General features: G+C 44.9%; 1 protein-coding gene across 3 annotated transcripts; it reads left to right on the forward strand.

Annotated features, from left to right (window-relative positions):
- The first annotated feature begins 1,623 nt into the window (after window positions 1-1,623).
- LOC120997131 (fucolectin-like) lies at window positions 1,624-28,391 on the forward strand. 3 transcript variants are annotated; one of them, XM_040427084.1, is made up of 6 exons: window positions 1,624-1,759; window positions 18,313-18,371; window positions 21,321-21,392; window positions 24,558-24,593; window positions 26,122-26,419; window positions 28,151-28,391. In XM_040427084.1, exons 1-6 carry the CDS (start codon window positions 1,752-1,754, stop codon window positions 28,326-28,328), a joined length of 651 nt encoding a protein of 216 aa, XP_040283018.1. In that variant the 5' UTR covers window positions 1,624-1,751; the 3' UTR covers window positions 28,329-28,391. The 3 variants fall into 3 exon arrangements, with proteins under 3 accessions (XP_040283018.1, XP_040283020.1, XP_040283019.1); XM_040427085.1 differs by lacking the exon at window positions 1,624-1,759 and adding an exon at window positions 3,504-3,595; XM_040427086.1 differs by lacking the exon at window positions 21,321-21,392.
- The last annotated feature ends 23,070 nt before the right edge of the window (window positions 28,392-51,461 follow it).

Raw genomic sequence — 51,461 nt, forward strand, 5'->3', positions numbered from 1 at the left:
ACAGCCACACACATCTACTGCTTTGTCTGTTCCATGCAGTGCTTTCACTACTGTTGTGGCCACAAGCCACGATTACCCCACCCTTTCCACAACCACATTGTACTGCTGTTGCTCCCAATGGAAAAAGAGAATTTTTCCAGGCTTGTTCAGAACAAGCCACTCTTTCTTCTGACAATGAACATGTGTGTGTATAAACAGGGGACGCTTGCTTCCAACAACCCACTTTTTCCCCGATAACACTTAGTAAAAAAACACGGCACTCCTTAGTGAAATACGCATGCACTAGAGACCTACAGGTACGTAAAACAACAGGTAGGTAATGAAGCTCACTGGATAGAGTTGTGCAAATTCAGGCACAACACTGAGAAGCACATGGACCTTCCAAAGGAAGGAATGAAGGTAACCCTAGTACTGCCTGTCGGTAACCCAGAGGGATCCACAAAGCTAGCAGAAAAACAACCAAAACAAGCAGGCTGGGGAGCACAGGATGAATAAAGCAATTTCCTGGTATCCTGCAAGTTTTTCTGTGATATCCTGCTCTCCTCAGCCTGCTTATTTTGAACATTTTTCTACTGTGTGTGTTTAAACACCATCTGCCCCTGATAATAGACAAGTTTTGGAACTTTTTAATTTCAAAAGGCATAACAGCTCATTTTTAATACCGTCACCCATGCATTTACCCGTAGCTATATCTGTCAAGGTCAATCTGACATTATTAACTATTGCTGTCATTGTGTTGAAGGGAAAAAAAAGCAAAAAGTAAAAAAAAAATTGAGAAAAAAGAGAGAAAGATAAGATAGAAAAATTTGTCCTAGGAGACCTCAGAGGGGGTTTTAGGGCATTTTAAGGCAAATGGAACCGTTTTGATTTAGGCAGAATCTATTTGGGCACAAATGGAGTTTTTTTAAAAAATTCTATGAATTGGACACAAAATGAATTTCAAGAAGTTCACTCATCTTTAGTCCACCTATTCCTGTCCTGTTCTCCACAAATGACTAATTTATCCTCAGAGTGACCTATCATTTCAGGCACAAACTCAATCTTTTAAGCCCTGGCAAAGGTTCTGGACACCGTCTTGAGACTCTATGCCCAAAACGGGGAATCATATCTGGAGGATACTACAGATTTTATAAACAAAATCATTCATTAATCTTATGATTGGTCTAAGTCTATACTAGCCACAGTGGATGTGACTAACCTAGAAACCAATATCCCAACATACAGTATTTTGGGTTGAGGTCATCATGGACCAAACAGAACAGTACATAACATTTGGCCAACATGATGGACCACATTGTTTGAATTACTGTTGCTCTTTGTGCTAGCAACTATTTTGTATTTAAGTTCAAGATCTTTTTATTGAAAATTTAGCAACCACTTACAAACCAAAATGATATACAGAGGGGAGACCTCAAAAATTACTTGTCCAATGAGCATCTTGTTAACAGGACAACCTAAGTGATTATACCTTATTATACCATTATACCATGAAAAGTAGACACATGTTAGAACAATAATATGTTCTCTTGAACGGTAGAGGATGTGGTTATATGTGCAAAAAAAGAAATTCGGAACAAGAACAAGAAGTAAGGGATGAAAAGGGGAAGGAAGAGGGTAGGGGGTGGACAACAAATAAGCTGAGTGTGTAGCTCATCTGCACATACCAGTATTCCTCTGCATTTCAGCCAAAGATCTAGATCAGATTCCTCTACTTTATACAGACGTGCCCTTGAGGAGGACCAGTGGACCATATGTTCAAGTAAGGTTGTTGAGAATGTAGCTCCCAGTTCCTCCAGTTCAGCAATTTGATCCAATTTTGTTGACGAGGGACGTTTTACCAGGATCAGCCATGGGTCGTAATGGAGTCCCAACGTTTGCTGCTAAGTTCATGTTGGTTTTTGAGGAAGAAAGATTTCGTAACAACGTGGTGGCATTGTATCGATGATTGATGATGGCTTCCTTGTTTGGTGGGCTTAGAGGCCAAGATATTATAGGCTTAATGAGATGCTATAACTGATGAAGGAGTATGGAGAGAGATGGAAAGAGAAAATTAAATTATGCAACAAGATGGAAGATGTAAATATGGGTACGATATGGTTGGTTCATAAGGCCATTATTAGAAGTTGTTTCACTGATTTGGCTTCAGAGTGGGAGAGAAATAAGGTAAATCGGAAGATGCTAATCAGGAGAATATCTCACTATTATCTCGTGAAGCAAATAAAAGATAGTAAAAAATATAAAAAATATACTGAAGATTGATAGAACGGAGAAAGATCTCAGGTGGACCAAAGCTAGAAATATGGCAGTAAAATTGATAGACCTCTAGCTCGGTTGCTCAAGAATATTGAAAGTGAGACCATTGTAGGAATCTAGACCTGAGAAGATATATATATATATATCAATAAAATGTTTCAAAAATGTTATCAGAAACTGCGTAGAGTTCATAAAGAAAAGACTGGAAGGAGAACAGATTATTTTTTTTGATAAATGTAGACCTAAGGTTAACTGGTTCAGGACCAAAAACAAATTGCCCATTTTTTGCATATGTCAGTTTGACTGTCAGAACTTTTGATGATACCTTTTTGTTGTTAATAATGCAGGTTATTTTATTTAAATTTATTTTATTTTTGGTGTATAATAAAAAAAAAATAGGAAAATATACTTCATATTTTAGCTAATTTTTCACAAAACATTCAAAAAAAAATTTGCTTTTTTTTTAGAATTTATATGTGCATAAAAAAAAAAGAAAATATGCTTTTTAATATTTTAGCCATTTTTATTTCTAGGAATAAAATAATATTATCTTTGAATAGAATTTATTTGCATTAGTCATTGTCTACTATAAATTTTGATATATTACACACCTATTTTTTCTTTATTGGTTAGAAACTAGTGTTGATTTAGGTGAGGAACCTTTTTTGGGAAGGGGGGATTTTGTGCATTTTTTATTTTATTTTTTTTTACTTTATTTTTTTTCTTATTTTTATACTTCCCAAAACGTTCAAGAAAGACCACTAAAAGTTTTCTACTTATTTTTTTAATTTTTGTGGGATTTTTTCTACTTTTTTTTCTTATTTATTTATTATACTTCATCTAAAAATGGAAAGAAAAGACGTTGGAAAACTTGTATAAAAAAAATATCACCAGCGATATTTGCTTTTATAATGGAACGACTAGCAAAGATGATTATGTGGAACTGTAGTGTGGCAGGAATAAAAGTGAGCAGGAAAATATTTTTTTTATTGCAGGTGATATTTTCTTTACCTTGTGAAGGCCCTTAATGTCTTTATCGAACTTGATAAAGATCTTGGAAGAGTCTGGCTCAGTTTCAGGATGATATATTAACCTATATATTAACCTGGAGTTTAATTTTAACTTTATTAACCCATTAACGACTCTCACAGTCTTTTTGACACTGGGCAGTGCAGGTCCTAAGTAAAAAGGCTTCCAGAATGATCCTGCTATAAGGAACATGTAACAGCTCGGGTTCTTAGAGCAGGCTTTTGTAGTCCATGACTGTGGGATGATCAAAGTGGACTCCCCTGTAAGTCTGCATCACCAGGTTTCCTAATGACCTGATTGGAGACTGGACAAGGTAATACATTATGAGCATAAAATAGAGTTGTAAAATAGTAATCCAATATTGGGATTTTAAAAATATTATAATTAATGTAATGAAAAAGATGTTAAGTCCACAAAAGTAGATAAAAAAAAATTACTTACATTTTAGTGCACACCTTAAATAAAAACAAACAAACTGAAAAACAGGTACATAACATCCAGCCTCTAGCCGTGCAGTCTGCCATTACCACAGGTGTATAACATCCAGATTCTAGCCGTGCAGTCTGCCATTACCACAGTGTATAACATCCAGCCTCTAGCCGTGCAGTCTGCCATTACCACAGGTACATAACATCCAGCCCCTAGCCATGCAGTCTGCCATTACCACAGGTGTATAACATCCAGCCTCTAGCCGTGCAGTCTGCCCATTACCACAGGTGTATAACATCCAGCCTCTAGCCGTGCAGTCTGCCATTACCACAGGTACATAACATCCAGCCCCTAGCCATGCAGTCTGCCATTACCACAGGTGTATAACATCCAGCCTCTAGCCGTGCAGTCTGCCATTACCACAGGTGTATAACATCCAGCCTCTAGCCGTGCAGTCTGCCATTACCACAGTGTATAACATCCAGATTCTAGCCATGCAGTCTGCCATTACCACAGGTGTATAACATCCAGCCTCTAGCCGTGCAGTCTGCCATTACCACAGGTGTATAACATCCAGATTCTAGCCGTGCAGTCTGCCATTACCACAGTGTATAACATCCAGCCTCTAGCCGTGCAGTCTGCCATTACCACAGGTACATAACATCCAGCCCCTAGCCATGCAGTCTGCCATTACCACAGGTGTATAACATCCAGCCTCTAGCCGTGCAGTCTGCCATTACCACAGGTGTATAACATCCAGCCTCTAGCCGTGCAGTCTGCCATTACCACAGGTACATAACATCCAGCCCCTAGCCATGCAGTCTGCCATTACCACAGGTGTATAACATCCAGCCTCTAGCCGTGCAGTCTGCCATTACCACAGGTGTATAACATCCAGCCTCTAGCCGTGCAGTCTGCCATTACCACAGTGTATAACATCCAGATTCTAGCCATGCAGTCTGCCATTACCACAGGTGTATAACATCCAGCCTCTAGCCGTGCAGTCTGCCATAACCACATGTGTATAACATCCAGCCTCTGGCTGTGCAGTCTGCCATTACCACGGGTATATAACATCCAGCTTCTAGCCATGCAGTCTGCCATTACCACAGGTGTATAACATCCAGTCTCTAGCCATGCAGTATACCATTACCACAGGTCTCTAGCATCAGCCTCTAGCAGTGCAGTCTGCCATTACCACAGGTGTATAACATCAGCCTCTAGCACTGCAGTCTGCCATGACCACAGGTGTATAACATCAGCTTCTAGCCATGCAGTCTTAGGCTACTTTCACACTAGCATTCGGGGCTCCGCTTGTGAGTTCCGTTTGAAGGCTCTCACAAGCGGCCCCGAACGGATCCGTACAGCCCCAATGCATTCTGAGTGGATGCGGATCCGCTCAGAATGCCTCAGTTTGGCACCGTTCAGCCTCCGTTCCGCTCAGCAGGCGGACACCGGAACGCCTGGCCGTGCGGAGCCAAACGGATCCGTCCAGACTTACAATGTAAGTCAATAGGGACGGATCCGTTTGAAGTTGACACAATATGGTGCAATTTCAAACGGATCCGTCCACCATTGACTTTCAATGCAAAGTCAGGACGGATCCGTCTGACTAACTTTTACACTTAGATTTTTTTTATGAAATATAATGCAGACGGATCCGTTCTGAACGGATACCATCGTTTGCATTATAGGAGCGGATCCGTCTGTGCAGACACCAGACGGATCCGCTCCGAACGCAAGTGTGAAAGATTACCATGAGTGTATAACATCAGCCTCTAGCCATGCAGTCTTCAATTTGCACAGGTGTATAATATCCAGTCTCTAGCCATGGAGTCTGCCATTAGTACAGGTACATAACATCAGCCTCTAGCCATGCAGTCTGCCATTACCACAGGTGCATAACATCCAGCCTCTACCATGCAGTGTATTATTACTACAGGTGTATAACATCCAGTCTCTAGCTATGCTGTCTGCCATTACCACAGGTGTATAACATCCAGTCCCAGCCATACAGTCTGCCATTACCACAGTGTGTAACATTGAGCCCCTGACCATGCAGTCTGCCTTTACAGACATTTGTGAAAGAGTAAAGAGCTCATTGAATTCCAGTGGGGTCCCATAATTGCATTTCATCGCTGTCATGAGTCATTTCCTGAAATGTCTTCCCTCCTTGATATTGCACCATCCCCTGTGAGTGATATTATTGTCAAGTGGAAGGAACCACAGTAACTCAGCAGTGGCGTCTTTAGCTTTCAAATTTGGGGGGGGGGGGGCACACTGGGGGCCAGGACAAAAGTAGCCCCCAGCAGCTATAACAACGATACATTTACACAAGTACGCTTAGAAATGCTGCAATACTTTACCCAATACCTAAAACCACAACAGGGAAGAAAAGTCCAGCTGTCTGTGGTTTAAAAAAACAAAACAATCACTCAGATTTCAACATGTCCTAGCTGCCTGTGGATGACACTTTTATAGGGAGGGGGAACTGTGGATGACACTGCTATGGGGGGGATCTGTGGATGACACTGTTATGGAGGGGGATCTGTGGATGACACTGTTATGGAGGGGGATCCGTGGATGACACATACCGTATATAGCATCTTATGCTATATGTGTCATCCACAGATCCCCCCCATGACAGTGTCATCCCCATTTCCCCCTCCATAACAGTATCATCCACAGATCCCCCTCCCTATAACAGTGTCATCCACAGACCCCCCCTCCCTATAACAGTGTCATCCACATATCCCCCTCCCTATAATAGTGTCATCCACAGATCCCCCTCCCTATAACAGTCTCATCCACAGATCCCCCTCCCTATAACAGTGTCATCCACAGATCCCCCTCCCTATAACAGTGTCATCCACAGATCCCCCTCCCTATAACAGTCTCATCCACAGATCCCCCTCCCTATAACAGTCTCATCCACAGATCCCCCTCCCTATAACAGTCTCATCCACAGATCCCCCTCCCTATAACAGTCTCATCCACAGATCTCCCTCCCCGCCTCTCACAGGAGTTTGACATTTGACATTTCTAAACTGTAATCCATATCCTGCAGTAACTTTAACTTTAAATCAGGATTAAGCGGCCGCTCATTTCTGCTAGTACCTTAAACCTTACACCACTCGGCTAGCTTCAGTAACAGGGCCAGGCTACAGCCTTCAGGCACTGCCTGTTAGTTGTTACCGAGCGAGCGCTGATTTCTGCAGGTCAGAGGATACAGATTACAGTTTAGAAGAAAATGTACACTCCTGTTAGCGGTCCAGACCAGTGGCGGATCCAGAGCCTGGTCTCGGGAGGGGCACTTCCAGATTATTTTCTGTCCGCCGCCACAGAACAATGGTGCTTATAGAACAGACTACACAGTGTAGAGGTATACTGTACATTGTGGGGCACAGTGTAGAGGTATACTGTATATTGTGTGGCACAGTGTAGAGGTATACTGTATATTGTGTGGCACAGTGTAGAGGTATACTGTATATTGTGGGGCACAGTGTAGCGGTATACTGTATATTGTGGGGCAAAGTGTAGAGGTATACTGTATATTGTGTGGCACAGTGTAGCGGTATACTGTATATTGTGTGGCACAGTGTAGAGGTATACTGTATATTGTGTGGCACAGTGTAGAGGTATACTGTATATTGTGTGGCACAGTGTAGAGGTATACTGTACATTGTGTGGCAGAGTGTAGCGGTATACTGTATATTGTGTGGCACACTGTAGAGGTATACTGTATATTGTGTGGCACAGTGTAGAGGTATACTGTATATTGTGGGGCACAGTGTAGAGGTATACTGTATATTGTGTGGCACAGTGTAGAGGTATACTGTATATTGTGTGGCACAGTGTAGCGGTATACTGTATATTGTGTGGCACAGTGTAGAGGTATACTGTATATTGTGTGGCACAGTGTAGAGGTATACTGTATATTGTGTGGCACAGTGTAGAGGTATACTGTATATTGTGTGGCACAGTGTAGAGGTATACTGTACATTGTGGGGCACAGTGTAGAGGTATACTGTACATTGTGTGGCACAGTATAGAGGTATACTGTACATTGTGTGGCACAGTGTAGAGGTATACTGTACATTGTGTGGCACAGTGTAGCGGTATACTGTATATTGTGTGGCACACTGTAGAGGTATACTGTATATTGTGTGGCACAGTGTAGAGGTATACTGTATATTGTGTGGCACAGTGTAGAGGTATACTGTATATTGTGTGGCACAGTGTAGCGGTATACTGTATATTGTGTGGCACAGTGTAGAGGTATACTGTATATTGTGTGGCACAGTGTAGAGGTATACTGTATATTGTGGGGCACAGTGTAGAGGTATACTGTATATTGTGTGGCACAGTGTAGAGGTATACTGTATATTGTGTGGCACAGTGTAGCGGTATACTGTATATTGTGTGGCACAGTGTAGAGGTATACTGTATATTGTGTGGCACAGTGTAGAGGTATACTGTATATTGTGTGGCACAGTGTAAAGGTATACTGTATATTGTGTGGCACAGTGTAGAGGTATACTGTATATTGTGTGGCACAGTGTAGAGGTATACTGTATATTGTGGGGCACAGTGTAGCGGTATACTGTATATTGTGTGGCACAGTGTAGAGGTATACTGTATATTGTGGGTCACAGTGTAGAGGTATACTGTATATTGTGTGGCACAGTGTAGAGGTATACTGTATATTGTGTGGCACAGTGTAGAGGTATACTGTATATTGTGGGGCACAGTGTAGAGGTATACTGTATATTGTGTGGCACAGTGTAGAGGTATACTGTATATTGTGTGGCACAGTGTAGAGGTATACTGTATATTGTGGGGCACAGTGTAGAGGTATACTGTATATTGTGTGGCACAGTGTAGAGGTATACTGTATATTGTGGGGCACAGTGTAGAGGTATACTGTATATTGTGTGGCACAGTGTAGAGGTATACTGTATATTGTGTGGCACAGTGTAGCGGTATACTGTATATTGTGTGGCACAGTGTAGCGGTATACTGTATATTGTGTGGCACAGTGTAGCGGTATACTGTATATTGTGTGGCACAGTGTAGAGGTATACTGTATATTGTGTGGCACAGTGTAGAGGTATACTGTATATTGTGGGGCACAGTGTAGAGGTATACTGTATATTGTGGGGCACAGTGTAGAGGTATACTGTATATTGTGGGGCACAGTGTAGCGGTATACTGTATATTGTGTGGCACAGTGTACAGGTATACTGTATATTGTGTGGCACAGTGTAGAGGTATACTGTATATTGTGTGGCACCGTGTAGCGGTATACTGTATATTGTGTGGCACAGTGTAGCGGTATACTGTATATTGTGTGGCACAGTGTAGAGGTATACTGTATATTGTGTGGCACAGTGTAGCGGTATACTGTATATTGTGTGGCACAGTGTAGCGGTATACTGTATATTGTGTGGCACAGTGTAGCGGTATACTGTATATTGTGTGGCACAGTGTAGAGGTATACTGTATATTGTGTGGCACAGTGTAGAGGTATACTGTATATTGTGGGGCACAGTGTAGAGGTATACTGTATATTGTGGGGCACAGTGTAGAGGTATACTGTATATTGTGGGGCACAGTGTAGCGGTATACTGTATATTGTGTGGCACAGTGTACAGGTATACTGTATATTGTGTGGCACAGTGTAGAGGTATACTGTATATTGTGTGGCACCGTGTAGCGGTATACTGTATATTGTGTGGCACAGTGTAGAGGTATACTGTATATTGTGTGGCACAGTGTAGAGGTATACTGTATATTGTGGGGCACAGTGTAGAGGTATACTGTATATTGTGGGGCACAGTGTAGAGGTATACTGTATATTGTGGGGCACAGTGTAGCGGTATACTGTATATTGTGTGGCACAGTGTACAGGTATACTGTATATTGTGTGGCACAGTGTAGAGGTATACTGTATATTGTGTGGCACCGTGTAGCGGTATACTGTATATTGTGTGGCACAGTGTAGAGGTATACTGTATATTGTGTGGCACAGTGTAGAGGTATACTGTATATTGTGTGGCACCGTGTAGCGGTATACTGTATATTGTGTGGCACCGTGTAGCGGTATACTGTATATTGTGTGGCACAGTGTAGAGGTATACTGTATATTGTGTGGCACAGTGTAGAGGTATACTGTATATTGTGTGGCACAGTGTAGCGGTATACTGTATATTGTGTGGCACAGTGTAGCGGTATACTGTATATTGTGTGGCACAGTGTAGCGGTATACTGTATATTGTGTGGCACAGTGTAGAGGTATACTGTATATTGTGTGGCACAGTGTAGAGGTATACTGTATATTGTGGGGCACAGTGTAGAGGTATACTGTATATTGTGGGGCACAGTGTAGAGGTATACTGTATATTGTGGGGCACAGTGTAGCGGTATACTGTATATTGTGTGGCACAGTGTACAGGTATACTGTATATTGTGTGGCACAGTGTAGAGGTATACTGTATATTGTGTGGCACCGTGTAGCGGTATACTGTATATTGTGTGGCACAGTGTAGAGGTATACTGTATATTGTGTGGCACAGTGTAGAGGTATACTGTATATTGTGGGGCACAGTGTAGAGGTATACTGTATATTGTGGGGCACAGTGTAGCGGTATACTGTATATTGTGTGGCACAGTGTACAGGTATACTGTATATTGTGTGGCACAGTGTAGAGGTATACTGTATATTGTGTGGCACCGTGTAGCGGTATACTGTATATTGTGTGGCACAGTGTAGAGGTATACTGTATATTGTGTGGCACAGTGTAGAGGTATACTGTACATTAGTGTAGAGGTATACTGTACATTAGTATATATTAAGAAAAGCTCTACCAGCAAGAGCTCCGCACTTTATATACCTATCTAATGTATCTATGCTGATATGTCGACACTAAGTAGGTTTTTGTTTTATTAAGTGTATTAATAAATTTGTATGCAAAAATACTGTGAGCCAGCCTATATTATTATTGTATACTGTATATTGTGTGGCACAGTGTAGCGGTATACTGTACATTGTGTGGCACAGTGTAGAGGTATACTGTATATTGTGTGGCACAGTGTAGCGGTATACTGTATATTGTGTGGCACAGTGTAGAGGTATACTGTACATTGTGTGGCACAGTGTAGGCTATATGTGTATAACATAAACATATTTCACATGAAAACTTACAATTACTTGGCTTGACCCTTGGGGATCTCGGACCCCACTTCCACACTTGGCCGGGGGCTCGGTGGAGCTGATGTTGTGCTTCATCCTAATGAGAAAGATTTCATAATAAGGATTTGGAGAAGGAGCAGAGGGATAGCAGAGCAGGGAGAGGCTGGTGCTGCTACTAGGGGGTCATACCATGGGGGAGTAATAAAGCCCACCATAATGCCCCCCCATTAGAAATAATTCTCCTTATAATGTGACAATGCAAAAAATACCCCCTTGTAATGCCTCCAGTTGAGCTAATGTCCCCATAATGTGCCAGTATAAAATACCCATATATAGTTCCCCAGTAAATGCCCCCATAGTACTCCTCTCCCCCCTTCCCCCTAGTGCCCCCCATAATGTACCAGTATAAAATGCCCCATATATCGTGCCCCAGTAGATGCCCTCAGTGTCCCCCATAATTTGCAAGTATAAAATACCCCTTCTTAGTGCCCCCGTAGATGACCCCATAGTACTCCTCTCCCCCCTTCCACATAGTACTCACCATAATGTGTCCCAGTATAAAATGCTACTGTACAGAGCCCCCCATATGAAATACCCCTTCTTTGTGGCCTCAGTAGATGCCCCTATAGTGCCCACCAATAATGTGCCAGTAATAAGTGCCCCCAATAATGTGCCAGTAATAAGTGCCCCCAATAATGTGCCAGTAACAAGAGCCCCCCATCACATGCCAGTAACAAGAGCCCCCCATAACGTGCCAGTAACAAGAGCCTCCCATCACGTGCCAGTAATAATAGCCCCCATCATGTGCCAGTAAAAAGAGCCCCCCCAATGTGCCAGTAATAAGAGCCCCCATCACATGCCAGTAATAAGAACCCCCCATCATGTGCCAGGAATAAGAGCCCCCTATAATGTGCCAGTAACAAGAGCCCCCCAATGTGCCAGTAATAAGAGCCCAGCCCCCCATGACGTGCCAGTAATAAGAGCCCCCCATTACGTGCCAGTAATAAGAGCCCCCCCAATGTGCCAGTAACAAGAGCCCCCATCATGTGCCAGTAACAAGAGCCCCCCATTATGTGCCAGCAATAAGCCCCCCATCTTGTGCCAGTAATAAGCCCCCATCATGTGCCAGTATTAAACCCCCCCATCATGTGCCAGTAATAAGCCCCCCATCATGTGCCAGTAATAAGCCCCCCATCATGTGCCAGTAATAAGCCCCCTCATCATGTGCCAGTAATAAGCCCCCATCATGTGCCAGTAATAAGCCCCCCCCCCATCATGTGCCAGTAACAAGAGCCCCCTATCTTGTGCCAGTAATAAGCCCCCATCATGTGCCAGTAATAAACCTCCCCATCATGTGCCAGTAATAAGCCCCCCATCATGTGCCAGTAATAAGCCCCCCATCATGTGCCAGTAATAAGCCCCCATCATGTGCCAGTAATAAACCCCCCCCATCATGTGCCAGTAATAAGCCCCCATCATGTGCCAGTAATAAGCCCCCCATCATGTGCCAGTAATAAGCCCCCCATCATGTGCCAGTAATAAGCCCCCATCATGTGCCAGTAATAAGCCCCCCCATCATGTGCCAGTAATAAGCCCCCCATCATGTGCCAGTAACAAGAGCCCCCCATCATGTGCCAGTAACAAGAGCCCCCCCCCCCATGTGCCAGTAACAAGAGCCCCCATCATGTGCCAGTAACAAGAACCCCACCCATCAGAGGCGACTCTAGGAACCATATATAGGGGGGGGGCACAAATATCCCACAGTCAAAAATGAGGGGCACTAATAATTTTCACCACTTACTCATACTACTGAAAAAAACGAAATAAATATATATAAATAAGATTACAAAATACGGTATGCAGGGATACCTTTTAATTGTACTAACCTAATACTTATAAGACAAGCTTTCAAGAGTTTTCCTTTCTTCCTCGGTTTTGCTTCAGACCTGAGAAAGAGACAAACGCTCTCCAAAACTTTTCTTTATAGTTTAAAGCAGTTTCAGCAAACACCAGACGCTGTGCAAATAATCCCATGTGTTAAAGGGTTTCTGTCACCCCACAAAACTCTTTTTTTTTTTTTTTGGATAGTTAGATTCCTTATAGGGCGATATAGGAGAATATAATGCTCTTACTTACTTTCATGCGGCCGATTCTTTATAAAACGAAGTTTTATAATATGTAAATGAGGGCTCTACCAGCAAGTAGGGCGTCTACTTGCTGGTAGCTGCTGCAGAAATCCGCCCCCTCGCCGTGTTGATTGACAGGGCCAGCCGTGATCTCCTCCTCCGGCCGGCCCTGTCAGTATTTCAAAAATCGCGCGCCTCTGGTCATTCGGCGCAGGCGCTCTGAGATGAGGAGGCTCGTCTCCTCAGAACTCCCTCAGTGCGCCTGCGCCGATGACATCACCGAAAGAGAAGACGTCATCGGCGCAGGCGCACTGAGGGAGTGCTGAGGAGACGAGCCTCCTCATCTCAGAGCGCCTGCGCCGAATGACCAGAGGCGCGCGATTTTTGAAATACTGGTGCTATAGACACCAGAACTACTACGTTTAGCTGTTGTGGTTCTGGTGACTAGAGTGTCCCTTAATATAGAGGAAAAAAAATGTTTTTTTTTTTTTACAATGTGCAGATAGTACTGTACTACTAACCCCTCCATCCACCCCTAAATACAGGGTAGTACAGCACCACATACCTCTTACATCCAGTGACTTCTTTCCTCATCTTCTCCTTTCAGACCTTTCAGGGGCACTATTTTCCCCCCTTAAGTGGGGAAAATTGGCTTCTACCTCACAGTTTTTTTTTTGCCTTCCTCTGGATCAACTTGCAGGATAACAGGCCGAACTGGATGGACAGAGGTCTTTTTTCGGCCTTATATACTACGTTACCTTCAGACCAGACACCATTTTTCAGCCACTTCTAGTCTCTGCAGTTTGACAAACAAAATCTTAGTTTACTACTTTTCCATCATCCTCCCATCTTCTGGACAAATCATCCTACCACCCCCAATACTGTGCCGCTGTGCTCCCCAATACTACACTGCAGAAACAGATAAACCCCCTGATAATAGTAGCACCATGCAGATAGTGCCCTGCAATAATTATTGGCACACAGCGCCCTAAAATAACTGCGCCCAGCAAATAGCGCCCCTGACACTAATAGTGCAAACATAAAAATAATTGTGGTAAGCTGATACTGTGCCAAGGTGCCCCCACAGTAATAGTGCTCCCAAGAGTCCCACCAATAGGAATAATTCTCTGCTAGAGCACACATGGTAGTAATAGTGCTCCTACAGTGCCCCCAACATGGCCCCACTGTGCCCCAGTAATAATGCTCCCATAGTGCCCATACTAGTAATCATTTTCACCCTAGACCATTTTCACCCTAAGCCCACCATAATGCCCCCCAGTAGTAATAATTCTCCTTATAATGTGAAATTCCCCCTTTTAATGCCCCCAGTTGAGCTAATGTCCCCATAGTGCCCCCATAATGTGCCAGTATAAAATACCCCTATATAGTGCCCCCAGTAAATGTCCCATAGTGCTCCTCTCCCCCCTTCTTTCTAGTGCCCCCATAATGTACCAGTATAAAATGCCCCATATATAGTGCCCCAGTAGATGCCCTCAGTGTCCCCCATAATTTGCAAGTATAAAATACCTATTCTTAGTGCCCCCTATAGATGAGCCCATAGTACTCTTCTCTCCCCTTTCCCATAGTACCCACCAAAATGTGCCCCAGTATATAATACCCCTATACAGAGCCCCCCATATAAAATACTCCTTCTTTGTGGCATCAGTAAAACCCCCTATAGTGTTCCTCTCCCCCCTTCCCCCATATAAAATACCCCTTCTTTGTGGCCTCAGTAGATGCCCCCATAGTGCCCCCAATAATGTAACAGTAAGAAGTGCCCCAGTAGATGCCCCCATATTGTCACCCAATAATGTGCCAGTAAGAAGTGCCCCCATAGATGCCCCCACAGTGCCCCCAATAATGTGCCAGTAAGATGTGCGCCCATAGATACCCCCCAATCATGTGCCAGTAACAAGTGCCCCCCATAGATGCCCACCAATCATGTGCCAGTAACAAGTGCCCCCATAGATGCCCCCCAATCATGTGCCAGTAACAAGTACCCCATAGATGCTCCCCAATCATGTGCCAGTAACAAGTGTCCCCATAGATGCCCCCCAATCATGTGCCAATAATAAATGCCCCATAGATGCCCCCAATCATGTGCCAGTAACAAGTGCCCCCATAGATGCCCCCCAATCATGTGCCAATAACAAATGCCGCCATAGATGCCCCCCAATCATGTGCCAGTAACAAGTGCCCCCCATAGATGCCCCCCAGTCATGTGCCAATAACAGTATGCCCGCCAATCATGTGGCAGTAACAAGTGCCCCTATAGATGCCCCCTAAACATGTGCCAGTAACAAGTGCACCCATAGATGTCCCCCAATCACGTGCCAGTAATAAGTGCCCCCATAGATGCCCCCAATCATGTGCCAGTAACAGGTGCCCCCATAGATGCCCCCCATCATGTGCCAGTAACAGGTGCCCCCATAGATGCCCCCCAATCATGTGCCAGTAATAAGTGCCCCCATAGATGCCCCCCAATCACGTGCCAGTAACAAGTGCCCCCATAGATGCCCCCAATCATGTGCCAGTAACAAGTGCCCCCATAGATGCCCCCTAAACATGTGCCAGTAACAGGTTCCCCCATAGATGCCCCCAATCATGTGCCAGTAGTAGTACCATATAAAAAAAAATAAACACTTATACTTACCTCCATGGCACACTCAGTGAAGCGGTGCAGGCCTCTTCCGGCCTGTGTCCCGCTCTGTACGGCTCAGGCGGCGCGATGGCATCATCGTGCCGCCTGCACTGGCCTCTGATAGGCTGCCGGCCTAGTGCCTGCAGTCTATCAGAGGAACAGGGTAGGAACATGCCTCTCCCTCCCCTGCCCCGCCGCAACACTTCCTGAGGACGGCGATATAGATGACTATGGAGATGAGCGCTTCCACAATGGAAGCGCTCATCTCCCTGTGCTCTGCTGCCGCCCCCCCACGTCACCAGTGACCAGCGGGGCTCAAGAATGCAGCTGCCTTGGGCCCCGCAGGAGCAACTGGGCCCGGGGCAGCTGTCCCTTTTGCCCCGCATTAAAGACGGCCCTGGCTGTACTAGCGCGGCGGATGCCAGCATTTTAAAGGGGAATCAGCGGGGGGCACATAGGGGGGGCACGAAACAACCTGGGGGGGGGGGGGGCAATTGCCTCTGTATGGTGGACTCCATAACTGAATCTAGACCTCCTCTGCCATTAACATCAGCACAAAAAATGTGCTGTGCCAAGAGCTTCATGACATGGGTTTCCATGTCCTAACAGCTGCATGCAAGCTTTACATCACCAAGCACAATGCCAGATGTCGGATGGAGTGGTGTAAAGCACGCTATCCCTTCACTTCTGTAAAGGGACCCTTTTCTGTTTCAGCTTGACTGTGCCCCAGTGCACGAAGCAAAATCTATAAAGACTTGGTTGGGTGAGTTTGGTGTGGAAGAACTTGACTGGCCACAGAGATTTCTGACCTCAATTCCTTCCAACACCCTTAGAATTAACTAGAAATGGAGGTTGTGAGCCAATTCACCTAATCCACTGTTATATGGAATTAGCTTGGCATACAGATTGTCATAAATTGGGCCAGCCCTGTAGTTAGAAAGGTAAAGGGGACTCGATTATGGTAACTCAGGTAAGCATTTGCAAGGTGGAGGACCAGTGGAGGTTCGGAAGGTAATGACTGACAGACGGCATTGTGGACAGTACCAGAGTATACTGTTTCCTGATCTGTTTTTACTTGAAGCTATTTCAGGACATTTGAGTTCCCATTTAAAGAAAATTCTCTGATTGGAAGCATCTGCTTCCCTTTTCTACTTCACCTGGCCCAGACCACCATAATGACTTCCTCTGGTCTCAGATAATTTTTGCATGGTTTTCCACCTAAACATCTTTCCTCCTCAATTTTTGAGCTAGATCTTCAGCTCTTATAGTCATAGTACCACCAAAAAGTGCCCATGAGTGTCATAGTGTCACTAATACTGTACCCCAGACAGTTGTAGAGCCACCAATACTGTACCCCAGAGAGTCATAGAGCCACCAATATTGTACTCCAGAGAATTAATAAGCCTCCAATATTGTACCCCAAAGAGTCATAGAGCAACCAATACTGTACCCCAGAGAGTCATAGTGCCACCAATAATATACCTCAGAGAGTCATAGAACCACCAATATTGTACCCAAAGAGTCATAGAGCCACCAATACTGTACCCCCGAGAGTCGTAGTGCCACCAGTAATATACCCCAGAGAGTCATAGAACCACCAATATTGTGCCCCAAAGAGTCATAAAGCCACCAATATTGTACCACAGAGATTCAAAGTACCACAACTTCTGTACCATAGAGAGTCATAGTGCCACCAAAACTGCGACCCAGCTATTTACAGTGCCACAAATATTGTACCCTAGAGAGTTATAGTGCCTCCAGTAATGTACTAAAGAGTGTCGTAGTACTAATAATATTGAAACCCAGACAGTCATAGTGCCACTAATACTGTGATCCGGTGAGTCACAGTGCGTCCAATGCTGTACCCAAGAAAGTCACAGCGCCACTAATTCTGTATTCCAGCGAGTCATAGTGCCTCCAATAATGTACTCAAAAGAGTAATAATTCTACCAATATCGTTCTCCAAGGAGTCAGTATGTCACCTTTTCTGTACTTGAGAGAATAATAGTTCCACTAAAGCTGAGTCTCAGCGGTCATATTGCCACCAATACTGTATCCCAGAGTTAAACCGGGCTGGTACGTGTGCACCAGAAACAAACCATGCCATAATCTCCCAGAAATACACTGTGCTGCCATGCTGTACCAGCAGAGATATAGTGTTCTCCCAGATGTGCCCACAGATGTTTTGGGAACCTTTATATATGACGCAAGAAATATAATGTGCCACAGTACTGTATATGCCTTCAGACATACTGTGCAGAGCAAAACCCTCACAAATTTAGATCCCTGTAGTCTTCTTCACAGTCAAGATTGGTGTGCTGCTGCAACTGGAAGAGAAGAGGACCTCAGGAGCGAGGGATGGTAAGTATTCCCCTGTAGTTCTTCTTTATTATGGGCTGTGTGAACCCGCACAGAGATCATTATGGATAAAGTGGAAATCGGTCATTCGAGCAAGAGATAGGAAGGGAGTGTGCGGGCGACAACATACATAGAGCCACATTGTCCTGAGGGAGTGCAATAGTGTGAATTAGAGATTGTGCTGGCACTACGAAATGTGCCAAATAACGGTGTCCACTCTGCTACATTTGTTCTACATATGAATGAGAGGAGTATGTTCACTGGATTTATTTTATCATTTGCAGGATGAAGCTTCTGCTCTTCATTGTCCTCATCTGGTTCGTGTCTGATGACTCCTGTGCAGGTTCAGTAAACTTCTCGTTTAACCCATTATAATAAAGCGTGACACCACATACAATCCAGGAGGAGCAGGCAGATATCCCCAGTGTTGTATTTTTTGTAATATACTCACTCTGCTCCATTTCTGCCGTCTTCTTCACCCCTGAGCGCCACTGCAGACAGTGTCTTGGCATAAGTGCATTGTCTGCAGAAGCATCCAGAAGTAAAGAGGACTGGAAGACTGGGGAGAGCCGAGGGTCTGCACATCTGATTTGGGGGTCTATATTTATTCCATGGTTCGGTCTATGGTTTGAATTTAAAGTTAGTTGCAAGAAAAAGTAAGTGAATCCATTGGAAACACCTGGATTTTGCATTGTTGTCAAAACTTTAGACAATCTAACTAAACTAATAAGGCACAAAGACCTCGTACTAGTCATAGTCATGTCTTTAATGAGTAAACATTCGTAGTATCCTTGAATTTAATAACCCGTAGATCTCCCTTTATCAGCAATCACCTCCACTAAATGTTTCCTGTAGACATAAATAAGATTTGCACAATATTGGGGAGGAATTTTGGACCTTTCCACCCTGCAAGTGTGTTTCAGGCCATCATTATTTCTGGAACGCCTTGCACGCACAGCCCTCTTCAGGTGATTCCACAGTATCTCCTTAGGGTTAAGCTCAAGACTCTGACTTGGCCATCACAGAATGCAAATCTTTTTCAGCCATTTTTTTGTTTACTTGTGTGCTTTGAGCCAATGTCTTGGTGTTACCCAATGTCTCTTCAGCTTGAGGTCATAGGCGGCTGCACCTTAGAATTCATTGTTCCATCAATAATTACCAGGTGTACAGGCTATTATGCAGCAAATCATGATGCCCCTCAACCATTTCGGATAAGGTTTTGCTGTTGTATGCAGTGTTCTTCCTCCAAAAATAAAGTTGTGCATTTGTGCTAAAGTCAGGGGCGTAGCTATAGGGGGTGCAGAGGTAGCAGTCGCTACCGGGCCCAGGAGCCTGAGGGGGCCCAAAAACCCTTGTGCCACATAAGACACTGACATTATAGAAAGTGCATGCTTTTCAATTTACACCTCTGGCTGGAGGGAAAGGGTTAGGTCAAGAATTTGGCATGAGGGGGTGCCCTTTCAATGTTTGCCTCTGGCAGCAGGAAGGCTATGTGCTCACCTGCCCCTTGCCAACAAGCACTAAAGGAATGGGGGCCCAAGCTGAACTCTTGCACCAGGGCCCGTGAGCCTTTAGCTACGCCCCTGGCTAAAGTGTTCTACTTTTGTCATCTATGTTCATAGAACATTTCTCCAGAAGCATTGTGGACCACCAAGGTGAAAAACCTCACAGTACACAATGTTTATTTTGGATAGCAACAGCTTCCTTTGTCGTGTCCTTCCGTGAACACCATTCTTCTTCAGTGTGTTTCTAATAGTGGACACATGGCCAGAGGTAACTGCAATTTGTAGAGTCTTCTAGAAGTCTTCAGGTCTTCTTTCAGGATTGCAGTTTGTGCTATTTGAGTAATCCTAAAGGGGCTATCCAAGAAATCCTAATCATTACCTATACTCAGGATAGCTCATCATTATCACATCAGCGGGGGTTAGAGTCCCGACACCCCCACGATCAGCTGTTTCACCAGAGCTATGGTGAGCGATGTAGACTCCCAGCATCTTGCCAAGCACAGAGCCATACCTTGTATAGTTGACTTCAACTAAGTCATGTGACATTGAGCTATGGTGACATCACATGGCCTTGGAGGCACTCACAGCACACTCGACCTTATCTAGCAACTGATCAGAGGGGGGCCCAGGTGTTGGACCCCGCTGGTCTGATATTGATGACCTATCCTGAAGATAGGTGATCAATATTTTTTCCAGTATAACCCCTTTACCAGGATGCCTTCTCCTAGCAAAAGTTCTGAATTTTCTCAATTTGTCTGTGGAATGGTGACACCTAGGTCTTTAGCTTTTGTAGCCTTTTCTAGCCCATGGATCTCTATTACAAGTCTTTTGAGGACTTCTGAAAGTTGTTTGCTTCGAAGCTTGGTTCATACTAACCAATCTTTCTTGAGAAGAACAGATTTGTCAGTAACCAGGCTTTGTGTGCCTTTATTAATAGGGACTAATAGCTGTGAGGCTATAAAAGTGACCCTGTTTGTAACCAAACAGGGTCACTATCATAGCCTCACAGCTATTAGTCCGTAATAAATATATATACCCTGGACCAAACCAAGATCACTTTATTCCCAGGGGTGGACTGAGAAATTAAAGTGGCCCTAGAAAAAAAATCAAAAAGTGGCCCCATGTTGTAGGCAGGTCCAAACACAGGAGCAACAGAGGTAGATATTGCCAGCCATACCTTAGTGCAGAACAAAATACTACTGCCCCCGTTGTAGTAATCCACTGTATCGCTGCCCTGAGGACAGCAATATGGTTGCATTCAGGAGGGGACCTATGGCCACCAGCCAGGGGCATAGGTACCTAATGTTTCTAGCATTAATTAATGTTGAAAGCATCAGATCAGCTGCCATGAGGAGATCTTGGGAGGCCCCCTGGGCAGTGGCCAACCGGGAAATTTCCCTATAGGGTCTATGGCCAATCCGCCCCTGTGTATCTCCAACCCTTTATTAATAGCAAAGCACCTGCAAAACCCACACGTCCAATCTCATGTCCCTAATTAAACACGTTTTGCCTATTAGCTCTTGGAGAAGTCATTAACCCAGAGGTTCACTTACTTTTTGTGTCTGCTCTGTGGAGGTTTGCTCAATGGGCTTAATAAAAGAGGTGAACAGTACAACTGTTTGTGAGCTATTAGTTTAGTTGGAAGTGAATTGGGACCAAGGAAGTCCCCCCCCAAACATTCACAACTTTTCGCATTGGCTACTAGTGGAGAGAAGCAGGGACTGGACGAGGCTCCTTTGTGTCTTTATAAACAGCACTGGTATTTTCCTTTTGCTGTTATGTTGCAGGAGGTGTTATAGAGGAATCTCCTTCGAACATGGAAAGACCAGAACAGGAAGCCGTCCATCTCAGAAGCAAAAGTAAGTTACAGGAAACAAGAACATTTCCAGTAAAAAGTGGAAGAAAAAACCGGATAAAACGGGGAGCTGCCGAGTAGTATAAAACAATGGGGTTGATAAAGGAACCTGTTAAGCATTTCGGGAGTGTGTCTGCTTTATCAGGGGCATAATGAATACAGGGAGTGCAGAATTATTAGGCAAGTTGTATTTTTGAGGATTAATTTTATTATTGAACAACAACCATGTTCTCAATGAACCCAAAAAACTCATTAATATCAAAGCTGAATATTTTTGGAAGTAGTTTTTAGTTTGTTTTTAGTTTTAGCTATTTTAGGGGGATATCTGTGTGTGCAGGTGACTATTACTGTGCATAATTATTAGGCAACTTAACAAAAAACAAATATATACCCATTTCAATTATATTTTTTTACCAGTGAAACCAATATAACATCTCAACATTCACAAATATACATTTCTGACATTCAAAAACAAAACAAAAACAAATCAGTGACCAATATAGCCACCTTTCTTTGCAAGGACACTCAAAAGCCTGCCATCCATGGATTCTGTCAGTGTTTTTATCTGTTCACCATCAACATTGCGTGCAGCAGCAACCACAGCCTCCCAGACACTGTTCAGAGAGGTGTACTGTTTTCCCTCCTTGTAAATCTCACATTTGATGATGGACCACAGGTTCTCAATGGGGTTCAGATCAGGTGAACAAGGAGGCCATGTCATTCGATTTTCTTATTTTATACCCTTTCTTGCCAGCCACGCTGTGGAGTACTTGGACGCGTGTGATGGAGCATTGTCCTGCATGAAAATCATGTTTTTCTTGAAGGATGCAGACTTCTTCCTGTACCACTGCTTGAAGAAGGTGTCTTCCAGAAACTGGCAGTAGGACTGGGAGTTGAGCTTGACTCCATCCTCAACCCGAAAAGGCCCCACAAGCTCATCTTTGATGATACCAGCCCAAACCAGTACTCCACCTCCACCTTGCTGGCGTCTGAGTCGGACTGGAGCTCTCTGCCCTTTACCAATCCAGCCACGGGCCCATCCATCTGGCCCATCAAGACTCACTCTCATTTCATCAGTCCATAAAACCTTAGAAAAATCAGTCTTGAGATATTTCTTGGCCCAGTCTTGACGTTTCAGCTTGTGTGTCGGTGGTGGTCGTGGTGGTGTTCAGTGGTGGTCGTCTTTCAGCCTTTCTTACCTTGGCCATGTCTCTGAGTATTGCACACCTTGTGCTTTTGGGCACTCCAGTGATGTTGCAGCTCTGAAATATGGCCAAACTGGTGGCAAGTGGCATCTTGGCAGCTGCACGCTTGACTTTTCTTAGTTCATGGGCAGTTATTTTGCGCCTTGGTTTTTCCACGCGCTTCTTGCGACCCTGTTGACTATTTTGAATGAAACGCTTGATTGTTCGATGATTACGCTTCAGAAGCTTTGCAATTTTAGGAGTGCTGCATCCCTCTGCAAGATATCTCACTATTTTTGACTTTTCTGAGCCTGTCAAGTCCTTCTTTTGACCCATTTTGCCAAAGGAAAGGAAGTTGCCTAATAATTATGCACACCTAATATAGGGTGTTGATGTCATTAGACCACACCCCTTCTCATTACAGAGATGCACATCACCTAATATGCTTAATTGGTAGTAGGCTTTCGAGCCTATACAGCTTGGAGTAAGACAACATGCATAAAGAGGATGATGTGGTCAAAATACTCATTTGCCTAATAATTCTGCACGCAGTGTATGTGAGTGAACTGGAAATGGAAGCAAAAAATCTCAGGTCAAGGCAAAAAGATTTAGATACAAAGATACAAGACTTAAGTAACACAAGTTGTAAAGAAAAACATCTTCAGATGAGCTAAATAGTGTACTGGGGTACGAAAACACTTGTGGAGTAAAGAAGGAGAGATGTGATCATCACTGCACAGTAGTCAACTGCATCGCCATCCTGAGGACAGCAATACAGTTGAATCAGGGCAACACTTGTGGCTGGGTACATAAGTATCTTAATTAATGCTGGGAGCTTCAGATCTTTATGTAGCTGCTTTGAGGAAGGCTGGGGCAGCCCCATGGGCACTGGCCCATTTAGGGGCTTTCTGATAGGGTCTATGGCTAGTCCGCCCCAGGGCTGTAAGGGAGATGGTGGAAATGTGCTGAAGGGTAAAGGGTATACTAATTTCAGAAGAACAAAGGACATATCGTGGAGGTAGAAGTGAAGTGTAGAGAAAATGAGGAGAAGACAGCAAGTGTGTGGAGACAGGTAGGAAGAAAATCATGGGCTGAGGATGCAGGTGGATGGCAAAAGGTGCAGAAACCTGGTCATGGAAGAGGAAAAGGAATGTAGTGCAGGATGCAAACAAGAACATCTGAGATTGATTTCCGTAGTAACAATAATAATTGCACAGATAACAAAATAAAAAATATATAAATTAGAAATGAATGAAATTCTTGACATCCATTTGATGTCAGATTCATCCAATTTTTTACATTTTTTAAAATTTATGTCCAAATTGAGTCTACACAAATTAAATATGCTTCAATTGGCCTGAAAATTGAAAGTTCGATTCGGCTGATTCGCCGAATTTTGGGTAAGTAGTGGGTGCAATGACAGGGAGCTGTGATAGCGCCACCCCCACCCCGTCATTGTACCCCTCATATGCCGCGTTCATACATGATCCCGGCATCTGAGTGTAATTTTACACTGTTTTTAACATTTAAAAAAATTTAATAAATCAAACTTACCGCCTCCATATTGCTTGAATATCTGGCGTGAAATCACGTCATCACGCGGGCCGCACAGGATTTTTGCCGAGATCTTCAATCAAGATGGCGGCTGGCGGCCCGTTGCAAGCAAATGGAGGTGTTAAGTATGAATTTTTTTTAGTTTTTTACACTATTTCAGGTTAAATCGATTCGCTTACACAAAGGAGGAGGTAATTCTGCTTCGAGGCGAATTGAATTTATCCTGAAATTTGGATCGAATTCCACATCGTGGGATTCGATTCGCTCATCTCTAGTCATGAGAATAATGTGGTTATTGTGTGAACATTGATTGGGGTGGGGATCGGAATCTATACAACATCCCTGTGACAACACTGAACTGCCCGAGTATAGATCAGCAAGTGTTGTCATTATGTCACTGGAGAAAAAGTAATGTTCTTGATGTTTTCTAGGAAGCTATAAGAGTAATACTGAGGACAAACATCAATGTAAGTAAATATGAAAAAGAATAATACAGAGTATTTCCTGTCACGTGGGAGGCAGTTAGATATTTCTACGTCCCATCAGTGGTATACGTGACTCCCCACTTAAAGGGGTATTCTCAACACGCTATTTGATACTTACCTGCTCCCGGCGCGCTGTCCACTTCCTGGTTTTGGCACTCGGCAAGGGGCGGGCTCCATCTTGATTGAAGTCTTCTCCTGGCCGGGCCACGCTCTGTAGTGAACGCACACGCCAAGGCCGTGCATGCCCCCTGATGACGTCTTCCTGGCAAGTATACTATACTGGCCAGAAAGAAATCACCATAGCGCATGCGCGGCCTCGGCGTGCGCGTTCAGTACGGCGCGCGGCCGGCCGGGAGAAGAGAAGAAGTCATCTGCGCACGGTGGCCGTAACCAGGGGAGACGGAAGACAACAGTCAGGTAAGTATATGTTTATTTACTTCTAAGGGGTGGGAATTTGTTAATTAAATATATTTAGAAAAATGATCACTGTTAAATCAATAACAGATTTAACAGTGATCATTAAGATGAGAATACCCCTTTAAGGAAGGTGGAAGGAAACAGACACACTGAAGCAACTTCAACAATGGCTTTACTGATCTCACGTGGACAGCCAGCGTGGTTACAGTATTCTCACAAGACACATTATGCTTAATGGTTACAAAATATTCAGAAGAGGCAACTAGCTTGGCAGTTAGTCTCATGTGGGGCAACAAGCTTATGGTTACAAATACAATAGTCTCTCAACGAGGGCACTGGCTTAGTAAGTGGCAACAGGTTGGGTAAGTACAATTTCTTTAGGAATCAACAAGCTTTCTCTCTTCTCTGGCATTTCATCCAACTTCCCTGGGTAAGATCACTGTCTCTGAGTCTCCTACTCGACAGCAATGAAGGTGACTTTTGCTGCTTGGCAGGCCATGACAGTTCTCCTCATGGAGCACTAAGAGACATTCTTCACAGGCATCTCAACAGGTTGTGATATCCCTCTCCTCACAACACACTCCATGTGCTTAGTTTAGTATGTAATTCTTTACTTGCGGCAAGCTGGTTGGTCTTACACTTCTGATCTGTCTTCTACACAGATCCACTGACACACGAGGGTGCAGGGGCTAGAAGCTACAAGTCAACTACTTCTTCTACAGGCTTCTTCTGTGGGTCTTACTGCTGCTCACACCCTTTCTAGGTCCTTACGGGGAGTGCCAATTGAAGAGTACCACTCACTTCTACTTGCTAGCTAGCTACCATGCACTATGCAGATGTCTCTCTCTCCCAGCACTATTTAAAAACTGTCTTTGTGCTACTATCTGAAAGGTCCTCCAAGACACCCCCTTTATGACTTGGGTGCAGGTTGTTAGATTCCTGTTGATCTGATAGAGATGGGCTATCCTAAGGATATAAAGAAATACAGAAATTCCAGAGAACCCCTTTAAGATTCAATTGGTTGTAAATTATGATGTTGTTCATTATTGCTGCTGGACTTGTTTTTCATTCAAGTTTGATCTTCTCTTGATAGATATGAATGTTGCACTTCAAGGTCGAGCTACTCAGTCATCAGTTCTCTTGACCAAAGAAGGATATATCCCAATAGCTATAAATGCAATAGATGGAAACCAGGACCCAAACTTTACTCATGGATCATGTATTCACACACAGCATGAATTATCTCCCTGGTGGAGGGTGGACTTGTTAAAGTCCTACAGAATTAGCCACATAACCATCACTAACAGAGGTGACTGCTGTGGAGAGAGACTTAATGGTGCAGAAATCCTTGTGGGAGACTCCTTGGCCAACAATGGGAACAACAATCCACGGTGAGCCTAAGGCCGTAGATCGGGGGTGCACAAACCGTTTTTGTCCAATTTTAGATTATACCACTCCCAATGGCTGCAAAAACTAACACCACCCATGCCCCAGTGCATCCTTTCTGTGGACTGGTGCCCATGTTTCTGCACATTTCAAATGATGCCACACTAATATTTTGTAAAATGGTAACATTACTTCCCTCTCCCATATGCCTGTTTAAATACACAACAGTACTGAAACTGTAATTGGATTTACCCCAGCTAAAGGAAGAACACCTACAGCTGTGTCCTTCCTGACCTTTCAGCCTGGTTCAAGATATCCAGAGATGAGAGGTGCAAGATAATCAGCCTTAAAACAAAAAAAATGTTTGCATTACTCGAAACACTCAACAGAGTAACAAAGGTTTTATTTTTTTCAAAACTAGTCAACTTACAGCATTCATTTCAGGATAAAGTATCCGAAACCAAGAGGAAAGATGAGGAAGGACAGACCTGGTCTTCTCAAAATTCTACATAAGATCACAAAATCTTCTCAATATCTCCTCATATGATCTCCAAAAACTTCACATTCACATATGATCTCAAAAAAGTTATATTCCCATATGGTTTTCACTAAATATTCACATATGATCTTCTGATCTTCTCACATATGATCTCAAAAATGTTATATTCCCATATGGTTTTCACTAAATATTCACATATGATCTTCTCAAAATCTTTACGCATGTTCTTCTTGAAAACACCACACATGATTTAATGAAATCTCCACATAGAAGCTTGTCAAAATCTTTATATATATATATTCTTCGTAAAAGCTCTACATATAATGTTCTCAACATATATGGCAGGGCTGGCCAACCTGCGGCTCTCCAGCTGTTGTAAAACTACAATTCCCACCATGCCCTGCTGTAGGCTGTCTGGGCATGCTGGGAGTTGTAGTTTTGCAACAGCTGGAGAGCCGCAGGTTGGCCATCCCTGATATATGGTCTTGCTGTCTTCTCAAAAATCCTAAAGTCTCTATTCACGGTCTTCCAAATCCAAAGCTCTTTGTTAAAGGTTGTCTCAAAATATATCACATGTAATAAAAAAAGATTCTATGTGGCTGTATATTTTAATAGTAGTATGCTTTGTAGATTATGTTTGGATGCATCTACCACTGGCTACCATTATAAAAAGTATTTGTGGTCTGGATTTCTTCGTAATTGAGACTAAGCAGTTGAATGTATATAACATTATCCTAAAATCAAGTATGGTCACAAAGCAAAAATATATTAAGACTTCTTGGGACCAACAGACTATTTTGGGGTCCCAGGTCAGGACTCTTTATTTGGTTGATATCATAAGTCACCAGCAAATCTATCAGGGAGGTCCACTGGACATATTTGTCTGGAGTTGAAGAAAGGTCTGTAAGGGCCAGGCCCAGTCCACTCCTGTATAAATTTATATAGGGCCTTATGCACAAGACCATATGGTTGGTCCACATCCGACCTGCACTTTTGTGGGGCTGCATCTGTATGACCTTTCCGCTGTCCCGCAAAATACAATAGAACATGTCCAATTTTTGTCCATTTTGCGGTCAAGAATAGGCATTTTTAACAGAGGGCAGGACGTACTAATCTGCAAAATGTGGACCACACACAGCCTGTATCTGTGTTTTGCAAGGTGCAAAAACGGATACGGTCATGTGCATGAGGCCTAATAATTGAAAAGGATTCTAACTCATAATCTTTCTTATCATAGGTGTGCAGTGGTGACAACAATTCCAACTGGAGGGTCTCAGACCTTTCTATGTAATGATATGGTCGGGAGATATGTCAATGTCAATTTGACTGGAAAAGAAACATCTCTTCAGCTGTGTGAAGTTCAGGTCTTTGGAGCTAAAGTTCTGAAGGAGAATTCATGTTATAACAATTCATGATAATTATGATACATATGTAAAACTACAACCTATGGTAAAATAAAGGCATCCACATATATAAAATATGATGTGCAATTCCTTCTTTCCTGGAAGTAAGGGGTTTCAGAAAGTGTCTACATCCAGAAGCCTCCCAGGTCTAGTTGAGTGGAGGGTTCATTACAAACGAAAGCTCTGATAAACTGTTTGTCACCATGTCAGCAAAAGTTAATGGAGACATATCACTAGGATATCAGTTGTTGATTGTGAGAGTCCAACCCCTGAGACCCCCAACAACAATTACAATAAGAGGGCTGCATCCATGGCCTTAGCTTGTATATTGTCTTGTGGGTAGATTTCATCACCAACTAGGTGGTGGGTTTCTATCTTAACCATGGTATCAGATTACCAGAAATGTCTGACTGGGCTGAGGGAATACAGGGTGATGGGTATGCAGGGTGGGCCACAAAAAACACAACCCATTTCCTTTGTGTGGTCTGTAGAGGAATGTTGACATGTTGTTCTGCTGATGTGCTCACGCTGGGATCATTTTGCTTTGATCACCTCAAGCTTCTCAAAATCCTCTCCTGGATGTTGCCTACAACGATGGTTGTCCAAACTTGTGTTTTTTTGTCATTGGCCACGGACCCTGTGGTACTTCGCTTCTGCAACCAATCTACTGCTTTATGCTGGAATAGGAAGTCCAAGAAATTGACCAGCTGAGCAGTTCTGTGCATACATTGGCCACCACGATGGACACATTTGCACATGATACTATGGCCCTCCATAAAGACAACCACTTGTTTGGAGGGAAAGGAGACGATGGGCATCATTTATTTATACTGCTCTGGTAAAATAAAAGCTCAGCTCTGATTGGTTGCTATGAAAGCTGAGCTCTGATTGGTTGCTATGAATTCTAAGACAGTTTTGCCATTTAAAAGTACCATGCATGTCAAAGTCAATAAGGTCTGTTAGATCTTGATGAAATGCGTTGTGCAGCCGGTCCAGCACTGCTTGCCAACCCAAACAACCGGAAGACTGCTGTCACGGTCCCTCCCATGACAAAGGTTAGAAGATCTGAGAGACTGGCTGCATGTGAGGTTATCTGACAGCCTCTCTGTTTTCACTTGTTGCAGTGTTGTTGTTGGTAATGACCACACCTCTTGTCTCAGGTGTACCTTGTGGTCATTACTGCTCCTCTATTTAGTCTGGGCTAACACGTCATACCATGCGGTTTATATCATCTGCCTGGAGTTGGAAGAGCTGGTGTGTGGTCCTCATCTGAGTTCCTGCTCATCCATTTTCTATTGAAAATAAGTATACTTCTCTTTGTATTTTGTTGTTCTCTATTGCTCGTTGTTTACTAGGCCCTAGGGAGATGCTGGTTCGTTCATCTAGGAAGGAACCAGTAGTCTCAAACCCTGTCACTACTCCTAGGACTATTCAGGGTTACTAGGGCCTAGGTTTACGGTGTATGAATATTCCCACCTTCAGGGTCTATTCATACTGTCAGGGCTAGGTTTAGGGTTTCCTAGGTGGTTGCCGTTTACCTTTCGCTAGCCTTGAGGCCTAGTTCCTGGTCATTTTCCTCCTGTTGTCATTCTGGTGTTCCTCCCCTCCCCTTACACCGTGACAACTGCTGGAAAAAAAGGCAAGATGTCTCAGGTTCTAGAAGAATTGACAAATCGCTTGGGCTCCCAGAGTTCTTCACAGGATTAGGTAGCTGGGGCTATGATAGTGGCAGCACCCCATTGAGGTAGGGTGCACTGTGGTATTTGTGTTGTATTGTTGTATTTGGCACTGCCAAGGTGGTATTATGTGTTGCTCTGTAGTATTTGTTTGGTGCTGCTAGAGTGGTATTTTGTATTGTATTATTTAGCACTTCCAGGGTGGTATTATGTGCTGCACTGTGGTATTTGTGTTGTATTGTGGTATTTGGTGCTGCTGGGGTGGTATTATGTGCTGCACTGCAGTATTTGTGTTCTATTGTGGTATTTGGCACTTCCGTGTGGTATCATGTGCTGCACTGTGGTATTTGTGTTGTATTGTGGTATTTAGCACTTCCAGGGTGGTATTATGTGCTGCACTGTGGTATTTGTGTTGTATTGTGGTATTTGGCGCTGCTGGGGTGGTATTATGTGCTACACTGTGGTATTTATTTGGCCAAGCCGGGGAGGTATATTGTGCTGCAATGTGGTGTTTGTATGACACTTGAAATGCAGCAGCATAAAACCTTCGTAAATGTACAATTAGACTCATTTTTCAAAGGCAAAGGGTAAAAGCAGCGCAGTCACTGAAGCCTGCGACATATAAGCAGATAGACAGAAGAAGAGGCCTCCTTCTTTTGGTATCAGTCTCAGGGTGCAGATGGGTTGCTATGGATGCAAAATTGCAGTGTGTTACAGTTAGTGTTGAGCGAAGCGTTCGAAGAGGAATCCGGTCCAAACTTTAGGAAAACTTCCATTTGCAATGAATCCAAATTTCCTTGTGCTTCGTGGTAACGAATCAGGTTTTCCTAAAATGGCAGCTGCACGTGTTACAAAGTGAAAGTAAGAAGCCCTATATCCTAATCAGAATAAAAATGTATTTATCAGAATACGTACTGTCAGGGGCGTAGCTAGAAATGCATGGGCCCCATAGCAAAAAAATGTATGCCCCCCCCCCCCCCAGTGCCATCCACAGATCCCCCCTCCCCTAAACAGTGCCATCCACAGATCCCCCTACAGTGCCATCCACAGATCCCCCTACAGTGCCATCCACAGATCCCCCCTCCCCTAAACAGTGCCATCCACAGATCACCCCCTAAACAGTGCCATCCACAGATCCCCCTTCACGCCGCTCACAGCAGTATATTTATAAACTAATCAGTAACTACTTTAACTTTAATCATTGCTCATTGCTGAGCTCTTTACTTGGATTATTTGGATATTTTACTCTGTCTTAGCTCCTCCGGTAATAGCAGGCAGTGCGGGGGGCGGCGCTCACTCACTGACGTCACGCGCCTGCGCCGCCTAGTGGGAGGAGCAGGCGCGTGACGTCAGTGAGTGAGCGCCGCCCCCCGCACTGCCTGCTATTACCAGAGCTAAGACAGAGTAAGATATCCAAATAATCCAAGAGCTCAGCAATGAGCAATGATTAAAGTTAAAGTAGTTACTGATTAGTTTATAAATATACTGCTGTGAGCGGCGTGGCCCTGTATATTCTAACCCCCAGGCAAGCGTCCCTGTCACCATGGGAACGCCTGGGGGTTAGAATATACTATCGGATCTTCTGAGTTCTTAGTTGCCTGGCTGGAGCCTCCCCAGCCTCTGTGTCGGCCCGGCCCTGCTCCAGTCCTGACCCCTCCCCAGCCAGGCCCGAGCTGCGGACCGCCCACGTCCCGCCCACTACACTAGTCTAGTGTAGTGGGCGGGCGGTCCGCGGCTCGGGCCTGGCTGCCTGTGTGTAGTGTGTGTGGAAATTAAAAAATAAAAATAAAAAATCAACAGAAGTCGGCACGGACGGGCCCCCAGTGGCGTAGGGCCCCATAGCCACTGCTATGGTTGCTATGGCGATCCCTACGCCACTGCGTACTGTAGTTAAAAATTAATTATAGCTACAGTTATCCAATAAAATGTATCTGTATAGCGCCACCTGCTGTTTGTTCCTTTGCTTATTTCTTTATCCACCTTGCTGAGGTGGTCACACATGCTCAGTGGTTCCATCCTTCACATGCCACCAGCTGGATCTATTGAAGCCGTGGCAATTACAGGGATAAAGCTGCAGAGGAAACAACACACCCCGAAGAAAAAAACACGCCCCCGAAGAAAAAACACGCCCCTGAGCATCGAGCTTGAAATAAACCTAGCAGAACAATTGGAGCAATGAATGTGGATCCATGTGAGGTCCAAAGCTGGTTCTTATATGGTTAGAAAGAGAATGTCATGGACTATAAATATATATATATATGATGTCTGATTTTCATTTTTACATCAATCACAGGATTACCCCTTTAAAGGGATTCTGTAACCAGGATTAACGGTATAGCAATATTTATACAGGGAGTGCAGAATTATTAGGCAAGTTGTATTTTTGAGGATTAATTTTATTATTGAACAACAACCATGTTCTCAATGAACCCAAAAAACTCATTAATATCAAAGCTGAATATTTTTGGAAGTAGTTTTTAGTTTGTTTTTAGTTTTAGCTATTTTAGGGGGATATCTGTGTGTGCAGGTGACTATTACTGTGCATAATTATTAGGCAACTTAACAAAAAACTAATATATACCCATTTCAATTATTTATTTTTACCAGTGAAACCAATATAACATCTCAACATTCACAAATATACATTTCTGACATTCAAAAACAAAACAAAAACAAATCAGTGACCAATATAGCCACCTTTCTTTGCAAGGACACTCAAAAGCCTGCCATCCATGGATTCTGTCAGTGTTTTGATTTGTTCACCATCAACATTGCGTGCAGCAGCAACCACAGCCTCCCAGACACTGTTCAGAGAGGTGTACTGTTTTCCCTCCTTGTAAATCTCACATTTGATGATGGACCACAGGTTCTTAATGGGGTTCAGATCAGGTGAACAAGGAGGCCATGTCATTAGATTTTCTTCTTTTATACCCTTTCTTGCCAGCCACGCTGTGGAGTACTTGGACGCGTGTGATGGAGCATTGTCCTGCATAAAAATCATGTTTTTCTTGAAGGATGCAGACTTCTTCCTGTACCACTGCTTGAAGAAGGTGTCTTCCAGAAATTGGCAGTAGGGCTGGGAGTTGAGCTTGACTCCATCCTCAACCCGAAAAGGCCCCACAAGCTCATCTTTGATGATACTAGCCCAAACCAGTACTCCACCTCCACCTTGCTGGCGTCTGAGTCGGACTGGAGCTCTCTGCCCTTTACCAATCCAGCCACAGGCCCATCCATCTGGCCCATCAAGACTCACTCTCATTTCATCAGTCCATAAAACCTTAGAAAAATCAGTCTTGAGATATTTCTTGGCCCAGTCTTGACGTTTCAGCTTGTGTGTCTTGTTCAGTGGTGGTCGTCTTTCAGCCTTTCTTACCTTGGCCATGTCTCTGAGTATTGCACACCTTGTGCTTTTGGGCACTCCAGTGATGTTGCAGCTCTGAAATATGGCCAAACTGGTGGCAAGTGGCATCTTGGCAGCTGCACGCTTGACTTTTCTCAGTTCATGGGCAGTTATTTTGCGCCTTGGTTCTTCCACACGCTTCTTGCGACCCTGTTGACTATTTTGAATGAAACGCTTGATTGTTCGATGATCACGCTTCAGAAGCTTTGCAATTTTAAGAGTGCTGCATCCCTCTGCAAGATATCTCACTATTTTTGACTTTTCTGAGCCTGTCAAGTCCTTCTTTTGACCCATTTTGCCAAAGGAAAGGAAGTTGCCTAATAATTATGCACACCTAATATAGGGTGTTGATGTCATTAGACCACACCCCTTCCCATTACAGAGATGCACATCACCTAATATGCTTAATTGGTAGTAGGCTTTCGAGCCTATACAGCTTGGAGTAAGACAACATGCATAAAGAGGATGATGTGGTCAAAATACTCATTTGCCTAATAATTCTGCACGCAGTGTATGTGCCCAGTAGTCTCCATGCAGTGTTTAAAATGATCCCACTGTTTATGCTCGGTGTGTGTTAGATTCTTATAAAAATCGATCTTAATGACATATAAATCACCTCTGTCAGGAGCCCAATGGGTTGTCCCGCGATATGTTGGAGCCCAGCCGCGCCCAACGATCCGGAGCCCAGCACCGCCTACCACTTAATTTATTCACTCCACTATCCCTGACGTCAGTTCTTCTCAGTGCCGTAATCTCGCACAGGCGCAGTGGACACTGTAGTCTGCGCCCGTGCGGACTACTGGAACCGGCTTCGACGAGTCAACTGCGCATGCGCCGACTCCCTCTGCGCGAGATTACAGCACTGAGATGTGATTCTGGTGACAGAATCCCTTTAAGGGGTAAAACAATAATAGTAAACCCCTATATGTGAAAAATTAACCTTCTAAGTTTCAGAAAATGTATTTTTCTGTACAATGTGGTCCCTTGAAGCTACCTTGCTGTGGTAGAAAATATGAAGGCAAATGAATCTGTGATGTGAGGCCAAATTTAAACTCCCAAAAATATATATTTTTCTTTATTAACGTTCAACTCTCTTCAAAATGTAACATTTCCAGCCACCACCACCATCTGATCAAGGAGTCCAGGAAACAGATATGAGCAGCAGCTTGCAGAAGTCCAGAAGGCTGAGATATGAGGTGCTGTTTGGTGGGGTCCTCCTCCTGTACAGTGGCTGTAGCTGCTCCCATGTGACATTGAGAACACTGCGGTCAATGGGAATAAAGGGGTGACCTGCTAATGGATGAATATGTCCCACTGACCATAGTGTTCCATACACCACATGTGACCGCACACTTAAAGGGGACCTGTCATTTCCAAAATGCAGTCCAGTCTGCGGGCAGCAGGTTATAGAGCAGGAAGAGCTGAGCAGATTGATATATAACAAAGAAAAAATGTGGGGGATTCAGTCAGCACAACCCTATATGCAGGTGCACATCGCTATGGCGAAATACATATACAAAGAAAAGAACACAAATGCAATAGCACTCTGCAACCAGCACTCTGCCCTGCCTCCATGCTGGATGTTGAATGAGGCATTGGTGTACATTTTGGCCAAAGCGTAATAAGCCACTCACCACGTCAAGGTCGCCTCTATGAGTGGTCCCTAACACTAGTTCCTACCTGTTTATGGGCCATTACAGCCACACAAAGTCCAGGGAGCGCAGGTATAGCATGAACGCCAGGCACACTCTGCTTTTAATCCCGTCCGGTGCTAGAAGATAATACCCCCTCTTCCCAAATAACACCATAATTTACATTATGTCTTCACAAATGTGCATGTGAAAACTATGTTAAATGTAAATTTCCTTGTAATATTCCACGTTCACCAGCAGGTGGCAGCATTGCATTGGTAAGGAACTAGTTACAGTTTAGTATACCTAGGCTGGAATGGATCATTCCAACTTAGCTCCCCCTCTGTGGAGGTGTGGACTGTTCCCACAGTATGGGAGGAGAAGGAAGTTAGGTCAGTGTGCCAGCCACCCCTGTTGGGGAAGGCTCTGTGAGTATTGGAGTCCCCCTGCATAGGGAAGAAATCAAGGATCTTGTCTCGGCTGAGACATTGATCATATTCCCAGCCTGAGCCCTGCAGCCTCAGCTGGATGAGAAGAAAGCAGACAACCTCCAGAGTTCCAGGACGAAAGCATTCCCTGAGAATATATCTGTGAGTAAAGTCCAGAGACCTAGGAGAAGCCATTCCTCCTCAGCTAGTCAGTCCCCACAAAGCAGAAGATATAGAGAAGCGCAGAAGCTAAATCCCTGCCACAGTTACAGAGTTAACAAGCAGACGTCTTTTCCTGCAAGCTCCAGATTTATAGAGCAGAAGATTCATTCCTGCCAACCATTGCCAAAGCCTGCTGGGACCTAAGACCAAAGGTGTACATTGCTTGGATGAAAGTTATCTTCAGTAAAGAAAAGTTTGAACTTCACCTAAAGGTCTGGACATCAATTTCTGCTGCAAAATTCCTCTATTACTCCTACTATCACTACACTTAAATTTATTGCAAGTGAGCCAGGAGCCAGGAGTCCAGCCGTACCCAGGTAGGAGACACTGTTGACACCATTATCATCACCTATAGAGACATTATAGGCCATTACACCACTCTGGCATTCCTAACCTGGGACGACCCTTGGGAGGACCCTGTGATAGTACCCTGTGCACGCTGCAATTGGCGTCACGAACAAACTACAAACTATTATCCACCCATATCCTGACCCACTGCATAAATGGCATCAGCGTTACCCCAAATCCTGCTCATTGCATGGCCACCTTAAAGCAGTTCAAACAGCTCCTCATATCTCAGCTTCCTATAAGGGTAACATGAGGCTGAGTTGAGATTGAAATTAACTGCAGACAAAGCTGAATTTCCAGGATTTGTATCACGTGATTAGAAGACTATTTCTGAGGTTTCTGGGTGTAATTCTTGACTACGTGTTGCAGCAATAATTATTGACAGGGACTCCGAAGATCTGAACCGCACAAAAGGTGAGATGTCCCATTTTTCCAGGTAAGATGAGGTTGACATATCGACCCTCCATGGCGTTGCAGAGTTCTGTGTACCGCCCAGTTGTATGGTCATAATGGTCGCACATCTGCTTAAAAAAAATCTGTGTATTAGGATTATTTCTGTGTGGGACTCATGAGAAAAAAACATGTCTAATGCTGGAGGCAATGTGCTACCCCTATAAGGGGTTCCTCAGGCTTTTAATACTGATGACCTATCCTCAGGATATCCGATCTGCGGGGGTCCGACACCAGGGGTGGGATTCAAATTTTTAACAACAGGTTCCCTACTCAATGCCGGACACACGGCGTCACGACACGTTTACATATACATACACCATATATATGCAACACGCATACACATAAATACACGGTACACATACATAAATACATCATATATACACTACACACACATACACCCAACTAAGGAGCTAAACTATCAGCGGTGCGCGAAGCAATGGAAGCGAACAACGAACATCTCCTGCTGCCCTGCCAACGCCAGAGCACCGGATCAGGACTCAGCCGGTAACACGGTTCTCCGATCCAGTTGTAATTTTAACAACCGGATCTGGAGAACTGGAGGGAACTGGATGAATCCCATGCCTGGTAATACAGCCCCACATATGTACCTCTTACATTCAGTAGCGTCTCCTCTGATGTAGATGTTCTCTTTCCTCATCTTCTCCTTTCAGACCAGACCGCCATGGTGATTTCTTTCAGCCGTGGGTCGTCTCTGCAGAGTTTAACAAACAAACATCTTAGTTTCCTACTTTTCCATCATCCTCTCCACCTTCTCAACACCCCATCCTGCCACCCCCAATACTGTGTCCGCTGTGCCCCCCAATACTATCCTGCAAAAACTGTTCCCCTGAAAATACTGGTACCACACAGATAGTGCGCCAGTACAAAAATACCCCTTTATATAGTGCGCCAGTACAAAAAATACCCCCTTACCTTTCAGATCAAACCCCCATATCAAACCTCATGAGACCCCCCCATCTCAGAACAGACCCCCATTAGACCTCTATGTCAGAATCCATATCAGATTCCAGTTTTAGACCTCAGATCAGACCCCAATGTATCAGACCTCCATGTCAGACCCCCCCATATCAGACCTCAGACCAGACCACCCATTAGACCTCCAGACCCTCTATATCAGACCTCCAGACCCCCATATCAGACCTCAGACCAGACTCTCATATCAGACTCCATTAGACCTCCAGACTCCCATATCGGACCAGACCTCCAGACCCCTATTAGACCTCAGACCAGACCCCCATTAGACCTTCAGACCCACCATCAGACCTCTATGAGACCTCCAAACTCCCCTATCAGACCCCCCATTATAATTCCAGACCCCAATTAGACCTCCAGACCCCCCATATCAGACCCCCATGTACAGATTCCCATCAGAGCTTTTTCTTGCACACAGCATTTAAACAAGCAGAGATACAGTGTAAAGCATGGAGCAGTGACAGAGATAGAACAAGTACCTTGCATTACCCGTCCACTGCTATTTTTCTCTGGAGTCTTAGACAGATTATTCAAGGTAGTGAAGGTGTTAACTACCAGCAGCCCTTTATAGAACTGCAGGCTATACTTCCTCTATCTTCCAGGACATATTAGGTGCATAGATTATGCTTCTATATCAGCTCTCAGCCAATCACAAACCAGCTCATTGAGATACCAGGAAAGGAGGACCGGCACTCGCCGTTAGTCTATAGAATTGCTCTGTTTATTGTCACAACTCACTAAGTCTATAGACAAACAGCGAGTGCCGGTCCTCCTTTCCTGGTATCTGCATGGGACGCCAGCCCTAGGACGTGTGCACCGCTAGACTATGCTCACCGTTGTGCCGATCGATATATGGTAAACCAGCTCATTCACTAATAGAGGCTTTCTGGGAGCTGATGATTCTGAGCTGCTCTTCGATTGGCTGAGGGGTAATGAGGGCAGCTTTATTATGCCTCAGATGCTCTGTGATTGGGCGAGAGCTGATGAAGTAGTGTCCGTGGACCTGAGCTGCTCTGAGATTTGCCGATGGAGACCATGTGATGAAGGGTAAAGCGGCAGGGTTTTGAAATTAATTCCTGCTTCTCACCGGTTGTCACGGGTGAAGTTGCAGATAGCTGGAACTTATAAATAAATGACTGACTGGCTTGATCCCAAACTAAGGAGCATATAGGTGAGCCCTTTAAAACCCTAAGAGCTCTCCCTGACTGCTATGCACATGCAAGGGTCTCAATGGTAGACGATTGCATGCCCACGTACCTAAGACTGTGTGACACCTGAAAACCCTATAATAGTGAGGGGACACGACCATCGGCTCCCTGCACTTAATACGGACGGAGTCAGGGTCACCTAGAATCAAGCCAGCAAGGAAACACAATAAAGGAAAAGACTTATCTGAGCAAACAGCAGCAGCAGCCTCCAGCAGTGAACACTTTATCCAGGAACTAGTATAAACCGCAAAGTGAGGCAGTATGGGAGGGAATATAAAGGAAGACGATTAGTCTAAATAAGTGACACCTGGCAGAAGGAAAGGAGATGACAAAGTGAAACCAAAACAAAGAACGTCATACAAGAGGTAGAGAAGAACGTCTGTCAGACCTTCTCACAGAACTGGCGGTGACACCGGTCCAGCGAACCTGCTGTAATTTTAACAAACGGTTTGGCAGAACCGGAGAGAACCGGCTGGATCCCATGCCTGTCCGACATCCCGCACCCCCGCCCATCAGCTGTATAAAGGGAAGGAGCTCGGTGAGCACGTGTGCCTTCTCCCTTCTCTCTTCCTGCTTGCTGCTGCTATGTCTATTGGCGAGCAGGAAGAGAGAAGGGAGGGGGCATGACGCACGCCAACACGGGGCATGCTTTCCGTTCATACAGCTGATCGGCGGGGGTGCTGGGTGTCAGACCCCCGCAGATCAGATATTAATGACATATCCTGAGGATAGGTCGTTTAATATCAGATCAGTGGGCGTCCGACACCCCGCACCCCCAGTGATCAGCAAAAGTTGGCATCAGCGCTACACAGCTCCCTCCATTGTGTAGTGGACGGAGCTGGTAACTGCAGCGCAGCTCCCACTGAAGTGTGAACCGCAAGGAAACTGCTGATTGTGGGGGTGGGTTGTGTCGAAACTGCTGATCTGATATTCATGTCATCAGTATAAAAACACTGGACAATCCCTGGAGGCAGATTTTATCTCATTGTAGAAAGCTATAGCGGGAAAGGTGATATTTGAATATATAGATATGTATATACAGTGGATATAAAAAGTCTACACACCCCTGGTAAAATGTCAGGTTTCTGTGATGTAAAAAAATGAGACAAAGATAAATCCTTTCAGAACTTTTTCCACCTTTAATGTGACCTATAAACTGTACAACACAATTGAAAAACAAACTGAAATCTTTTAGGTGGAGGGAAGAAAACAAAAAAAACTTAAATTATATGGTTGCATAAGTGTGCACACCCTTAAACTAATACTTTGCTGAAGCACCTTTTGATTTTATTACAGCACTCAGTATTTTTGGGTATGAGTCTATCAGCATGGCACATTTTGACTTGGCAAGATTTGCCCAACTCTTCTTTGCAAAAACACTCCAAATCTGTCATATTGCGAGGGCATCTCCTGGGCACAGCCCTCTTCAGATCACCCCACAGATTTTCAATCGGATTCAGGTCTGGGCTCTGGCTGGGCTATTCCAAAACTTTAATCTTCTTCTGGTGAAGCCATTCCTTGGTTGATTTGGATGTATGCTTTGGGTCGTTGTGATGCCGAAAGATGAAGTTCCTCTTCATGTTCAGCTTTCTAGCAGAAGCCTGAAGGTTTTGTGCCAATATTGACTGGTATTTGGAACTGTTCATAATTCCCTCTAGCTTAACTAAGGCCCCAGTTCCAGCTGAAGAAAAACAGCCCCTTGGCATGATGCTGCCACCACCATGCTTCACTGTGGGGATGTTTTTTTTTTGGTGATGTGCAGGGTTGTTTTTGCGCCAAACATATCTTTTGGAATTATGGCCAAAAAGTTCAACCTTGGTTTCATCAGACCATAACACCTTTCCCCACATGCTTTTAGGAGACTTCAGATGTGTTTTTGCAAAATGTATCCCGGCTTGGATGTTTTTCTTAGTAAGAAAAGGCTTTCGTCTTGCCACTCTACCCCATAGCCCAGACATATGAAGAAGACAGGAGATTGTTGTCACATGTGTAGTGTCCCACTAGGTAAAGGTGGGCGCTACACAAAAGGGGTTAATGTGTCTTATTGCATTTAATGTCATGTGTATCCATTTTCCCTGTGTTAACTGGGTGTCAGGCCTGTCAGGGTGCAGTTTAGCCTCCCGGGCGTTAGAGGGAGCTAGAGAGCCCTGGTTATATATAGGTAGGCCCAGACAAGGGAGTGCTAGTGCATTCCAGGGGACTAGAGGAGTCACTTCGTCTACCTGAAGCTCCTGAGGCTAGGATTAGCTCAGTTGAGATACCCCAGTAGTAGGACAGGACCTCCTGGGAGAAACCTGCAGTTACCCTCAAACCAAGCAGAGATAGTGCAATCAGCTAAGATAAGTAAGCTAATGGGCAGAGGAACTATAAAGTAAGAGCAAGAGTCAATACGGGAGGAAGATATGTTTACCAAGGATTTAAGCCAGCATTTAGGCATCCGGGCCTTGGGATGGAAACCAGACAGGAGTTCTAAAGAACAGTGTACACTATTTCTGAGGAGAAGGTACAACCTGATTCTGAGTGTGTTGTTGATTACCCTCCAAGTATCTTGCATGATTAATACCTGCCATCTTGTGAAATAAGCCTGCTTGTGAAGCACTTGATATAAGGGACTGCATTACCATCTTGTTGTATAAAGTTGGACTGTTTTAAGTAAAGCAACGTTTGGTTCACTATGCCACCTGTGTACCTCACTCATTGCTGCTGGAAACCGGTGTGCCACCGTTACAGGCACTGGCGTCACAAATCCTAAAAGGGACCTTGCTTCAGGCACTCTAAACACCTGCAACATCCAGGGCACCTCACATAACATCAGGCCAGGTCTCTACATACAGAGTGTGCCCCAGAGGAACTCGTGTCTACCTCTCCTTCACTGCCGCATGCCTGCCCAGGGTTCTCTTCAAATAGTGAGTAACCCTCGATTGCCCATAACCGTGACCTCACTTCGCAATCCCCTGCAGGTCTGGCGTGCTGCATAAATTGGCATCACGAACAGGATAACGAATATTCCTGCGCCATTGCGGATACAAGAACTGTGTGCAACTATTGCCTTAACCACTTCAGCCCCCAGTGCTTAAACACCCTGAAAGACCAGGCCACTTTTTACACTTCTGACCTACACTACTTTCACCGTTTATTGCTCGGTCATGCAACTTACCACCCAAATGAATTTTACCTCCTTTTCTTCTCACTAATAGAGCTTTCATTTGGTGGTATTTCATTGCTGCTGACATTTTTACTTTTTTTGTTATTAATCGAAATTTAACGATTTTTTTGCAAAAAAATGAAATTTTTCACTTTCAGTTGTAAAATTTTGCAAAAAAAACGAGATCTATATAGAAATTTAGCTCTAAATTTATAGTTCTACATGTCTTTGATAAAAAAAAAATGTTTGGGTAAAAAAAAAATGCTTTGGGTAAAAGTTATAGCGTTTACAAACTATGGTACAAAAATGTGAATTTCCGCTTTTTGAAGCAGCTCTGACTTTCTGAGCACCTGTCATGTTTCCTGAGGTTCTACAATGGCCAGACAGTACAAACACCCCACAAATGACCCCATTTCGGAAAGTACACACCCTAAGGTATTCGCTGATGGGCATAGTGAGTTCATAGAACTTTTTATTTTTTGTCACAAGTTAGCGGAAAATGATGATTTTTTTTTTTTTCTTACAAAGTCTCATATTCCACTAACTTGTGACAAAAAATAAAAACTTCTATGAACTCACTATGCCCATCACGAAATACCTTGGGGTCTCTTCTTTCCAAAATGGGGTCACTTGTGGGGTAGTTATACTGCCCTGGCATTCTAGGGGCCCAAATGTGTGGTAAGGAGTTTGAAATCAAATTCTGTAAAAAATGACCTGTGAAATCCGAAAGGTGCTCTTTGGAATATGGGCCCCTTTGCCCACCTAGGCTGCAAAAAAGTGTCACACATCTGGTATCTCTGTATTCAGGAGAAGTTGAGGAATGTGTTTTGGGGTGTCTTTTTACATATACCCATGCTGGGTGAGATAAATATCTTGGTCAAATGCCAACTTTGTATAAAAAAATGGGAAAAGTTGTCTTTTGCCAAGATATTTCTCTCACCCAGCATGGGTATATGTAAAATGACACCCCAAAACACATTCCCCACCTTCTCCTGAGTACGGCAATACCAGATGTGTGACACTTTTTTGCAGCCTAGGTGGGCAAAGGGGCCCACATTCCAAAGAGCACCTTTCGGATTTCACAGGTCATTTTTTACAGAATTTGATTTCAAACTCCTTACCACACATTTGGGCCCCTAGAATGCCAGGGCAGTATAACTACCCCACAAGTGACCCCATTTTGGAAAGAAGACACCCCAAGGTATTTCGTGAGGGGCATGGCAAGTTCCTAGAATTTTTTATTTTTTGTCACAAGTTAGTGGAAAATGATGATTTTTTTTTTTTTTTTTTTTCATACAAAGTCTCATATTCCACTAACTTGTGACAAAAAATAAAAACTTCCATGAACTCACTATGCCCATCAGCGAATACCTTGGGGTCTCTTCTTTCCAAAATGGGGTCACTTGTGGGGTAGTTATACTGCCCTGGCATTCTAGGGGCCCAAATGTGTGGTAAGGAGTTTGAAATCAAATTCTGTAAAAAATGACCTGTGAAATCCGAAAGGTGCTCTTTGGAATATGGGCCCCTTTGCCCACCTAGGCTGCAAAAAAGTGTCACACATCTGGTATCTCCGTACTCAGGAGAAGGTGGGGAATGTGTTTTGGGGTGTCATTTTACATATACACTTGCTGGGTGAGATAAATATCTTGGTCAAATGCCAACTTTGTATAAAAAAATTGGAAAAGTTGTCTTTTGCCAAGATATTTCTCTCACCCAGCATGGGTATATGTAAAATGACACCCCAAAACACATTCCCCACCTTCTCCTGAGTACGGAGATACCAGATGTGTGACACTTTTTTGCAGCCTAGGTGGGCAAAGGGGCCCATATTCCAAAGAGCACCTTTCGGATTTCACAGGTCATTTTTTACAGAATTTGATTTCAAACTCCTTACCACACATTTGGGCCCCTAGAATGCCAGGGCAGTATAACTACCCCACAAGTGACCCCATTTTGGAAAGAAGAGACCCCAAGGTATTCGCTGATGGGCATAGTGAGTTCATGGAAGTTTTTATTTTTTGTCTCAAGTTAGTGGAATATGAGACTTTGTATGAAAAAAAAAAAAAAAAAAATCAGCATTTTCCACTAACTTGTGACAAAAAATAAAAAATTCTAGGAACTCGCCATGCCCCTCACGGAATACCTTGGGGTGTCTTCTTTCCAAAATGGGGTCACTTGTGGGGTAGTTATACTGCCCTGGCATTTTCCAGGGGCCCTAATGTGTGGTAAGTAGGTAAATGACCTGTGAAATCCTAAAGGTGCTCTTTGGAATATGGGCCCCTTTGCCCACCTAGGCTGCAAAAAAGTGTCACACATGTGGTATCGCCGTATTCAGGAGAAGTTGGGGAATGTGTTTTGGGGTGTCATTTTACATATACCCTTGCTGGGTGAGAGAAATATCTTGGCAAAAGACAACTTTTCCCATTTTTTTATACAAAGTTGGCATTTGACCAAGATATTTCTCTCACCCAGCATGGGTATATGTAAAATGACACCCCAAAACACATTCCCCAAGTTCTCCTGAGTACGGCGATACCAGATGTGTGACACTTTTTTGCAGCCTAGATGCGCAAAGGTGCCCAAATTCCTTTTAGGAGGGCATTTTTAGACATTTGGATACCAGACTTCTTCTCACGCTTCTCAGTATAAATACCCCACATGTGACCCCATTTTGGAAAGAAGACACCCCAAGGTATTCAATGAGGGGCATGGCGAGTTCATAGAAATTTTTTTTTTTTTTTTTGGCACAAGTTAGCGGAAATTGATATTTTTAATTTTTTTCTCACAAAGTCTCCCGTTCCGCTAACTTGGGACAAAAATTTCAATCTTTCATGGACTCAATATGCCCCTCACGGAATACCTGGGGGTGTCTTCTTTCCGAAATGGGGTCACATGTGGGGTATTTATACTGCCCTGGCATTCTAGGGGCCCTAAAGCGTGAGAAGAAGTCTGGAATATAAATGTCTAAAAAATTTTACGCATTTGGTTTCCGTGAGGGGTATGGTGAGTTCATGTGAGATTTTATTTTTTGACACAAGTTAGTGGAATATGAGACTTTGTAAGAAAAAAAAAAAAAAAAATTCCGCTAACTTGGGCCAAAAAAATGTCTGAATGGAGCCTTGCAGGGGGGTGATCAATGACAGGGGGGGTGATCAATGACAGGGGGGGTGATCAATGACAGGGGGTTGATCAATGACAGGGGGGTGATCAGGGAGTCTATATGGGGTGATCACCACAGTCATTGATCACGCCCGTGTAAGGCTTCATTCAGACGTCCGTATGCGTTTTGCGGATCCGATCCATCTATCAGTGCATCCGTAAAAATCATGCGGACATCTGAATGGAGCTTTACAGGGGGGTAATCAATGACAGGGGGGTGATCAGCGAGTCTATATGGGGTGATCACCACAGTCATTGATCACGCCCCTGTAAGGCTTCATTCAGACGTCCGGATGCGTTTTGCGGATCCGATCCATCTATCAGTGGATCCGTAAAAATCATGCGGACGTCTGAATGGAGCTTTACAGGGGGGTAATCAATGACAGGGGGGTAATCAATGACAGGGGGGGTGATCAATGACAGGGGGGTAATCAATGACAGGGGGGTGATCAGGGAGTCTATATGGGGTGATCACCACAGTCATTGATCACGCCCCTGTAAGGCTTCATTCAGACGTCCGGATGCGTTTTGCGGATCCGATCCATCTATCAGTGCATCCGTAAAAATCATGCGGACATCTGAATGGAGCTTTACAGGGGGTTGATCAATGACAGGGGGGTGATCACCACAGTCATTGATCATGCCCCTGTAAGGCTTCATTCAGACGTCCGGATGCGTTTTGCGGATCCGATCCATCTATCAGTGCATCCGTAAAAATCATGCGGACATCTGAATGGAGCTTTACAGGGGGGTAATCAATGACAGGGGGGTGATCACCACAGTCATTGATCATGCCCCTGTAAGGCTTCATTCAGACGTCCGGATGCGTTTTGCGGATCGGATCCATCTATCAGTGCATCCGTAAAAATCATGCGGACATCTGAATGGAGCTTTACAGGGGGGCGATCAGGGAGTCTATATGGGGTGATCACCACAGTCATTGATCATGCCCCTGTAAGGCTTCATTCAGACGTCCGGATGCGTTTTGCGGATCCGATCCATCTATCAGTGCATCCGTAAAAATCATGCGGACATCTGAATGGAGCTTTACAGGGGGGTGATCAGGGAGTCTATATGGGGTGATCACCACAGTCATTGATCATGCCCCTGTAAGGCTTCATTCAGACGTCCGGATGCGTTTTGCGGATCCGATCCATCTATCAGTGGATCCGTAAAAATCATGCGGACGTCTGAATGGAGCTTTACAGGGGGGTAATCAATGACAGGGGGGTAATCAATGACAGGGGGGTGATCAGGTAGTCTATATGGGGTGATCACCACCGTCATTGATCACGCCCCTGTAAGGCTTCATTCAGACGTCCGGATGCGTTTTGCGGATCCGATCCATCTATCAGTGGATCCGTAAAAATCATGCGGACATCTGAATGGAGCTTTACAGGGGGGTGATCAATGACAGGGGGGTAATCAATGACAGGGGGGTGATCAGGGAGTCTATATGGGGTGATCAGGGGTGATCAGGGGCTAATAAGGGGTTAATAAGTGACGGGGGGGGGTGTAGTGTAGTGTAGTGGTGCTTGGTGCTACTTTACTGAGCTACCTGTGTCCTCTGGTGGTCGATCCAAACAAAGGGGACCACCAGAGGACCAGGTAGCAGGTATATTAGACGCTGTTATCAAAACAGCGTCTAATATACCTGTTAGGGGTTAAAAAAATCACATCTCCAGCCTGCCAGCGAACGATCGCCGCTGGCAGGCTGGAGATCAACTCTCTTACCTTCCGTTCCTGTGAGCGCGCGCGCCTGTGTGCGCGCGTTCACAGGAAGTCTCGGCCATCGCGAGATGACGCATATATGCGTGACTCTGCGCAGGGCTGCCACCTCCGGAACGCGATCCTGCGTTAGGCGGTCCGGAGGTGGTTAAAGTGACCAAGCCCTAAATGCTTTATTGAAAAATTGCTGGGCCAAAGGACTGTAAGAATTTGCGGTGTGAGGATTATATTGCATGGACTGTTTGCTGCTTATTTGGGCCGCCGCTTGCTGTCAGTGAATAGACAGCGATTTCGCCCACTTAACCTGAGGTGGAGTACAAGTGCGCCTTGTGGGACCGTTTGGCGTGAAAAAGAGGACTTTGGCGCGAAAAGAACCAGGCGGAGTCATCGCCCGGCCAACAAGGAGGAAGAACGCCGCCCTGTCTGGAAGAAAAGTTGCCGCCTACCTGAGTTCCAGAGCTTCGAGAGGCCGCGCCCACCTGCTGACGCTGTACGCAGGACGCTCAACGCCCGTAGCCACGCATCTCGCGAGACTTGGAGCGAGCACCACCGGAGTAAGTACAGACTTAAAACTTTTGCCGGCTCCTCCGATCACCTTACTGGTTACTGTTTACCTGAACAGTACGTGGCGGACAGGAGAGGCAAACGTTTCATAAAAGGATTAACTAAGTTGGAGAAGAGTTATAGTGTCTGTAAAGGAGGCATCCTTTGTAGTGCCACCTGGCAAGTGTTGTTAAACGAGAAGAGGGGGAAGTTAGAAGATGATAAATTGACAGACATGGTCCGTGTGTGGTTGGACTGTAGTAAAGAATTTGAACAGACCGGGGGGGGAACTAAATTTTGATGAGAAAAGACAGAGATATTTCTGTAAGCCTGGCGTTGCATTGATACATGACTTGCCACCACCCTATAATGGCGCCGGGAAGAAAGCAGGTGGGTGGACCTGCAAAACATGTGGTCAACAGAATCCCTCCTCCCGTGATACGTGCCTTCCCTGTGGGGTTCCCCACCCACAAAACCACACCTTGGTAACTACTCCCCAGCACGTCCCATCACTTCCCGTGTTAGCTACAGCGCCATCTTGTCCCCAGGCAACGCCCATGAACGGACCTTTAATATTATTCGGTCCGGACCCCCCCGTCACTCCTATGTCACCCTTGCCCCTTCCTACTACCTTGTACCCCATGGTTAACCCGGACGGTACATTCATGCTACCCCACTCAACTGCCACCCTTACTCCTATAATGGTAGGGGGGCAACCTGATGAAGCAGAACAGGGGGATGCAGACGGTGCTGCAGAATCCACAATGGGCATACAAAATGCACCGGGTAATATGCAGACTCCTTCGCGGGGTACCCCGACAGACTACGGTGATCCGCCAACTTTATCCCTGGCACCACAGTGGACTGTGCCCATGGTCGTGCGCCCATCACGACGTTCACAAGATCAAATACTGCAGGGTCAGATTACAGAGTTACAAAAGAACTTACAGAAAATTGAGCAGGGAAACCTTGAGACACTGAAAGAAGCCCTAGCACTTAACTGGCCACAGGGACCACCAAAATATGTGTCTTTCACCCCACAACAGTTATTCACCATAGTGAATTTACTGCCTGACCCTGAGATCCATCCCATGCCCTTTTTCAGGAAACTGTCCCAAGTGCATCAAACCTATGGGTGCACATGGTCAGACCTGCAAAGTATAGTGGAAAACAAGACAGGTGAATACTCCACACTGATAATGGATCAAATCCACATCCCTGAACTTAAAGGTGCTAACTTTGACCCCCGGGATCATGAGTCTGGAGAATTCTTTATAGAACAACTGCAGAAATGGGCGAAATCCACGACATTACAGGATATGACACAGGAAAAAGTTGAAACTGTCGAGAAATTTGCTCAGAGGATTAAACAAAATTACAAAGACATGGGTTTTAGTCAGAATGAGCCTGTTCATCTCAGACTCTTGGCCCGCTCGTTTGTCGATGGTCTACGACCAGAGATAAACAAAGCCCTTGTGACCTGTCGCCCCGAGTGGAAATCCTTGACACTAGATATGTTGGAGCAGATTGCAAAGGGTCTAGAGAGTAACACAGCCGTAATGTCAGGAGAAGATGGTGGAGAACACCCACCCCCTTATGTCTGTTATGGGTGCGGCAAGCCCGGTCACATAAAACGACACTGCCGTAGCAAACATCTGTGGCCAACCAATCAACGGCGACAGGGGGGCACTCAGCCCCCTTCATCGCAATAGGACGCTGGCAAACCAGTGCAGGGAGGGGACATTCCATATATGACAGTCTCTACCCCTCCTACCGGTCCCACCCCTCGAGTGACTCTCGAGGTTGCAGGGAAGGAACTTTCATTTCTTGTGGACACTGGTGCAGCCCGCAGTGTATTATGTGAGACTGCCGTACCTCATTCTTAGCTCAGTGACATTCAATTACCTTGTTCTGGACTAGAGGGGGTTGTGCAACATAACTCCGTGACCAAGCCACTCACAGTCACTTCCCCTAGATTCTCCCAGACTAAAACCCCCCAACTCCACCTCCCTGCAGGAGTCATGTCGCAGTTTGTTGTCAGCCAAACATGCCCCTTCAATCTGTTAGGCTCTGATTTTCTTCAGAAAATCCAGGCTAACATACAGTTCAAAGAGGATGGAACAGTCACCCTCGGTACAGCCCTACACCCGGAGGATACTTGCCTCCTTATGGAATTAACCACACTTCAGGATGCTGACTCATATGAACAAGGGGATTCGCTGCAAACCATTTTGCACCTCATCCCCGATACTCTCTGGACCAAAGGACCCCATGATATCGGACGCCTCAATGTCCCACCGGTCACTGTGACCCTGAAGGATCCCAAGGTTCTGCCATACAAAGCGCAAAATCCGCTTTCTATCTCACAACAGGATGCTATTACCCTCCAGGTGCAGGCCCTCCTGCAGAATGTGGCAATCAAGATCACTACTTCTCCCTGTAACTCACCCCTTTACCCAGTACGGAAGAAAAGGGAGAAAGGACAGCCTCCAACGTACCGCATGGTGCAGGACCTCCGAGCTGTCAATGAGGCTACTGTTCTTGAGACACCTATTGTCCCCAATCCGCACACACTCCTTGCTGGCATTCCACCCACTGCCACTACTTTCACTGTCATTGATCTGGCCAATGCATTCTTTTCTGTTCCCTTACATGAGAAATGTCAGTTTCTTTTTGCTTTCACACATGCAGGCAAACAGTACACCTGGACTGTTATGCCTCAAGGGGCTCAAAACAGCCCTTCCTGCTTCAGCAAGGCTATGTCCTCTGTTCTGCAACCCTGGCAAGCAGATCACCCGGATGTGGAACTCCTCCAGTATGTGGATGACCTTCTCCTCTGTGCGGTCTCTCCCCAAATCTGCATGACAAAATCTGTCTCACTTCTCCAGTTTTTAGCCTCTGCTGGATGTCGAGTCTCACAAGCCAAACTACAACTGTGTCTCCCCAAAGTTGTCTTCCTAGGTCATTGCATCTCTCAAGGTCACAAGCACCTAACTGAGGCGAGGAAGAAGGCTATCTCTGAAATCCAACTCCCGGACACTCCTCATCAGCTGCAAACCTTTCTGGGACTCATCTCCTACTGTAGGCCTTGGATATCTGATGCTTCTGTCCTCATGCAGCCCTTATATGACTGTATACCTCGTAATGCTGCTACTCCTTTCCAGATGACAATGGAGGCCGGAGAAGCTTTTCAGTCATTGAAGGCCGCCATTGCATCTGCCCCTGCTCTTGGCATCCCCAACTACAACCTTCCTTTCCGGCTGTATGTCATGGAACGCCAAGGTCACGCCACTGGAGTCCTCACTCAAACTCATGGTGGCCGCAATCGACCCTTGGGTTACTATTCTAAGCGTCTTGACCCGGTAGCCAGAGCTGCCCCTTCCTGTGTCAGAGCTATCCATGCTGCCAGCTCTCTTCTAAACGTCACATCTGACGTTGTGCTGGGTCATCCCCTCACTATTCTGGCTCCCCATGACATTTCTGCCATCCTCCAGCAGACTCAACCTAAACACCTCACTGCTCAGCGCCACCTCCGGCTTCAGTGTAGTTTGCTTCTGCCAGATAATGTCACCATTCAGAGGTGCCACATCCTCAATCCTGCTGCACTCCTTCCTCTTCCAAGGGGGGAGTATAAAGGAGATTCTGAAGATTTTATTGATCTACATGCTGAAGAGGATCTTCAGGAAGAAGAACTATGGGCCTCAACCGACTCTCTTTACAAGGAACAAGAACATGATTGCATCACAATGATGGAAGCTGAAGTAGGGACACCACCATCAGTCCAAGACACTCCTCTGACAAACCCTCATTGGATTCTCTTTGTGGACGGCTCAAGGTACGCCGATGACAAGGGGAAGTTCCATACAGGCATGGCAGTCACAAGTGAACATGAAGTGCTGTGTGCAAGTCAATTGCGCCCAGACCAGTCAGCACAAGAAGCTGAACTCATTGCCCTCACTGAAGCCTGCCTCATGGCAAAAGACTCTACCGCCAATATCTACACAGATTCTAGATATGCCTTTGGAGTGGTTCATGACTTTGGACTAATATGGAAGGCCCGGGATTACATCACAGCTGCAGGAACCCCGATTAAGAATGCTGCAGCAGTAGCAGCCCTAATGGCAGCAGTACTCCTGCCCAACCAAGTGGCAGTGATCAAAGTAAAGGCCCATACTCGAGCTGACACCCCTGAGGCCAGAGGAAACGCCCTA

This window comes from Bufo bufo, chromosome 4 (genome assembly GCF_905171765.1).
Source record: "Bufo bufo chromosome 4, aBufBuf1.1, whole genome shotgun sequence".
NCBI lineage: Eukaryota > Metazoa > Chordata > Amphibia > Anura > Bufonidae > Bufo > Bufo bufo.

Bases quoted from the DNA above. Each gene is read 5' to 3' on its own strand.
- LOC120997131 (XM_040427084.1), top strand. The intron at 18,372-21,320 runs GTTCAGTAAACT...GTTATGTTGCAG, and splicing joins GTCTGATGACTCCTGTGCAG to GAGGTGTTATAGAGGAATCT. The intron at 24,594-26,121 runs GTAAGTAAATAT...TTCTCTTGATAG, and splicing joins TACTGAGGACAAACATCAAT to ATATGAATGTTGCACTTCAA.